Here is a 72,089-nt window from a genome sequence, read left to right as displayed (position 1 = left end):
AAGGTACACAATGAAAGACTTAAACCTGAGCTCCTTCATGGGGGTAAAAAGAAAAACTGCAAATGGGGCTGTGAAGAGGAAATGTCCCACATCTGAGGTTTTAGATAAATCCCTGTTGGTCTATACTGAGAAATAGAGGAGAATGACCATGACTGAAGTTTATTAGAACTTAATTGGATCAAGAATGTCTGCTCCTAGTGCAGTTACCCATCATAAGCAGAATAAAACCTCTCAGAGGAAAGACATCATGAAGAGGCCCCAAGAACATCTGTAACATTTCATATAAAATCATTGAAAACTAAAAACTAACAAAAAGCCCTCAAGTACTCAAACACTATGCAATACTTGTACTTGTGAATAGCATAAGCTTAAATAAGAGAATCATCATAATTAAGAAATATTGTTAAGTAGATGGATGCATGCCAACTAAGTCCAAATTTAGAATTCAGTTATAAATATGCTTAAATTTATAGCTCTAAAAATGCATGTAAGGAACAAAAATTAGACTAAAAATAAGCATCCTAAGCATCTATCTCACTTGGGTAGAAAAAAGGACAGCTAATAAATCCAAGATTCAATTAAAACTTGTTATTTCAAACTCAAAATCAGGAAGGCTTGAAATGAGATAATCCAAGCTCCATAATAAAACAATTGCTAGCCAAGGTTACTATATTCAGCAAAGTTTTCATTCAACATCAAAGAAGACATAAAATTTTGTCATATAAGAATAAACTAAAAGAATTCATGACAACTAAACCTGCATTACAGATAATATGTAAAGATACACTATACAAACAAGAACTCAAAAGTAAACCCCTGAGCTCTCTAACAGAAGAAGTTCTCCAAAAGGCAATTAAGCAAATGAAAAATAAGAAGTTATATTTATGGAATAAACCAAAATGAATGGAAGTCATAAATATCTCTCCATAAAAACTGTGAATAAAAATGGTTTCAACTCTCCAATTCAAAGACTGAAAGACTGTATTGAAAACAGTATTCTAACCATGGGTGGTTTGCAAGATACTCATCTTGAAGACAAAGATATCCACTGAGTGAAAGTAAAAGAATGGAAAAAGATATCCCACACATATGGAAAATAAACAAATGTGGCTTATTCTCTTTTCTAACAAAGCATAATTCAATAAAAATTAATCAGAAGTGACAAAGAACACCACTACAAATTGTTATAGGAAACGTTCAACAAGAAGATATAATGATAGTAAATATTTATGCCACAAATATCAGTGTCCCTAATTACATAAAGCAAGCACTACTTTAAGTCCCAGACAGACCCAGATACAATGAAAACTGGTGATTTCAACACAACCTTCTCAACAAGAGACAAAAATCAGAAATAAAATGAACATAACACTTTTGGCTTAAACAATGCTACAAATCAAATAGACCTCACAGATATCTATAGAATATTTAACATAAACTACAATACTGCCATGTTTGGCCATATTGCACAAGGTCTGCTAAATCACAGGTCCTGAATTTGGTGGCTCTCTCACATATGTCCTGCCAATGGTGACTTTGAGTGTTGGTCTTCTTACTCCTACTGCTCTGCATATCCATTTCATTCATATCTATAAATCCAAATAATCCTACTTTCAGGACATAATCTGAACACCATTTCTTTATAAAAGCCTTCCCTGATGCTCCAAGCTAAGAGTTGATTTTCTCCTTTGTAATCTTCTTTTCTCTGTAAGTAACCCTCAGTGCAAATTCTTGAAACTGAACATCAGCAGTACTGTTAGAAATTCATTTTGATTTTATTATTTTATATAAATAATAGATCTGCAATGCTGTTTAATTCAGTAATCCTCAACAATAGATTGCTTCAGTTGGGAATCTTTTCAGTGTCTGTATTTTGCAAGCTGTGCTCTACTGCTGCTAGGAGGATGGAGAAACATCTCCAATCTTAACACATGAAATGCATAATTCTCCTTATTTTAGGCATCATTGCACTGTTTGTATTTGGAGCATCCAGAATAGGAGGGAAAAATTGTATTACTAGCTTCTTGGTAATTTGGAAGAGATAACAATCTCTACAAAAAGTTTATGCACAAAGATGTTTCCTATATATTCCTTAAAATATTTGAAAAAAATGAAAACAATTAAAATATTGAACAATAATTATACATACCTTAAATAATGGAGATGGAGATATAATATGTATATTCTAAATTATCAAAAATTATAAATAGTCTATTGGATTTTCTCTTTTATTTCTTTGCTGTACCCTTACTTATGTTGATTGCACACAATCTTGCCTATGTAAGACCAGTTTCATAGAACTCAATCCACTTTATTATTGTACAGGCAAACCTTTTATACATAGTCTGTTACTGGGCAAATTTAGCTGAGGGTTTTAATAATCCAATGAGCTGGGAACACCCTTACGAATGGTAACTAATGCGCTAAAAGGTTAGGTGGCAAAAAGCAGAAGAAAAAGGAACATGCTGTGTACTTGAGGGTGGCCAGGTTACCATGGTGATGTGGCTAGTCGTGGTCGGTGTTACAAACTACAAATATCCGAACCCACTGTTCTACTTATTAATTACATGTGTTTTCTCACTATCATCTACTCCCTCTCGCAAAATGCACCACCTGATTTCAGAGTGAGATGATACCTCTTAAGTGAATCCCAGAAACTGCTCTAGTCTGTCCAGATTTTTGTCCACACTGATTCATATTAACTTTTTAGAATACCATTTTAATACATTGCTCACTAACAGAGCTTCACAGCATTTTGCACAACAAATTATCAAACTTCAAAGTATGTTGTACAAATGTCACAGAACGATAGGGTATATTGAATGAGGACTTTTTAGTCACATGCTTATGTGTAGAAATGACTTGAGGTTTCCTGAACACATGGTGCCACATATCCAAGTGTGTTTAATAAACATCTCATTTTTCTGTATCTATTGAGATAATCATATAGTTCTTATATTTAAGTGTATTGACATGATGAACTATATTTATTGATTTCTGTATATTGAACCAACCTTGCATCCCTGGAATGAACCCTACTTAATCATGGTGCACTATCTTTTTGAAATATTTTATATTTGATTTGCCAGAATTTTATTGAGAATTTTTGCATCTATGTTCATTGGAGATATTGGTCTGAAGTTTCTCTTTCTTTGATGTGTCTTTGCCTGTTTTGGAATCAGGATTAGGGTTAGGATTAGGGTTGCCACTTCTTAATTCCAGACCTATTTCACAGCTATTTATTGGGTTTTTTTTTGGGGGGGGAGGGCAATTGCTAACCCCACATTTGCTGTTTTTGCGGTAGTGTTATACACGTCATAGCAGTCACTGAGGTTTGCTTTTAATGCTGATGTTGTTTGCCTCTCTTATTTTTTGTTGTTTGCTTCTCCCTTCTCTGTGAGGTTCTGGGAAGTTACTGAAACACTATAATTTCACAGGGTAGAGACTCTGCTGCTGAGCTAAACCCAGCCAAAAGATAGCACATGTTGCTCCATGCACAAATTAACTGTGCTCAAACTGCAGTGGCATTTTAATACAAGTATTGTAAGATTCAAAATCTCCAAACTAATGCTCAGTCTCAAAGTAAGAATGATTGGGGAGTGGGGGATCAGGTTCCAATCATGAACATCAACTATTATAGAAAACAGAAAATAGTAGCTAAAACAATTAGAAACTAGTTGAAATTCAACATTAGAATTAAATCATAATGACAAAGTTTGTGGGCACCACACTTACAAGGGGTCTCCATATAGCTCATTCTAGAACATTTTGAAAATAGAAGGCTGTTTTCTAAAGAACCACACATATAAAAGTGGAAGAGACATATATCCCAACTTATGCATAAAACCCTATACAGGAATAAAGAAATAAGAACAGCAAGGTAACATAACTCCTCCTGAAATTCATAATTCACCAGAAACTGACTCAAAATATAATGAAGTAGATGAAATACCAAATACAGAATTCAAGGAATAATTATAAAAATGATCAATGAATTCAAGGGAACACAGAAAAACAATTGAATGGATTAAGAAAGACAGTACAAGATATGAATCAGAAATTAGATAAGGACATAGAGATTTTCAAAAGATCCAAACTGAAAACTTAGAAATAAAATACAAAAAAAAACTTAAATAAAATTTTCAGGGGAAAATATTTCTAGTAACATGCTGAAGACAGAATTTCAGAACTGGAAGACAAAGTGGCTAAACTTGAACATTCAGACAGTATTAAAAATAGAAAATAAGTAGAGAATGCTTAACATACAAAATAAGGATAGGATTTTAAAAGCCCCAGGGGGAAAACCTTAGATCACATTCAGAGGCAAGCCAATCAGAATTACTTCTGATTTCTTAACATAAACTCTAAAATTTACAAGGGCTTGAAATAATGTGTTCCAAGTCTGAAATAAAAGAACTGTCAACCATGATTTCTTTAACCAGCAAAGCAAATCTTCAGAATCAAAGCAGAAATAAAAACTTTCCAAGATAAGCAGAAATTCAAAGAATTTGTGACTGCTAAGCCAACAGTACAGAAAGTACTCAAAGAAATACTATAAATAATATAAATACAAAGAGAAGGCTGTTCTCTACAGAACCACACATATAAAAGTGGAAGGGACATATATCCCAACTTATGCATAAAACCCAATACAGGAATAAAGAAATAAGAACAGCAAGGTAATATAACACCTCCTGAAACCCCAGAGCTCACATGTTTGAATCTTATTTGAATAGTAGCTAAAACAATTAGAAACTAGTCGAAATTAAATATTAGAAGTAAATCATAATGAGAAAAATTAATAAAATGCTCTCTGTAACAACACTGAATGTAATAGATCTCAACTCTCCAATTAAAACACATAGGTTGGCAGAATAGATGTAAAAATAAGACCCAATGATATATTACTTGTATGTGATTCATCTTACAGAAAAAGACAGCCACAGACTGAAAGTGAAAGGATTGAAATTGATATTGCATACAACTGGAAACTGAAAACAAAGCAGAAATAGCTACTCTCATACTCAATGAAGCAGACTTATATTCAAATTTTTTCTGAAGAGAAAATAAGGTCACTTTATTTCTAAATAAATAAAGGGAACAATCCAACAAGAATATTTAATAATAGTAAATATATATGTCCCAAGTGTTGATCTACCTAATTAAATAGACACTACTCAAAATAAAGACTCAGATAGATTCAAGCCAATTATACTGGGTGATATCAACACACCTCTCTAATAGATAGGTCATTCAGACATAAACTCAGAAAAGAGTCTTTAGACATATAAAATAAAGTTCAAATGGACTTAACAAATATCTATAGAATAGTTTATCTAACCCTAGCCAAACACACTTTCATCTCAGCTCTTTATGCACACTTCTCCAAAATAGACCATGTTTTAAGCTACAGAGCAACTCTTAGCAAATACAAAAAAAGTAACTGAAATAATTCCTTGCCACTTACCAGCATATAATAAAATAAAATTAGAAAACAATATCCCAAAAACCTACAGAAACTATATATACACTCGGAGATTTGAAAATTTTATTTTTGTATGGTAAATGGGTAATAGAAGAAAACAGTGCAGAAATTTTAAAAATTCTTAGAATCAAACTACTATAGTGATATAACATACCAGAAGCTCTTGGACACTATAAAACTGGTTCTAAGAGAAAAGTTTATAATTATGAGTGCCTCCACAAGAAAGTCAGAAAGATTCCTAATAAAAAACTCCATAATGATATATACCCCAAAGGCCCAGACAAAAACAAACACACTTCAAAACCAGCAATAGGAAGAAAATAATTAAGATCAGAGTCAAAATCAATAAAATTGAAAATAAAGAAAACCAAAGGATTGATGAAATGAAGAGTTATTTCTTTGGAAAAAATAAAGCCCCAAATTGAAAAAATTAAAGATGAAAAAGAAAAATCATGACAAACATCATAAAAATCCTGAGGATCATTAAGGACTATTTTGTAAACTAAAAAAAATACATTTAGGGTCTGGGATTGTGGCTCAGTGGTAGACTGCTTGTCTAGCACATGGGAATCCCTGGGTTCAATCTTCAGCACCACATAAAAATAAATAAATAAATAAAATAAAGGTATTGTGTCCAACTATAATCGAAAAATAAACATTTTTAAAAAAGATACATTTATAGATACATAAGACCTGTCAAACATGAATCAAGAAGACATAAAAACCTAAACAGAACAATAATTACCAACTATATAGAAGGAGCATTAAAAACCTATCCAAAAATAAAAAAACCCTGAACCAGATGGATTCTCAGCTGAACTCTACCTGTACTTTAAGGAAGAACTTGTGCCAATGTTTCTCAAATTGTTTCATACAATATAAAGGGATGAAATACTTTGAATTCTTTTCTACAAAGTCAGCATCACCCTCATACACAGGACACAAAAAAAGCAAAATTCTTTAAAAAATATTAGCAGATTTATTTAAAAATATTAAGAAGATAATATATCATGACTGAGTTTGTTTTATCCCAGTTTTGCAAGGAAGGATTGACATATGAAAATCAATAAATGTAATTCACTGCATAAATGCAATTAAAGATAAAAATTACATAGTAATTTCACTAGATGCAGAGAATGTATATGAAAAAATTCATCTATTCATGATGAAAACACTGAAAAATTAGGAATAGAGAGATATTATCAAGGATATATATGACAAACTAAAGCCAAAATCATAGCGAATATGGGAAATTAGTGAAGACATTCCTGCACCTGCTATTTGACAGGGTCATAGCGTGGGGATGCTGCTGTGGGGCTGAACCATCTGAAAATCAGAACCAGGGGGATTGTTAAGTGTTTTGTTTATGATAGTCATGATTTGGATAGTAGGGCATATGTCAATCAATGATAAAAGTATGTCTTGTCTGAGATTGCAGGAAAATTCCCAGAATGAGACTAAGGATACAATTAAGACATGCCCCGAGGTGTGTTTCAATATCTCTCAGGATACAAACAATAGTATTATTCCTCAAGAAATGCATGGGAAAAAAAGATTGCAAATCGAGGTCCCTGAGAAAAGCTTAACAATTTAAACTAAGCCCCCTGTTCTAAAGCCACAACCTGTGCAACATAATTTCCCCTCACTAACAGACCCTCCTTTGCCTTACACAGGAATTTATGATGAAAATGGGAAACACATAGTTAATATTAATGGCAAATGGATTGAGGTGTAGAGCCTACCCTTTAGTTAAAGAGTACAAAGATGTAAGACTTGGTGTAGTTTGACCATTTGACCAAGGATCAAAGAAACTCTTTAAGAAAGCAGTTAAATAGGTCATATGAAAAAAAGAAAATTACCTTGGAAATTAAAAATAAAATAATGTAAAATTAATATAGATATATTTTAGAGAAATTTAAGAGTAGTAGGTTTTTAAGTAATATACTCTCACTATTTTAAGTGTCTTTTATTGGGACTGCAGTTTAGAAGTAAGTTCCAAATCTTTAATTGGATCAAAGGCTTTGCAGGAAGATGATGAAAGAAAGAAACCAATCAACAAACAAAAATTCAGACATAACACCCATACTCCCCATACTTGAGTCTTTTAAAAGTTAGGGATGGCAGAAGGAAGAAAAGGTCAGTGAACCACAAAAACAAAACTTGAATGTTTTAGAAAGAAAAAGCAAAGTAGGGAGACAATTGAGGCCACAATCAAGAGAAGGATGGCAGAGAGCAAAGAATGGAATGGAATGGAACAGAATGGAAAGAAAAGAGAAACAACACTGTGCTCTCACCTGACATCTGGCTTGGGTTGCAGAGAAAATGCCAGATTATGCCTAAACCTCTTGCCCTGGAGAATGTCCTTGAGGCATACTTGTCCTGTATACCCAGCTGTCTATAATCGGAGAAGACCAGAAATGATGGAAGGCAGAGATCACCAGGAAAAGGGTCATTACAGGAGAAACTTCCCAGCTCAGCTTATTATAATTTCTTATTGATAATCAGGTAGCTGAGGAAAACAGAAACCTAAAATGATGGGGGAAATGTGGGCTGGCTCTACAATCTCTACAGTCTACAATCTCTTGCTGAAATTCTACTATACCAACCAGCTTCATTGAAACTGTCAGGGCTATAGTTACTCGACCAGAGGAACAAACAAGATTAGGACTCACCCATATCAACAGTTGGGCATAAACGCTGAACCTATGACCCCCAGAGATGACAGTAATTTCTTAGAAAAGCATGTTAGTAGCCACACCAGGATGCAAATTCCAGTTCAGTGAGGCATTATCTACTATAGACTGTAGAGAGTGTTTCAGGGACTTAAAAGCCTAGTGGAGGAAAGGGATTATAATAAGGATAAGAAAGCTACAATTACCTGAATGCTAATTATGTATCAAGTGCTATGTGACCTAGGACATGCTATGCCTAAATCTTAATTCTATCCTGGAATATAGAAGTTATTTCTCTTTCCTTACATATGAGGAAGCTAAGGGCAAGCACTTTCACAACATAAATGTGAATGAAGAAAATTTTAGGAAAATGAGACCTGGCCCCTGAAGAAGGGAATTAGAATAGTAATGATACCAACTGGAAAAGAGGAGCTTAGAAATAGAGCAAGAGACATCTTCTCCTTTTGCATACTGATAATGAAATACCAATTTGCCATTTCTCCTATATATTAGACATCTTCTCCTTTGCTCTGCATCCTTGGCATAGAAGATAGGCTATAGTATTAAAACAGGTCCTGGAGCACAGACCTGGAATCTCAAATATGAGAGCCAAAGCTCTTATTTTTCTCTGTCTGCTGTCAATACAAAAGCTTCACCCTCTATCATGATCTCATCTCTGGGCTTCCAGTTACTAGGAACAAGTAGGGCCTGGAATCATTGTGGACACATTTGTCAAAAGGCACAAAGCAGTCTCACTAAGGACATAACCCAAGCTTTGGGAATTTGGAAAAATGCATGCTGGAGTCAAGCTACGCTCCTGTCCTGTTAGCAGTGTCCCCTAACCTTTTGCATACTTGGTTTGAATTGCCCACCTCTGGACACATGGCTTGCCCCTCACCTTGAACTGCATCCAGTCCTTGCATGTTTTGAACTCTGAAGTGCCCCCTGTCACCTGGGCAATGTTTTGTATTAAGCTGTGGAGGCACCTTCTCCAGTGCCAAATGAGAAACATCTGCAATTGTAAATGAATGGAGGTTAGACACAGGCACTCAAGAGTGGACTTATAAAATTAACACAGATGCTCAAAAACATACTACTTTTTTGACCAAATATATAATATTCTATAATCTGGAGGCCACATTAAATCCTTTAAATTAATGATACAATTTAATCATTATATTTTTTTATAGGCTAGCTTCTGTTTTTTTTCATGGATAAGGTAATGAACCCCAAGTTATTTACGAAATCTGTCCAAGACACCACATCCCTTTTAAATAGAAGAGAAGGTACTGGAGTTCTGGGCGGACCATAAGATTCCCACGAAGACCAAGAAATAAATAGAAACCATCTCCATTTCTAGCCTAAGGCACTGTATCTGCCCAACATGGCCATTCCTGGGATGTGAAAGTTTGCCTCCTGTTCCCCTTACTAGAAAATTCTCATCCTGTCCTAGTCCATAATTTTGTTTCCAATACAGACCTGTCTATAAACAGAGAATACAATACTTGTATTTTTAGAACATGTGAAACAAATACTTTTCACTATAAATTAATATGCTCCAAATTTGGCTTTGGTATCAATTTCTTTTGTTTGGGGTTAATGAATAATTATCCCCAAATAGAGTGAACATACACTTAGGAACAATGCTCTTCACTTGTGAGGACCAGGCATAACTGGGTCCTTCTCAGGAAAGTTTAAAGCTTGCTAGCACCTTGATCATGTCACTTTCACATTAACAACACGATCTTTGAACTGAAGTCTGGGTTATAGAATGTTTATAGTTTTAAGTGTTTTTTTTTTTTACATATAAATCAAAATTGAAGAGTTTTTGTTGATGGCTGTCTTGCTGTAACTCACTAAAGTGTTTCAAATGGATGATAATAAAAATAACAGAATATCAGAAAAATTTAAATACTAACATTTTGTGGCAAAGGCAATTCCTGACATTTTTCATAGTTTTATTCATTTAACTCTCATGATAAACATATCAGTACTCTTAGCATCACCATTTTCAGGGAAAGAACATTAAGTCTTACAGAGATTAGAAGATTTTCCCAAACATATAGAAACTAGACAAAGTACAAATAACATGTATAATTCCTTAATACGTTATACTTTATAATAGTCAAATATGACTCAAATAAATTGTCCTATGTGACTTCTGGTCACAGCGATGCTAAAATGTGATATTTCAATCCAGTAGAGAAATAGGGAAGCCATAACCAACATATTTAATAATTTGTTTGAAATATCAAACACAGTGAGACAATTAAATCAAATGTCTCCAAATACAATGAGAAACTAAGAACACTGGGAAGAGAGGGAGACCCAGTGCAATGAGCCTGCCCTTTGGTGTCCATCTACACTTTAAGGCAAGTGGCAAGTGACAAATGGATGGCTGAAACCTGAGCTGCGTCACAGAGGTGAGAGAAACATCAGGGACTGAGACTTTCAAAGCAGAAGCATCCTAACCTCAGGTTTTTGAAAATAACCCTGCTGGAGGGGAAGGGATGGGGCATGGGGCAACAGTGTGGTTTTCCACAGGAGAATTCTGGCATGTTAAAAATGAGTTTGGCAAGAGCTTGATGGATGTTTTCTTTCTCTTTACACCTTTTTGTCTTCACACATGGAGAAGTTACTGATATCTTGAGGATAATTAAAAAGCTCAGGGTAACAGCAAGGAACACAGGTATGAAAGGAATGTGATTTGTGTTGTGGTCACAGGACCCACGCAGTGCCATGTGAATTGCAGTGCCCCCTGAGACCACTGCTGACACTGCCTGCAGAGAACAGCCTGACTCAAGAATTTTACTGACCAACAATATTTTTTTTTCTCTACAAAATTTAAAAGCAGATTTCTATAAAACATCAATTAAAAAGCAAACTCATTTTTGCTTTTTATCAATGTTTTAATAAAATTTACAAATTAAATAGTAATTAATTAGCAAATTATTAATTTTTATAAATATTTTTAACAAAGTTGACATTTAGAGAATGACACAAATTTTAGAGAACTATTGTCATTGTGATGGCCAGTCTATTTCTAATATTCCTCTACCTCTCAGGTATAATCCTGTAGGGTTCTTTTTCAAAAACCTTAGGATGCTTCTGCCTTGAAAGTCTCAGTCCCTGATATTTCTCATGGGATAATTAATGATGGTGAAATGTGATGATCATTACTATCCAAAGTACATGTATGAAGACACAAATTAGTGTGAATATACTATGTATACAACCAGAGATATGAAAAATTGTGCTCTATATGTGTAAAAAGAATTGTGATGCATTCTGCTGTCACCCTCATTGTTATACAAAATTACATATAAGAGGAATTGAGGGGAAAGGGGAAAAAAACAAGAGAGAGAAATGAATTACAGTAGATGAGGTAGAGAAGATGGGAGGGAAGGGGGGATAGTAGAGGATAGGAAAGGCAGCAGAATACAACATACACTAGTATGGCAGTATGTAAAAAAGTGGATGTGTAACCGATGTGATGCTGCAATCTGTATACGGGGTAAAAATGGGAGTTCATAATCTGCTTGAATCAAATGTATGAAATATGATATGTCAAGAGCTTTGTAATGTTTTGAACAACCAATAATAAAAAAAATCTAAAATATCATATAAAAATTTTAAAAAAGAAATAAGAAAAAATCCATTTTATGTGTAATACATAAGGCCATATGAAAATATAAGTATTGCTGAAATTCCCATAAACTGAAGAGGTTATAAAAGCAAAACAGCTATTGGGATGGGAAGTGGGGGAATAAATAAACAACAAGGATGAAAGGAATGAAAGTCAGGTGTCAATAAAGTGTCCTTTTTTAACAACAACAAAAAAAAGAAAGAAAGAAAGAAAGAAAGAAAGAAAGAAAGAAAGAAAGAAAAAGAAAGAAAGAAAGAAAGAAAGAAAGAAAGAAAGAAAGAAAGAAAGAAAGAAAGAAAGAAAAAAGAAAACCACACTGTTTCATCCCAGAGGCTGTGATGCCTTTTTGAACAAGTCGAAGCTACCTAGTGTCATTCTCCCGGTGTCGTCACAGGGTCTGTTCAGAACACTGGGGATTTGTAGTTCCTCCCCTTTCAGCTTAATCGAAGACCTGTGGGTCACTCCACGAAAGCAGATCCATCACATGGAGTTAATGACAAAGAAAAATGCTTCTGTCTTACCTCTTAACTATATGATAGAAGACTGCATTCATTATGCACCGTATTTCAATAACACTGCAGTGAAGCTCTGGGGCACAGATTCTTGAACAGTTTTCAGTCTCTGCCCTTCTGTTAGCTCTGCTCCAATTCCTACATGTTGGGGCGAGGGGGGGACCTGGGATAGAAGGTCTCCTGTGAATGTTCTTGATTGGTTTCAGGATTTCCAGGTCTGTACACATAAGCTAACTCTCTCCACTGCCTTCTCCACGGTCTACTTCAGTACCTGATGGCATGATACCAGCTCCATATAGTCCACTGCTGAGAAACCCCATCAGATAAAAATCCTACTGACAGCCCCAATGTCCAAGTCAATTACACATTATCTTCTTTCCCAGTCTAGTTTCTTCCTAATAATTTTTATTTTTTTGGACTTTATAGCCTTTCCAGAAAATTCTGAAAGTATGTCTGATAGGAAGATCCAAATCCATAGATGTTAAAATAGCAGCTGTAGGAAAACTCTTCAGCAATAGAAATAGTGTTTTCTGAAGGTGAGAGAGGATGGGGAGACTGAGTGCCAGGATGTGAGGCACACAGACCCTGCCAAGCTAACTCTTGAGAGTCTAGATCATCACCCTGATTTATGCCACTTTACATTCCATCTCCTCAGAGTGGTTGTGCCAGCTGTTTCTCAAGCAGACCAATAGCTCCAAATGAACCCTTATTTAGCTCTTTGTTTTCATCCTCACTTGAACATGTGACTCAGAGAAAAACTGATTTTACCTTAGCTTTCTCATGTGTGGCTGAGACCTGTCCTCCCCATTCATTGGAAACCACATTTTCCATGAGCAGTCAATGAGAAACATAAATTCTCCATGAGGCATTGATGCCTCAACTTCTGGGATATTCAGAGAGAAATTCACCATTACACATGAGCCACCCATCAAATTATCTATATAGAATACATGAAGACACTCTAAGGAAAAAAAAAAAAAACTTGATTACAGAATCAAGTGTAGTGAACTCAAAGGGAGCTAGAAATCTCAAATCTAAACTCCTGTGTTTGGTCCTTAGGCACTCTTCTTGAAAAAGGCTTGAATTGATTTATAAATATGTAAAAGAGTCAAGTAGAACATATATGAAAAAGAAGAAGGAGACTAAAGGTCAAAGGCAAAAGCAAGAGTTACAAGTGTCACTGGAGGCTAATTTTCTGACAGCTCAGCAAATTGGTAAGGCACATGACATTAACTTTTTCCAGCCTTTGCTAAGAGAACCACACAAGTTCATCTGAAGACATAAACCTTCTTTTTAACTCAAATAAATGCAAATTTTATCACATGGGCTATAGTTTCATCTTTAGTTGCAGCTTTAAAGAATGATGCTCGTGTGCATAATTCTTAAGCTGACAAATTACAAGAGCATTGATAAGCAATATACACACTAGTTTAATTCCATATATTAGGGCATAAAGCACTCACCTGTGATTTGCAGAAGAAAGGGAAGCCCTGAATTAATGCTGAACCTTAATAGCCTCATTCAAGCAATGATGTGAGCAAGACCAGGAGAGACCACCATGAGTGGATAAGTTGTTACAGTCATGGATGTGATTTTACTAGAGGAGCAAGCAAAATTGATGAAAGAAATAAAACACTAGTTTTTAGATGTAAATGAAATGAACATGGCTGGGTTAAGTCAGCTCTAGTTTTACAGCTCAGAGAGAATACAAAGTTAAATCTCAGTGTCCTGTTTTCACAAAGAAATGACTTCAGGATGATTGTTTTAAATTCTTTAGTCACCCTGGCATTCAGCATGAGCACATAATCAGGCTCACTTTAATCTTTTATCCATTGGATACTCTGATAATCAAGCAGGCTACTTAAAAAGTGGAAAAGTGTGTATTTCCCAGAATATATTTGACAGAACACTGTTTGATAAGTAATGTTTACACAATCCACATCTCTGGATATATAATGTGAGACTGTTTTTGTTTGCTTGTTTGCTTTTTTAGGGGTAAGATAGAATCCTTTCCATGCTGACAGACAGCAGTTGGTCTTGCAGAATGCTAATTCAGGAAGGTTTCAATGAGAATGAAAGGAGTTAATAGATCTATACTGTTCAGAACATCTCCACAGACATAGCAAACATCATACGTATATTGTATGCTATGACTCTTTAAGTGTCATTCAAATAATATTCCCCTCCCCTCCACAAGTCTCTCCAGTCTCTATTTCTATCTCTATCAAGTCTCTCTCTCTCTCTCTCTCTCTCTCTCTCTCTCTCTCTCTCTCGTAGTGGTGGTGGTAGAGAATTCTAGGATTGAACCTAGAGGCACTTAACTGCTGAGCCATATCCCCAGCACATTTTATTTTTTAGTTTGAGGTGGGGTCTTGCTAAGTTGCTTAGGTCCCCATTAAGGACCTAAGGCTGGCATTGAACTTTTAAGTCTACTGCCTCAGCCTCCCAAAATGCTAGGATTACAGGCATGCACGACTTGTGCATGGCACAAGTCTCACGTTTTTTGATTGTCCTTTTAACCTTTTGCTTCTTTACTTGCTAGGTTCATTTCCTTATCTGAGAGATCAAGATAGTAATACCTACCTCAATATCATTTTAGGACTGAAGTGATAAAAGAAACAGGAAATTCAGTCTAGGATTCAGATTAAACTGTTAATTATAATTTTAAAAAATTCCTAAATTTTTGTACAATTATTTTATTAACATATAAATTCAAAGTTAAAAGGGCATCATGTTCTGAACACACAGTAAGCAAATCTATTCTATATTTAAAAAATAATATTATGTTTTGCTTTCCCCTGTACTGGCAAGCTACATGGGGTATAACATTAACATTTTTTTTACTGAGCCAAGCTGTTACTCAATGTTGTCATGTGCTTCTTTGTTTGTAGGAGAACAGCAAGTCAACTAGATTAAATATATGGCCTAGGGAGCTGCCGCTGAGTGTCTTGCTGGAAGGGAAAAAACCATGCTTGGCCACATTTCATACTGAAGTGAAGCTCTTTCAGCATTTCACATTGATGTGTTCAACTACAGCTATAAAGAGGAAATAAAAGTAAGGATATTTGAGGGCAATTCCAAGACAGAGAGTCACTTCCCAGGAAGTAACCAGAAAGAGAGAAAGAAAATACCGGGATTCTTCTAGGGTATGCCTATGTCCATAGCTATTCATAGTAGCAGAGTGGAGGCTGTGAACCTTATTGTAGTAAATCAGGAGTTCTACATCCCTGTCAAACTTGTATCCTTCAACCATGGAAACCTGAGTTTGGGACCAGCAAGGGAGCCAGATTGGAACCATCACTCTTTTCTTCCTGGAGCTGAGGTCAGAGCTGAGGGCCACAGGCTTCTTCCACCAGTGAGCATGACCAGGAGCAGAAGGGAGAATCAAGGGACAACTCAGCACATTAAATCTGGATGAGGAGAGAGCACAGTGCACCTCCCTCTGAGTTAACAGGGAAAAATAAGGAGCATTTGGGAAGGGTTGGACAAAGTCAAGACCCAACACCCAAGAAATAGGGTCCTGGCAACAACACTCCTCTGATTTACTAGAGCAGAAGTCTTATCATCTGCAAGGAACTGAATGGACTCCAAGGGAAGTTGGAATGAACCCTCTGGATACCATGCTGGGAGCTGATGGTGGCAACCATGCTGAGTGTGTAGAACAGTTCCTTCGAAAGGACAACAGGAATTTGTATATCATGGCACTGTCCCCAGAGCTTGCAAATAGTTATCTTGCCAGCACTTTTGGCACCCCCATAACTGTAAGAGAAGTTTCCTAATTATGCCACCACTATTATTCAATGAGGACAGGTACTTATCAGAAAGATAGTATCTAGGATTCAAAATGGCTAGGAGCAGGTAGCACATGGCCCCATGTGCTTCCTGGTGCAACTTGTGCACATACTTCAGGGTGAGCTTCACCTTCAACCCAGGCTAGAGGTTCCCTAGATTCTAACAGAAGACATCCCCAGAGTACCTGTCTTCATCCAATATTTAGGCATGGAGATCCAGGACATTGCTTCCTCACAGTTCTTTTGGGCCTAAAGATAATATGATGAGCAATGAAAAAAAGAAACTTAATATGAAGAGACTAGGAGCAGAGAAAAAAAGACTGTTGGAATGGCAGTACTATGGACTTTGGCATGTTCCCAGCTACAGTTAGAATGCCTCCAATTGATTTTTCCCAAAAATGACTTTAGAAACCAGCAGTTAGAAGCAAGAAACAGCATTCAAAACCAGCGTGTTTTGTGAAGGTGCCACTTGTAGCAATTGTAAAGATTGTGCAGAAAGGAAAAAAAAAAGAAGAGAGGAAATACAGTACTCATCTTTGTACCTCCAATTTGTCCTGTAATTCTGCCACAATATTCTTCCCATCTATCAAGGGATTGAAACTATAGACAGCAGAGACTTCATCCATGGGGAACACAAAGGAGGCCTCCAAAGGCATTTTCTCCTCATTCTCATAGTTTAAGATTGCAGACAGGACAGTCACAAACTCATAGGTAGACAAGGTCACAGAGATGCCCTTCAGTGCCATTGGGAATACATCAGTATCAAAAAGTTCAAGAAGCTTTAGCAGAAGGCCTCCTGCAGGCCAAGAATTGGGCTATGTTCTTGGCTCCTTTTGAAGACTGATTAGATCATAGGGTGGCAATATGCTGACACAACATGGCTGTGGAAAACAGTTGGCCACAGAGGTATGGCATGCTTCTCTCTAGCGGGGAGAGAGGGAATCAGAGGGTTAGTGTTGTAGCTAGGAGGTAGGTAGGTGGAGAGAAAGGCAGGATGATATGAATACTGAGGCTCCTGCTGAATGCTAACCACAGGTGGGGAGGCTGTAAGATTCACCAGTGCCCACTAAAAGGAAATCCCTGAAATACCCTGATGCTGCTTTAAATAGCAGTGCCCTATATTCAGAAGTGTGTTCCATACTCCACTCCTTAGGAATATAGCATAAGTGTTATAAACTTAACCCTCCTGAACCTTAGTACTCTCTTTCTAAAATGAAAAAAATAGAATTTTCATATAACATATGAATTACATGTGACCTTTTTATACTACAGCACTTCAGAAAGGTTCTTGCAATAGGGTAAAGAGTGGCCACAATGGCTGATCAAGGTCAAAGCCTTGAATGTTAGGCAGCTGGGAGGAGAGAGGGCTTCCTCTGAGCCAGGTAGCTTTGTCCGTGTTGGACACTAGACATGCAAGAGTCTGGCTTAACAGGTCAGAAGCAGGCAGGTAAGGGGAGGAGCAAGGAGAGGCACTGGGAACTTCAGGAGGAGGTAGGTGACCCTGCTGCCTGCACTAGGGGAATCCCAAACCTAAACCTCAGGATGGACAGCTTCCCATTCTGCTCCTCCCAGGGGAGGAGCCCAGTTGCAGGCAGAACTGGAGAACCTGGGCTTCATCCAGGAGGAGATGTGGGCTGCAGAGTGGGGCCTGCACAAAAACAGAGTGATTTATCTTTAATTTTTCAGTCCTATATTTTTAGTGTTCAGACATTTACAAAATAGGCAGCAGCAGTCTCTTCAATTTCTACATAGATGGGCTTAGAGGCTGCAATGATTCAGTTGCATGGAGGCTTAAAGCCACATTTCCAAAACACAAACTTACATAAAATTGAGAAAACATCACTTATCCCAGAGAAAGAGAGAGGGAGGGAAGTAAAAAGGGATGGAGAGAAACAGAGAGGAAGTAAGAAAAGGGAAAGGGAGGCATGGGGATTATCAGAAGATGTCTACATGCCCCCTCCAGGCATCCCCCAAGGTTCCCCTAAATAGCCAAACCTGCAGAAATCCCTGGGGACACACACCAGGGCTAAGTCCCACACCTCTGGCACTTGGGGCTACAGTAGGCACCAACAGATCAGGGGCAGGGGGAAGGAAGGCAGAATGGGAGGCCCTCAGGCCTGAGGTGCAGGGCTGGGAGTCCCCCAGGGCAGGCAGCAGGGTCAGCTACCTCCTCCTGAAGTTCCCAGGGCTCTGAGCTGATGCAAGGTGAAAGCAACTGTGGCTAAATTTCCCTGAAGCCCTGCCCCCTTCTAGGGACCAGTTATCAAGTGGGGACCATATCACTAAGGGATCAGTGGGAAATTCTTAAAGGTTTGAACTTCTTTCCTCTGGATCCAGAGGAAAGTCCGAGAATTGAGAATGTTGACTTGCCTCTGCCTGATCTCTCCAAAGGAACTGTTAAGAAGACAGGCACAGGGAAGGGGCTTGTTTTTTAGGTGAAAATGCTGCAACAGTACATCAGTAATACCAAACAAACAACAAAAACAAGAAGAACAATATATATACATATATATATATATATATATATATATATTATATGTAAATATTTATATATGTGTAAATACTTATATATACATACCTGTAAACAGACTTTACAAAGGGTTTGGTTATGCTGGCCCTGCTAATGTAACAGAGTTCGGAAATTGGGTTCTTTGTCTCATGAATTTGAGGAGTGAAATCCACAAACACAAGGGTGACAGCAAAGTAATAGGATTTATTAGAGTAATAGAAAGAAAGCAGAGTTCCTGAAGGGGAGGGGTCCCAAGAGAAGGATGCTAATGGGTGACTATTGTCTAGGGTTTTTTAAAGGCATATCTGATGGCCCAGCAAAGGTGATTGGCGGGGTAAGGGTTACTAACAGGGACCAGTCAAACTCTTCAAGTTCTGTGCTTAATATACCATTCAGAAGTGCATAATTTCAATGACTTATTTACATAATTAAGAAGACAGGTCTCATGTGGTGTTTTTTGACACCTCAATTAAGAAGTGGAAGCAGTTCATATAGGGGTATACTTGTGGTCCGTCATTGCTAGGGGTGAGGGCAAGGAGTGCTATGGTTGAAGCTTTGAGGAACAGAAACAGGTGTTTTAATCCAGAAGTCACTGTGGTAAACACAGGGTAGCAACTCACGGAATGTCTTTCAGAACCAATGTCTTCTTTTGGTTTGATTATGTCTCCCTCCCCAACTGCCGTTCTTCAAGGCCCTTATCTTGGCTGCCTATGGGGGATCTATCATCCTGTACCACTTCTAGGAATATTAGGGGCTTTTTATCATTGATTACTCATCTTTAATGTGAATTCTCTGTTCCTACATTCTACCTAGAGGTAGGGCCAGCAACATACTTTGTTGAGATAGCATCCATTTTCTAGGGACCCTGCCTTCCAGGTATGGTGACTTGTTTGTCTCATCGGGATGGTAAATCAAGTATTTGATATAATAATTTAAGTAGAATAAGAATATCTTCTTAAGTCAAGAATATCATTACTCATTTTCTTGGTGTGGGGTGGTCCTAAGATGGCTAGAGTTAGGCTACCTCACTGGTACTTCCAGCCAGCTCTGTTTTGTATGTAGTCAAGGTCATAAGCACCCTGATGCAGCATATGTACTCAAGGTCAAAAATATCTGCTGGTGAGCATGCACTTATGAAGGTATTTATATAACCTGTTGGCACTGGGCCTCCTTTGTTTGGCCTGAATATAGAAAAGGGCTATGGAAAGACGCAGGAGTCTGCTGCCACCTTCAAATAAAGCATGTCCACAATTCCATCACCTCACATCTTCTTGCACCTGCAGGATCCTGAATATGGTCCCCAGGTCTGAGCCCTGCAGGACACCTGGCTGAAGGACAGTACACATGATCAAATTCCCTGTATCCTCTGTATTTCAAAAGAGCCCACTTAATCTGAAACTTAAATAAAGTCATATAAATGTAGAGAATCTGTGTTAAGTATATACCATGTGATTGGTGGGATAAGTGTTGCTGGCAGGGACCAGTCAAACTCTTCAAGCTCTAAGCTTAATAAACCAATTAGAAATACATAATTTCAATGCCTGATTTACATAATTAAAAGGACAGGTCTCATATGGTGTTTTTTGACACCTCAATTAAGAAGTGGAAGCAGTTCAGAGAGGGGTATGTTTGTGGTCAGTCATCGCTAGGGGTGAGGGCAAGGAGTGCTATGGTTGAAGCTTTGAGGAACAGAAACAGGGGTTCTAACCCAGAAGTCACTGTGGTAAACACAGGGCAGCAACTCACGAATGTCTTTCAGAACCAATGTCTTCTTTTGGTTTGATGATGTCCCCCTCCCCACTGTCCTTCTCCAAGGCCCTTATCTTGGCTTCCTATGGGGGATCTATCTTCTTGCATCACTTCTAGGAACATTACAGGCATTGTATCATTGATTCCTCATCTTTAATGTGAATTCTCTGTTCCTACATTCTACCTGGAGGTAGGGCCAGCAACATACATTGTTGAGGTAGCATCCATTTTCTAGGGACCCTGCCTTCCAGGTATGGTGACTTGTTTGTCTCATCAGGAGGTAAATAAAGTGTTTGATATAATAGTTTAAGAAGACTAAGAATATCTTCTTAAGTCAAGTCAAGAAGATCAGTGTTCATTTTCTTGGTGTGGGGTGGTCCTAAGATGGCTAGAGTTAGGCTACCTCACTGGTACTTCCAGCCAGCTCTGTTTTGTAGTCAAGGTCATAAGCACACTGATGCAGCATATGTACTCAAGGCCAAAATATCTGCTGGTGAGTGTGCACTTATGAAGGTATTTATGTAACCTTTTGATACTGGGCCTTCTTTGTTTGGCCTGAACATAAAAAAGGTTTATGTAAAGATGCAGGAGTCTGCTGCCACTTTCAAATAAAGCACATCTATAAATCCAACTGCACCTCACATCTTCTCTCACCTGCAGGATCCTGAATATGGTCCCCAGGTCTGAGCCCTGCAGGACACCTGGCTGAAGGACAGTACACATGATCAAATTCCTTGTATCCTCTGTATTTCAAAAGAGCCCACTTAATCTGAAACTTAAATAAAGTCATATAAATGTAGAGAATCTGTGTTAAGTATATACGATGTGTGTGGATGGCCAGCTTTGATTTGGGTCTCTGTCATGTGTTTGTTGTGGCATTTTTTTCTCCAAGTATTCATTCTTGCATCTGTGAAATGAAGATAGTGGTGCAGCTAACTCCCTGGGTGGTTTTTACAATCTAATGGATCTTAATGGATAGGAAAGTAAATACACACACACACACACACACACACACACACACACACACACACATACATATACATATATAGAAAGCACTATATAAGAACAAATTTTATTTCATAGCTTCTAAATTCTGGTGCAGATATTTATTAGTACTACATATGCCAAATTAATTTGTGAGAAGAGATGATTTACTTCTCTGGGTAAAGAGCATAATTTTTCTTTCTCTTAGCTGAAGATTCTGGAAAGCAACAGAGAGAAGCTAGAAAAGTGAGAAGAGTTTATCATCTGATCTTGCTGGGATAAAAGCACAGAACTAAAATTTTACCACAGACCAGACATGACAATCTGGTTGGAAATAGCTGAATCAGGAAACACACTTATGAAGCTGGTTATGAGAAAGAAAATGTTTTAAAAAGTCCCTACACCTGGCACAATGAACAAGTAAACAGAACTTTAATGAAGTTCTGTTTGCATTCTATTTTGTGTTTGTTTATTTACTTTGTGTTTATTCAAATTTATTTAAACACACTGGACAATTTTATTTTTTTCAGATAAAATATTTATTGAGACCTATGATCAAATTTCTGGAAGAAAAACACATAATTCAATCTTTGAGTCCCATGTTTTTACCGGGCTTCTATACACAAGGCACTGTTCTGCACATTGACATTATGGCTAACAACAGGACAGACAGAAATCTTCTCTCAACTGGAGTTCACACTGTAAAAGGGAGGGGGTAAAATTCAATAAATAAGCAAATAAACAAAGAGGAAAATATCAAGTAATAAAGCACTTAAAACAAAATATCATGTGTGTTTAAACATGAGATATGTTCTGAGAAATGTGTCATTATGAGACCACAGAGTGTACTCACACAGACCTAGATGGTCTGTGTTAATCACCAGACATGGCCCCTTGATGAAACCAAGATATTCATTGAACAGACAAGATATTAGACTAGAGCTAGCATAACACAGAACATTGTTTTATTTAAGGGTCTTTTAAAACAAATAGTGGGAATATCCTCTGAAAAGAAAAAAAATAATATAGTATAGTAAATATATAGCCAATCTAATTCATCTGTAGTTACTATCAACTACTGTGTACCCTCCATAATTGTATGTGCTGTATATAGTACATGTACATGACTGGCAGTGCATGCAGTAGTAGGCTTGTTTCTACCAGAATCACCCCTCCTGAGTGATACATTGATACATTGTGCTATGATGCTATGATGGTTTGAACATCTTTTCACTGAGAAATGGGAATTTTCATCTCCATGACTCTTTTTGGTGACACCATCTGAGATGTGATTTGTCCAGTTGTGGAGGGAAACATCATTATGCAATTATATGAGTTGAGTTCAACCCAAAAAAACAGAGGCTACTTTAGTGAAGTATCTACACACAAAAGTCTGATCTTATGCTTTCGCCTTGCTAGATATACTTTAATATTGATGATGAATTTTTTGTAGATTAGTAACCATACCAAGTGGAGCCAATTCCACAGCTGTTCAGAATAAAGGCATTTCCCAGCAGCCTTAAAGCAGGTATCACCTTGTAATTGAGTTCTGGCCCATGGGAAATGAGAAACCACAAGAGACAAGGGATAGGGGAAAATAGGAAAAATGGAAGAATAGACAGCCAAATTCCCCCAGGCTTATAGAGAACAAAGCTTCAATGAGACATCTGCCCAAAACAGAGAAATGAGTGGTCAGGTGAGATTCACAAGCTATTGGTTCCTAATTCCTTGGAAGATTATCTTGATTACTGTGTATTAACTTGTAGCTCTAGAACTATTTCATCATTCAGCACTTAATTTCTCCCTATGCTCACAGAGCTCTTGCTTGTGGAGTCTTGGGATATGTCACAGCAGAGGCATCAGAGGGACCATGAAACCATTTAAAATCCCTAAGATGTACAAGATAAAATCAGTTTTTCTCTGAGTCACATGTTCAAGTGAGGATGAAAACAAAGAGCTAAATAAGGGTTCATTTGGAGCTAGCACATAGAGAATTCACTTTCTGTTTGCAAATGAAAAGGACCACTTGAGGTCATCACCTAGAAAATTCAAGCTCAATTCCATGACGTCTAGGAAAGAGACACATTCAGAATGGACATCCCCACTGTCCTATAAAAAAAAAAAGTAAGATAAAAGGAGGGGAAATTTTGTTTCTATTTGTTGAGCCAGTATGACCTTCTTGATCATGTAAGTACTCAGAAATTCTCATGTTTTTCAACCTCATTCTGAATACTTGGGGTGCAGGATTCATGACTCAGCTCATGGGTTTCTGATGTGATGGCCAGGGTCCATTCCCCAATCCCTCTCTCCAGCAAATAGCATGTGGGAATATATTTGTTTATTAGTTTTTTGCTCTCTCCTAATCAATTCAACATCTGTTACATTCCAAGCACCACAAAATTGCTGAGGATTAAGTATTAGTTGAATAAGTTCCATGATGTGGTGCAAATAGTAACTTAATGAAACAAAGATATGAAAAAACTTTTCCTACATAGTCAGGTAGGGAGGGGGAGCTTGGTTGGAATAGACAAACTCTAGATAGGGCAAAGGAGTGGGAGAGGAAGGGAGAGGTGGGGGATTAGAAATGATGGTGGGATATAATGGACATCATTATCCAAAGTACACATATGAAAACATGAATTGATGTGAATATACTTTGTATACAACCAGAGATATGAAAAATGTGCTCTATATGTGTAATATGAATAGTAACGTACTCCACTGTCATATATAAAAAACTTAAAAATTTGCTTTTTTATTTTCTGAGGAATTAATACATTTCTTTTTAAATTCCTCCATTTTCATCTTATTTTCCTGAAATGTAGTGTGTTTCCCAAGGTTTGGCCTCCAGCCTTAGTTTGAGCTGGCCTTATCCTGTCTCCTCTAGTGATGTCACTGAGTTTAAGACATAACTCTCCTCTCAATGTAGGTACTTTCCAAATCCATCAGCATGGGACTTCCATAATAAATGTAGTGATATGAACCATTTTATTTCATATCTTATGTATCAAAATGTTTTAAGAACATCTTCATATTTGTACTCCATGGGGAGGTAAATATTATCTTATTTTTTGAAAAACAAACATTTAGCCAGGCCCTGTGGTGCACGCCTGTAATCCCAGCAGTTTGGGAGGCTGAGGCAGGAGGATTATTAGTTCAAAGCCAGTCTCAGCAACTTAGCAAGGTACTTAGCAACTCAGCCAGAACCCGTCTCTAAATAAAATATATAAAAGGGCTGGGAATGTAGCTCAGTGGTCGAGTGTCCCTGGGTTCAACCTCAGTACCAAAAAATTAAAAAATAAAAAGGGCTAGGGATGTCGCTTAGTGTTTGTGCACCCCTGAGTTAAAATCTTAGTACCAAAAACAAAAAAAGAGAAAAACAAACACTTAATGGGTGCCTACTGTGTGCAGAGTACAATTTTAGGAATATCCCACATGCTCAGGGAACAGCATTATAGTGGTGAATGTCAAAGTACTGACTTGTAGGACACAAATGAGAAGCCAATAAAGAAAACATTCAGTGGTTGGCCTGAACTTCCCCATTTTACCCTTATCATTCTGTTTAAGTTATTAATTTTATCTCCTCTTACTCTCAAAATATCCTGGATGGAATGATAAATTTTGACTGAGTAGTTAAGGGTGAGACTACCTGTGCAGGGAAAGCTTTCTGCTTCATTACAGGGAGAAGCAGAATTGTAGAGATGATGAACTACTAGTCTAAAGTCACACCATCTAAAAAAGGATTTGAACTTGGGCCTTTAAATCTTTAATTCAAATTCTTTTGGCTATGCCATGTTGTACATCTCATAGAAAAATGATACAGTTTGAGTTCAATCTTCTATGAAAGTGGTCTTTTTATTATGGGTGTCCCGTAAGTTACTATTTAAATTATTATACTTGATTCCATGTGTCTCTGAGGCCTATGAAACTCTCTAGTTGTGAGTGCAGAAATAGTAAGATGGAATATTTAGTGATTTAAAAATAACATTTGAAGTTATAAATATAAACATTGTTTTAATTGAAATTTCAGGTTGCAATAGTGTTATTTTCATGAGAAATTTCATGTAGGCTTTCTTTACTCTGAGTCTATAACTTAAAGAAATCATGTGAATTTTGTTTGAGCCTCAACAATATGACTCTTCTCTCCCCTTGTGCATCAGGATATAATTTTCCAACATAATTCATATTTCACTGTTTTAAATGAATTGGAGCAGGACTTGCATGTGGACTGTGGGGGACACAATAGGCACTTAAGCAGTGGTTCCCAGTCTTCTCCACCATATACATATTTTTGAGCCCCAGAAAATTAAGCAATCTCCATGGGAAGCAAAGTGTATTTTTAAAAATTTCCCCAAATTGTGCTATCAATGCCAGTTTTGCTTATACCCATATTAACCCAGAGCATCAAGAGTGTCTTTCCCTTGCTCAGAATGAAGGAGTAAATAGCACTCGCTGGGGCTGGGATAGCACTAAATAACACCTGCAAAATGCCAAACATTTTATTAAGTGCCTCACAAAACCTCACAAAACCTACACTGAACAATCGTATTGATCCCTATTTTTGATATAAGCAAAATTAAGGGAAATCAATGTCACAAACTAATAAGAAAAATCTATTCTAAATTTACAACCCACCTAAATTCCCTCCCACCTTAAAAATCTTGTCTTTTCTAATCACCATTTCCTATTACTCCTCTCCTCCAGACAGCAGTACAATTCTTTATCATTTCCAAAGTGTATCATGAATATCACCATATTTAATCTTTATAGCAATTCTTGGAGGAAAAATTATCTGGGTTAATCAATAACAAGTATTTATGGGGTTCCCACCATTCATCAAGCACCATTATAGGAACATCCCAGACTTTCAACACTATTTTCCCATTCACTTAATCTATCATAATTTCAGGCACCTGCCTACATCTCTACTTATCCCCTGCATTTTCGCAGCTGAAATATCACATATTATTTTGAAAATTTCTCTCTCTTGTTAAACATCTTTTCATAGGAATACGTTAAAACCTCTGCGTGACAGGTATCCTGTTCCTCCTTTCTATTAATTGAGCGGAACTCAATTGTTAAGAGACCTCCAACTAGGCCTGTGCAGAGATGGCTACTTCAGATCATGGGCGCCACCTAGTGGCCACATTCTCTCTTTGGTTTTGCACAAATGTAAACTGGTTTCAAGTTCAGATGATCCTCCACAGGGAAAAGACAACACTAGTCTGGGGCAGACGGAGTGGGGGATTGGGGAGGGGGGTGGGTTTAAAGAATGCCAACTTTTTTCCAACAAGAAACACAAAAAGGTCCTAATACTCAAAGATCCCACCAATACAATACTCGTAGTCTCTAGAGACTCAATGACATGACAGCAGGAAAGTAAATACGTCGCATTAACGTATTGTGACAATATTCTGTAATTTATTATCTCATGAACCAACATGCATGATCAAATGTATCTTAAACAGGCTATGGTGTGTGAATAGTTTTGTCCTATATTAGGTATTTTTACATTCATTGCTTTTCATATTGTCTTCTTTGTGTCACAGAACTTTATTCTTGACTCTCCGATGTTCCCTGTACTTGGGGCAGTTCATTATCTTCCCTTGACCTCTACCTCCATCTATCTTTTACATTTTTTCACTCCAGCAATAGACAATGAATGAGCAGTTGCCATTAATTATGAGGATGGTACTTCTCATTCTATTTATCCTAGATGAGGAATTAGAAAACATTGAACTTTAGTGGAAATCTGAGTTCCTTTCATTGTGCATGGAATTTAGATAGAAATGCAGATTCACTGCAATGATTGCATTCTGGAATTATTAGAAAAGGCTGATAATTGTCTTAGGACAAAATATTCATTTTAGAGCATTTGAAAGTTTGATTCCAATAACACATGATACTAGATATGGTATTCTAGAGATACAATGATGATCATGTTCTACTATATTTGACAGTACTGTACAGTGTATTTACAAATCTGTTGAAGAAGGTTAATTAATGTTAAATATTCTTACCATGATTATTATTTTTAAATACAAATTTTTACATAAAAATCCCCAAAAGTTGTAGTAATTAAATATTTTAGTTTCATGACTCTAAGTCTTCAAAAAATTACACTATTAACAATGTTTAAATATCTCCTATTTAAATTTAAATTCTAAACAATTTAAGTCCCAAGGAAATATTTGAATATTCTACTAGTAGATTATTTTCAGTAAAATAACATGGAATAACAAGTGGACATCTTGTCTTGTTTAATTATATTTAAGGTAAAGTCTTTCAGTAATTTGCCATTATGAGCAATATAGACTGAGGAGATTCATATAGGTGCTTTTTCTTTTTTGTTACCCTATTAGTTACTTTATTAGTTATAAGAACAGTTCTGTGGGATATTAAGGACTGGGTACTATTAACAACAAATCATAAGGCATAGAACAAAAATATAAATAGTTCTATTTGATAATTATTTAAAATGAATTATTTAAAATACACATTACTGGTATCTCAAAGTCTTTGATGAGATAGATGAAGTACTGGTAGAAAACAAGAGAGATGACTGAAAAGGCTTAAACTGTTTCAAAATTCACTATGAAATGGATTGATAATGTCTAATTACCAGAAAAAAAAATCTTCTCTATTTAGAATTCCCAGAAGAAAATGGCAGAAGAAAACCATTCCACAGTGACTGAGTTCATCCTGGCTGGATTAACAGACAAACCAGAGCTCCAGCTGCCCCTCTTCATTCTCTTCCTAGGAATCTATGTGTTCACAGTGGTGGGGAACCTGGGCATGATCACACTGATTGGGCTCAGCTCTCACCTGCACACTCCCATGTACTATCTCCTCAGCAGTCTCTCCTTCATTGACCTCTGCCATTCTACTGTAATCACACCTAAAATGCTGGTGAACTTTGTAACAGAGAAAAACACCATCTCCTATGCTGAATGCATGACTCAGTTCTACTTCTTTGCAACTTTTGCAATTGCAGAGTGTCACATGTTGGCTGCAATGGCATATGACCGCTATGTTGCTATCTGTAACCCTTTGCTTTACAAGGTAACCATGTCTATTCAAGTCTGTTGTTGGATGGTAGTTGGGGTGTATACTGTGGGCTTGATTGATGCCACAGCTCACATATTCTGCATGCTAAGAGTGCTTTTCTGTGAAGCTATAATAAACCATTATGCCTGTGATCTTTATCCACTATTGGAGCTCTCCTGTTCCAGTACTTTTATAAATGAGATAGTAGGTTTGTGCATCAGTGCATTTAATATCTTTGTTCCAACCATGACAATCCTTAGCTCCTACATCTTCATCATAGCCAACATCCTGCGCATTCGCTCCACTGAGGGTAGAGCCAAAGCCTTCAGCACCTGCAGCTCCCACATCTCTGCTGTTTGTCTCTTCTTTGGATCTGCTGCATTCATGTATCTTCAGCCATCATCAGTCAGCTCCATGGACCAAGGGAAAGTATCATCTGTGTTTTATACCATTATTGTGCCCATGCTGAATCCTCTGATCTACAGCCTGAGGAATAAAGATGTCAAAGTGGCCCTAAGTAAGCTCCTTGGAAAAATAAATTTTCTATAAAGAAAGAGTATTTTGTTTTAGAAAAAAATTTACAATTTCTGGGTGTTTGGTAATAAAATAGTCCAAAGAGCGCAATGAATATTCACAAGAAATAGAATTACTGATAGTTCTTTATTGTTTGGAAGAGCAGCGCCAAGGTTAAATTAGGTTCCCAGGAGTAGACTCATGCAGCACAATGGCCTTCCTGGAAACTCCAGATTCCATCTACTCCAAATAACCCATATCACCTCTAAATATTTGTCAAAATTTCTTCAAATTCCTCCAGAGGATTAATAATGGTTATTTATGTTTGCAACATAGATCTTTTCAGATAATACTCATTTAGCTTCACTCATCGAATATATATATTTGGCATATTCTTTAATATTATCAATAGATTGTGTATTTTGCTTTTTACCTAAGTATATTGGCAAACATTTCTGAAAGTTTGAACTCTAAAATAAATAATTTATTCTATTTAGAATATAAAAGTATAATCCCTAATTCTGACAAGCATGTAGAAGTGTATTAGGGTATCTGAGTCAAATGATGGGTGATGAGATACTCCTGATCCAGAAGGAGATGGCTATGTCATTGGCTATCAAGAGATAGCCAATGATAAACAAGACTCAATATAGTGTGTGTGTATATATTTATTTATTTATTTATTTATTTTACAGAATTCCTTGCTGGAGTAGAGATCATGCCTTTTTTCTCCATCTGTGTTTTAGAATTTCTCATTTAGAAGTGTTGTTGTTTTACTATTGCATTCATATGGGGTATTTGTTCATATAGGAAAGTTGAAACTGTACAATTTGCATTCTGACTAATGAAAAGTAGTCTTCCTAACCTCCAAATCAGTACCCATTCTTGAAAAATAAATTGTGTGAGGGAGCCAAAAATGTGACTTAGTGTCAAAAAATTCCTTTATTCTCTCATGCCCAAGTAAGTTCCTACTGGTGCTCTTGAAAACAGCAGACAGAAAACTAGTTCTCCTGAGAGGTAATTGTCCCCATTTGTCAGCCTCGGTAGTCTTAAGGGCACCCATCAGCTGCTCAGCATCCCTGCCTTCTCCTGATGGTGGTAGTAGCACAAAGGTGTTTTCTCCTACTCTCTCCCTAAAACAGTCTCAAAGATTCATGGAGACCAGATATATCTGTTTTATGTAAGAGCCGCTTCTAGATGAAATGTCAGGGTTATGTTCTCTCTTACACCGCTAAGCTTCAAAGCCTTGAAAAAATGTTGCATGAAGGAGACAAGCCTGATGCCTCCAAGTAACATCATGAGCTTCTCTCTTGCTCTCTGTTATGCTATGCCCACAGCAAGCACTTGCCACTGCTTCTTTACCCAATATGAGCATTTCAAGTCAGTTACGTTTGTTTCATTTTTAGAATCATTTGTCTTATATAATGGGCATAAAACATTGTTTGCGTGTGTGCTCTCTCTCTCTCTCTCTCTCTCTCTCTCTCTCTCTCTCTCTCTCTCTCTCACACACACACACACACACACACACACACACACACACACACAGAATGTTGCCTTAAACCAGAAGGTGAATCAGGAGTGGTTCTGTTGCTTATCACAGATATTGTTGCCTTTAAATTGTTGCTCTACTACACTACATGTTGTTTCCCTACAACTGTATCCAGATACTTCCTTCAGCTCCACCACCTGGCCATCAGGCAGATATGGAAAGAGAAGGGAATGTCCCCTGAATTTAAGAATAGTGACTGGAAAAAATGGACCTCCCCTCTATCTATATCGCCTTTATAAGGACTTAATCACACAGACAGACTTGGTAGCTGAAATAGGGCTGAGAAATGCTGTGGGTATCTGGCAACGTGACAAACTAAGACTCAGGGTGTTATTCTTTCAGGAACAAAGAAAGAATGACTATCAGGAATGAACCATTATTCAATGTTTGTATTAATCAGAGATGACTCAATTTGGTTCTCTCTAGAGTTTTAAATTTTGTATTAGCATTTCATCTACAAGGAATATTAAATAGTAACATAAAAATATTCTATTGCACATCTTTTAATATCTACTAGTAAGGTACAAGCCATATCAAACAACAAAGTCCCTATAATGCCTCAAAAACTCTGCTCATTTCTAAGAACTTGGCTTCATTCTCACAGCTTTCCTACCCTGTCATAGCTTCCTGATTTCATTTTGTCTTTGGATGTTTTTACACCTTTCAAACATAAACACAAGTATTTAATTCTCAGGCATTTCTTACCACCCCAGGCAATAAAATGGGCACATCTCTGGTTCATTCACATATTAAATAATGATGTCTCCACTGGTTTGACTTACCATTAATGATTGCTTATTGGTTCTACTCATAAAAATGTCTAATCTTGTGAAAAACTTGTGTACATATAAAAATTAATTTTAAATTAATACATTTGTATCACAGAAATTAAAGACAAACTGTATTTGAGAATATAACACAAGCTTATCATATTGTGAGAGAATATTCTGTTGTGTTATCTTCAATTATTAAAACTTTTGGTTACATATATATCCTATTTCTGGTCCTAAGGTTTGATCATTATTGATGAACAACATATTTTATTGGACTATAAATTATTTTACTAAATTTTTGCCCTTAAAAACTTAAATGATAGACTTTAACAATTCCCGAAATACCTTTGAACACCAAATTAAAGGTCCATATCTGGAAAAATATAATGAATTTCAGAGTAAATTTAATTATAAAAATAGTTCAACTTGTTGTTTCAAAATTATGTAACATTTAATGAACATTGGATTAAAATATTAAATAAATTTTACTCTAAAATAGTTTACAAGAAAGTAATTTCTATAACCCATTTTCATTATTCCTCAAAATTTCTTTTATTTTTCATGAGGAAAAAGTTAGGGCATTTTTTCATTCTAGTCTTGTTAGGCACTTTTTGCAGGTATGTATCAATATACAGAATTTTAGCAGAGAATTAAATGAAAGCTGTTTTTATTTCATGTGTAAGAAATACTGGTTTTTGGATCTATGACATTAATTGAATACAATTAGTACAGATGAATGAAAATAGAAACAGATCTTAGAAAGTTTGCTTATATGCTGTACTTTTATATTTTATTTCAAAAAAATAACTTTAGAGAATTCATTCACTGTTTCAAAATACTCCTGAAATTTTTAATTTTTAAATAACATCATAAAATTCACTACAACTCCAACAATACCTTTCATATATTTTTTTAAAATCCAGAGTCAAAAAAGAATATTGAAAATACTAAATGCTTGAGAACCAAAGTGAGAAAAGAAAATCCTAATTGTTGATTATCCTCAGAGTAGGCACTTGTGGGATGAGAGTCCAGTGGGAGGTCATTATCATTGTTTGTTCCTAATCAGACTCTGATTATCTCTACACAGTACATAAAATCATCATATTAGCCAACTTTTGCCAAGTGGCAAGTAGCTTTGGGCAGGAACTTCAGCAGAGATCAGGATTAGTGATGCAAAGGATACCTTTGGTCTGATACTTCCTCAGATCATCAAAATCCTTTTCCTCCAGAGCAACTGAGAAGAAAAATACACAACACTGGACACTCTGGGAAGAAGGAGGGGTATGTCTGAATCCCAGACCTTGACTATTAGAATCTTCTGTTGCGATTTCTGTCTCAAGAGATGGGGACATGGTTGTTTATGTCTCTTCCTATTTTCATTGTAAGACTACATATCTGGTGAGCACATATTCCCATATTACCTTCCTGTCCTGTGCAGTGTGAAATCATGGCAAACCCTTTTTTGTTTAACTGTTTCAAATCAGGCAGGGTGAGGGCTTTGTTCATTCATTTGGAATCTGTATTAACTCATGTCTGTGCTTCTAACAATAAATTTATTGCTCATCTTTTATTGAGACTTGTGATATGCAAGGCATTGTGCCAGCACTGTAATGCATTTACAATTAAGTATGGAAGAAAGGCTGTTAAATAAATCAGTGAATACAGAATTACTACATGCTACAGAGAATCAAAATAACATCTTATGGACACACAGAATTTGATCTTATTAACTGTGGTGTCACTATTAAAGATCTTAACCAAAGGGCCTTAACTATTAAGTAGGATTTCACAGGATAATGTGAAAGAAGAGAAACAGAAGAAATAATGAGTTAAAACTAAGGGCCTACTAAAAGGTCCTTGCATGTAATAGTCACTCCATGGAATACTTGTCGAAACACAGAAGAAGAAAACCAAACATTTTCTTTGTTTACTACTTTCGCTGACTCTCATTCTGGCCTAGAACCATAATAGCTTTGTCCTGTAGCATCTGCCCATTCAAGGTAGTCACCGCAGTGTCTAGTCAGTCTCTCTGACCTCATCTAGCACCCAACATTCTGAGAGCAGATACTCTTTACTAATCTCTTTATGCTGCACACCCACAACAAACATTTTGTTTATCACTATTTAATTTGCTTTAGTCCCCAATCTAATAGTAATCTTGAATTATTAATTCCATATAATTTTATTATTATTTTCTGTATCTTTTAAATTATTCCCTTTGTGGCATCATCCAAGTTATTGATATTTAAAACTATATTTTCCCTATCTTTCATATGTATGTGTATAGATAGACAGATAGAGATAGATAAATAGATTTCTTCTGATTTTCAAAGCAATCTAAACATAATATTTCTGAATTTCTAACTTAAGATATCTCACCTTATGATTATTGTTCCCCAATTTCACCTAACTATGATATGTTGCTCTCTATGTTCATCTACACCACATCCGTAATTTGTGTCCATAAGACCACTACAATGAATTTATAAGAAAGTTTACAAAACTCAGGATAACTCAGGATTATTCCATATTTTCACTCTATTAATACAGTAAATTTCCAAAAAAACAAAATCTGCATATACTGTGTTTACAATGGTCAAAGTGAGAGGCAGAAAATAAAATAACAGGAAGCAGGCAGGAGTGGAAGGTAGGATAGGAAATATAGGGAGTATGTTCAATAGGAATAAACATTTACTTATGCTAGATGACAAGTTCTAAAGATGTTCTATTGAGTATCCTGCCTGTGGTTAACAAGATGATATTGTGCATTTCCACACTTTAAAAAGACAGATCTCATATTACATATTCTTAACAAATAAAAAACATAATCAAAACCAACAAAAGTACATATGGGAACTTTAGAAGGCAGGAGATATATCAATTATTTTGAACGTGATGCTAATATTATGAGACTTAGATAGGTCCAAATTGAACAAATGGTATCCACTAAATATGTACAGTTACTTGTATATCAATTCTACCTAAAGAAAAGTGTTAGGAAACAAAAAGAATCTTTTTGCCCATACACTGTTTTGGTATTTTGCATTTGGTCCAAGCTCTCCAAGAAGGATCTGACAAATAAAGCCAAAACCACTTATGACGAACAGGTTATTTGCTAATTCCCTCTGGAGTCTAAGACATTCACACACCCTGGTGTTTGTGTGTGCACATGCACACACACACACACACACACACACACACACACACTTTGGTAGAGCAGAACAGGAAGTGATAGGAATTAAGATCATGCATCAGAGTCACACTGATGCATTGGGGGGATCTCAATCCATGGAATGGGTCAGAACCCAAAACAGCTGTCAAAATTGAAACAGTCAGGCCAGAGATAATGTAGCTTATTTGTTGGGGACCAATATTAAGTGGGACAGCCTTTTGAGATGCCAGAACACAGAAAAAGCAGTCGAGCACAAAATGTAAAGAATCAGAAATATGGAGGGGAGATTTCTTAGTCTGTTTTGTGCTGTAATAGTAGCATACCACAGACTGGCCAGGCATAGTGGCATACATCTGTTTTCCCAAAGGCTAGGAAGGCTGAGGCAGGAAGATTGCAATTCAAGATTAGCCTCAGCAACTTAGAGAGGCCCTAAGCAACTTAGTGAGATCCTGTCTCAAAATAAAACAAACAAAAAAAGGCATAGGGATATTGCCCAGTGGTTAAACACCACTGAGTTTCAACCCTGGAACAAAAATCAATAAATAATTACCAAAGATGAGGTAAAGTAGAATAGTCAGAAATACATATAGCTCAAGGTTCAGAAGACTAGAAAATCCAAGGTCAAAAGATCACATCTGGCAAGGGTCTCTCGCCACAAAATCACATAGTGGAATATTCAATAACTGGAGAGAGAGGGATAGAGGAGAGAAGAGAGAGAGAGAGAGAGAGAGAGAGAGAGAGAGAGAGAGAGAGAGAGAGAAGGAAGTAGCTCATCTTATCCTTAAATTAGGAACCCACAACTATGATAACTAATCCACTCTCAAAACACCATTAATCCACTCATCTCATGACAAAATCTCCTCTTTAAAGTCCTAATTCTCAACACAATTGACATTGGGCATCAAGTTTACAATACATGGAATTTTGAGGACATTCAAATTACCCTAGTATGGGAGCTCCACTTTGTTATTACAGGTATAATCAGAAAATGTAGTAAAATTAAAAAGTGACTTTTAAGTAAGATAACAAGAAAACTGTCAGCCTTGGTTTAACAAAATTAGCCACATTTTATCTCTATCATGAAATAACAATTTAGTATTGTAGATATAATTCAGCTTTTCTAGTGAGGAATAGAATTGGCCCAGAATTAGAGAAAACTGTGATCTGAAGGCGATGACCAAATGGAAAGTCAGAGAGTTGATATACTGACAAAAATTCATAGTACTTCACTTAAATCTGCTGTGTATTTCTGACAATTTTACAATTCTATTGTGATTCAATCTTGCTTAAGAAAATATATTTTTAGCTTTTTTGATTTTTCTCTGATAAAGACATAGAAATAATATTTTTAATTGTGTTTTTAATTAAATGCTACACTTTTCATGTTTTGAGACTTCATAGCACAATTTGTGTGTACATTGTTTGGAGGGACATAGTTGAAAAAATACAGAGGTGAATATCAAGGTTTACAGAACAGTAAAAAGTGAGTGATGAGTGATTTATAATGAAATACTCTTTGTGTTCAGGATGATGTCATTATTATTTTGCATTCATTTTAATTTGTATAAAACATTTATTGAAATCAGTTGATGTTTACCTTTTTCAACTGTTCAATTCAGTGATTTTTGTATGTTCATGTAGTTACCCACACATCATTATTTTTTAATTATAGGACACCTTCATCACACCCCAAACAAAAACCTATGCCCATCAGCAGTCCCATTCAGCCCCTCAGTGCCCATAGTCCCTGGAAGACACTAAGCTACTCTCTTTCCCTATGAATTTTTCCATTGTGGATACTTTGCATCAATGGAATCATCATATGCTCATTTCTATATGCATTGTTTCACTTAAAGTGTTTCAGGTGTATTCATGATGTGCCATATGTCAGTGCCTTTTTATTGAAGAATAATGTTCCATTATAAGAATATGCTACATTTTATTTATCTATTCATTCCTGAATGAGCATTTGAGTGGCTTTCACTCGTTGGCTCTCATAAGCAGAGCTGCTCTGGACATTCACATACAACTTTTTGTTATGGATGTATGTTTTCTTTTCTTGAGAGTACTTTACATAGCAGTGAAATTTCTGGGCCAGGAGGTAACTTTACATTTCAGAATTTGAAGAACTGCCACAACTGTTTTCCTTACAGTTTGTTCCATTTTGCAGTCCCACCAGTAATGGATGAAATGGATAAAGGTTCACAATTCTTCTCGTTCTTGCCAACACCTGTGTTTAATCTCTAGTTTTGATCATTGCTTTCCTGATGGATGTGTGTTATTTAGATTTAGATACTAGGTAACCTGCAAAACCTTATTTGTGAGACAATGCAAAAAGTTTAGAGGTTAAACATTTAGGTTATAAGTGCCTTAATCTAATCAGTGCACTAGTCCCCTTATAGAGATAATTGGGTGGTAACTGTAGACTGGTAGGTTACGACTTGAGGAGGCAGGTCATTGGAAGCATGATATTGGAGTGTAAATTTTGACCCTAGTAAGTGTTTCTCTCTCTCTCTCTCTCTCTCTCTCTCTCTCTCTCTCTCTCTCTCTCTCTCATGAATTTCATGTCATGAGTCACTTCCCTCTATCATGCCTGTCTGCTTTGATGTTCTGCCTCGCCTCAGGCCCAGAGCATTGGAGCTTCCATCTGTAGACTGAGACATCTGGAATCATGTGCCCCAAATAAGCTTAACCTCCTCCAAAATAGTTCTTATCAGATCTTTTGGTCACAATAGTGAAAAGCTCATTAAAACAATATGAAATGTTTTATCACTGTGATTTCATTTGAATTTTCTTAACAATTAATGATGATGAACATATTTTAGGTGTTTATTACTCATTCATGTATTTTTCTCAGATTTTATGTCTATTAAAATTCTCTGACTTTTAAAAATAGGTTCTTGACCTTTTTATTATTAAATTGTTAAGTATTCATTATGGATCCTGACCACAAACTCTTCCTTGATATTAGTATTCAGGAAATTAAATATACATTGAAAATATATTCCCAACTTTATACACTGTCATAAAATCTCTTTGTTCATGGTGTTCTTTAAAGGCCTATCTTTAAACTTTATCATGATATTCACTTTATTTTTTTCCTATGGTAGTCTCTGGTTTTGGTACTTATCTAAGAAATTACTATCAAGTCCAAAGCCACAATTATTTAGACTATTTTTTTCTAAAATTTCTATTATGCCTTACATTTAGTCCTATAACCCATTTTGAGCTCATTTTTGTGGGTGATATGAGAAAGAGCTTCAAATTAATTCTGTTCATGTAGCTATTTTGTCCATAATAGTTGATAAAAATACATTTTTTCCTGTTGCATATTCATGAAACCCTTATAACAACTTTATTGAAAATTTTTCAATTTTGAGTATGATAACTTTCATTGCTTTTATTTAGTTAATTCCTTAGCATTTTATTCTTCTTTATGGTATTATAAGTAGAGTTGTTTTTGTTAATTGCAAACGTGTAAAATCAATTGAACTGCTATGCTGACTTTGAACTCTACAACTAGGCTCAAGTATAAGAAATATTTCCAATATTTGTTTTCTTATTCATAGGTTCATTATGCTTTTCTCTATATAAGATTTTGACATTTAAACATAGAGATAGTGTCACATTTTCTTTTCCAATCAGGATGTTTTGTAATTTTATTGTCTTACCTTATTTTCCTAACTAGATCTACTATTACAAAGTTGAATAAAAGGGTAAGGAGTGGACATTTTATCTTGTTCAACAATTTGAAACATTCAATCTTTCTTCATCAATTGTAATATTGGGGTAAGTGCTTTTTATGCTGTTGCTATTTTAACAGTATGAAAAAAAATACATTTTCTTGCCCAGAATTTGAGAGGATTATTAAAAAGCCATGGGAAATTTTGGAGCACTCAATGTAAGTCATCAGAAGATTTCTTAGCGTGGTCAGAGACTGGGTATTACTAAAAATTATCATTACAGCATAGAACACAAATACAGATAGTTCTGTTTGACATTTATTTATAAGTTATATATTATTGGAATCATAAAGTCTTTGACTGAAGAGAGGGGAAGAACTTGCAGAAACCTGGAGATAGATGGTTAAAAAGACTTGAACTCTGTTTCATATCCCATTGTAAGATGGATCAATAATATCTATTACAAAATATTTTCTCTCTTCCTACTTAGAATTTTCAGAAGAAAATGACAGAGAAAAATCATTCCACAGTGACTGAGTTCATCCTGGTTGGATTAACAGACAAACCAGAGCTCCAGCTGGCCCTCTTCCTCCTCTTCCTAGGAATCTATGTGTTCACAGTGGTGGGGAACCTGGGCATGATCACACTGATTGGGCTCAGCTCTCACCTGCACACACCCATGTACTATCTCCTCAGCAGTCTCTCCTTTATTGACCTCTGTCAATCTACTGTGATCACACCCAAAATGCTGGTGAACTTTGTAATGGAGAAAAACACCATCTCCTATGCTGAATGCATGACTCAGCTCTACTTCTTTGCAACTTTTGCAATTGCAGAGTGTCACATGTTGGCTGCAATGGCATATGACCGCTATGTTGCTATCTGTAACCCCTTGCTTTACAATGTTACCATGTGTAATCAAGTCTGTTTCTGGTTGCTAATTGGGGTTTGTAGCATGGGATTGATGGGTGCCACAGCCCACACAACGTGCATGCTAAGGGTGCTTTTCTGTAAGGATGATAAAATAAACCATTACTTTTGTGATGTTCTTCCACTACTAGAGCTTTCTTGCTCTAGTACTTTTGTCAATGAGGTAGTAGTTCTGTGCTCCAGTGCATTCAATATCTTTGTCCCAGTCCTGTCCATTGTTAGCTCCTACATCTTCGTCATAGCCAGCATCCTGCGCATTCGCTCCACTGAGGGCAGGTACAAAGCCTTCAGTACTTGCAGCTCCCACATCTCAGCTGTTGGTCTCTTCTTTGGTTCTGTAACATTCATGTACCTGCAGCCATCGTCAGTCAACTCTATGGACCAAGGGAAAGTATCATCCGTATTTTACACCATCATTGTGCCCATGTTAAACCCTCTGATCTACAGCCTGAGGAATAAAGATGTCAAAGTTGCCCTAAATAATCTTGTCAAAAAAAGAAATTTCCTATGAAAAGTGTATTTTCCTTAGAAAAGTATAGAAAATATAACTCTGTTAAAGAAACAATTGAGAGAGCAATGTTTATCAATTAGTTATGAGATTCTTGCTAGTACTTAATTGATTGGAAGAAAGGTGCTAAGAGTGGACTGAAATCACTGGTTCACTCATAGGAAAGGCACTGGGTGTTTCAGAATTCATCTACCTGGAGTAACCAATCTCCCAACTAAATATTTTCAAAAATGCTTTAAAATTCTCAACGTATTTTATTGGGGCAAAAACACATGAAACATGACTCTTTCTAAGCATGACTTATTTATCATAATTTAGAGAATAAATACATTTGGTCATATCCTTTAATATTCTTGTATAAAATATTCCTTGCTATATATATTTTTGGAATTATGCTGCCATCTCTATTTCCTGATAATTTCATACTGACTTTCCCATGTCCAAAAGAAATCATGCCTTTTTCCCCAACACATATATTATTTTTTATTTAGTACTGTCATTTTTCACTCTTGTATTATGATATTTATATATGAGTTGTTTGTCCTCCAACCAAGAAAGATTAGGTCATGGAAGTCATAACTCAATCAGTGCATTAATACCCCGATAGGGAATAATTATACCTTACCCTGATAGGTAAGGTAGGCAGATAGGTGTTTGGAAGTGGTGCATCTTTGGGGATGTATCTTTAGGGTCTATATTTTGTCTTTGGTGAACAGAGCTCTCAATCTCTTTCTGCTTCCTGGTGCTATGTCTTGAATCACTTTCCTTTGCCACACTTTTCTGCCATGATGTTTTGCCTTACCTTGGGCCCCAAAGAATAGAGTCCATGGAGTAACAACTCTAAATCTGTGAGCCATAAAATCAATTTGTTAACCTCTGATTGTTTTTCTCCAGTCTTTTGGTTTTAGTAGCAGAAAATTTGACTATAACATGGATTCATTTGGGATATTTATATTCTTAGGAAAGTTATAATTGCAAAATAATTTTCATAATAATGATGAGTACCTCTCCTACCCCAAAACTCAATATCCGTTTTGAAGGAAAAATGATATCTTTGATGGTGCAAGGAAGGTAGCTTGCTACCAAAATAATTCCTCCTTTTCCCTTTGTTCTATTAGTTTCCCAAAGGTACCCTTAAAAATGTCAACCAGAAAGCTTGAGCAAGTACTCCTAAGAGGTAATTCTCCTGACCAATAAGTGCCAGAAGTTCTTTGTGGCACCCACTCACTGATTGCTCAACTCCCCTTCCTTTTATTCTGCTGATAGTTCTACTCAGATGATTTCCCCACTCTCAGTACAAGGGTTTCTCAGAGCTATGGAAACCAGATCAGTTGCCCTTATGTGAAAACCACTTTTATATGACAGGCCATGGTTGTGTTCTGTGTTACGTGTCCAAGCTTCATAGCTTTAAGTAAAGAAACATGGATAACTTCAAGTAATACCATGATCTTCACTGCTCCTCTGTTCTCCTGTTCCCAGAAGCAGAGAATCAGACTTTATTCCTTTTTTCCCCAAATGAGCATGTAGATGTATAAATTTCACTTAAAAAATCATCTGTCTCATTTAACAGGTATAAAACAGCATTTGCTTTGTCATTATTTTGCCTTCGAAAACACAGTAAACATTCCAATGCAGTGTCTTGTTTTTCTCATTCCATAAAAGCAAAATTGTCATGAGATATAGGAGGCTATACCCCATTGCAAATTAGAAGAAACTTTCTTTCTGATTTTCTGTGTCCTAGCTATTTGTTTACTTATTTATTTTTAATGAACAAGTGAATTTATTGTACAATTAACACAACAGGAGAAATCGATTTAATATAGAACTGAATATTACTTAATTACTATTATTAATCCTTACAGAAAACATATTTTAAATAAAGTCCTTAAAAGAATAATCTCATTTAAATTTAAAGCAGCATACTATTCTTATTCTAAATGTCTGCCAGTGCACACTACATCATTAATCAACACACACTGAAGTAACACAGCATGGTGGTCTTCAGCAAGATGCTTTGACTAGTGCTAACATTTTTATCTTCTTTTACTAAGCAAATCAAAAGTAGTGCTATAACAATAAGCAAATTAAGTTTTAAGAAAAGTGCTACATTAATGCTATAAATAGATCAACAAAAATGAAGTTGTCAATAGTATAAATTTGTCACTTTTTATAAGGTATATAAAAAGGCAAAGAGACACAAAATTATTGGGCTATAGATTTAAAATAATTAGTGAGTATTTCCATCTATCTAAGCTGGTGACCTATGCTGGGCTCACAAAATCTGTAACTTAAAAAAACAACAAATAAAGCACGCAAAAAAAAAAAAAAAGAGGTACCTTTTCAAAACCCGGGGCCAGCTCTGTGACCTTAGGGGTCTGTGGAAAGAGAGCCACTGGAATTCTTTATTCTTATACAGGGGACACAGAAATGGAAGTTCCATAGAACATTCAATTCCAAAAAGGGAAAAGGGGTAGGATTACAAAGTAATAGGTGGGTCTAAATCAACCCCATGGGATGGCGCCCACTCCTCAAGTCACACCTTCCTTATCCAAGCAGAGGTAAAGCCCAATGTATTGTGGGGTGCAATCACTGTTCATTACCCCTTTACTCAGGTCTTTCTTAAAGTGTGCAAATAGCTTCTGTCCAGAAAGGCTCCCAAGAAGTGAGGTCTAAATTTCACGATGACAAAAAAAAAAAAAAAAAAAAAAAAAAAAAAATCACTCAACTCTCTATCTCTATCAAAACTGCTGAGAGCCATAGCCAAGTAGGAATGACGCATGTCATTTTGGTTTGAAAGGTGACCCTGCTCAGAGATTAGGGTGGTTTCGGGTTTAGGGTGGATCCTGCTGGGATTAGGGCATATCCTGCTGCCTCAGGCACCCGCTCCTTTGGAGTTCCACTTGAGTTCTCAAGGGGTTCTGAGAGAATTGGCGTGCGGAGCCTTGTGAAAGCAGTGTGTTCCCAGAAAGTGCGTGTAGAGTGTCGGTGAGAGTTTGAGAATAAAGAGTTGCTGTTTGTCTGGTTTAGGAATCAGGGTGATGTTGGCCTCCTAGAATGAATTTGGAAGTTCTCCCTCTTTTTCTATTTCCTGAAATAGCTTGAAAAGTATTGGTATTAGCTCCTCTTTAAAGGTTTTGTAAAACTCTGCTGTATACCCATCCAGTCCTGGGCTTTTCTTAGTTGATAGTCTTTTGATGGTTTCTTCTATTTCCTCAATTGATATTGGTCTGTTTAGGTTGTCTATATCCTCCTGACTCAATCTGGGCAGATCGTATGACTTAAGAAATTTATCGATGCCTTCACTATCTTCTATTTTATTGGAGTATAAGGATTCAAAATAATTTCTGATTATCTTCTGTATTTCTGAAGTGTCTGTTCAAAGAAAGAAAACTACAGACCAATATCTCTAATGAACATAGATGCAAAAATCCTCAATAAAATTCTGGCGAATCGGATTCAAAAACATATCAAGAAAATTGAGCACCATGATCAAGTAGGATTTATCTCTAGGATGCAAGGCTGGTTCAATATATGGAAATCAATAAATGTTATTCACCACATCAATAGACTTAAAAATAAGAACCATATGATCATCTCAATAGATGCGGAAAAAGCATTCGACAAAGTACAGCATCCCTTTATGTTCAAAACTCTAGAAAAACTAGGGATAACAGGAACTTACCTCAACATTGTAAAAGCAATCTATGCTAAGCCTCAGGCTAGCATCATTCTGAATGGAGAAAAGCTGAAGGCATTCCCTCTAAAATCTGGAACAAGACAGGGATGCCCTCTCTCACCACTTCTGTTCAACATAGTCCTCGAAACACTGGCCGGAGCAATTAGACAGACGAAAGAAATTAAAGGCATAAAAATAGGAAAAGAAGAACTTAAATTATCACTATTTGCAGGTGACATGATTCTATACCTAGCAGACCCAAAAGGGTCTACAAAGAAACTATTAGAGCTAATAAATGAATTCAGCAAAGTGGCAGGATATAAAATCAACATGCATAAATCAAAGGCATTCCTGTATATCAGTGACAAATCCTCTGAAATGGAAATGAGGACAACCACTCCATTCACAATATCCTCAAAAAAAAATAAAATACTTGGGAATCAACCTAACAAAAGAGGTGAAAGACTTATACAATGAAAACTACAGATCCCTAAAGAGAGAAATAGAAGAAGATCTTAGAAGATGGAAAAATATACCCTGTTCATGGATAGGCAGAACTAACATTATCAAAATGGCGATATTACCAAAAGTTCTCTATAGGTTTAATGCAATGCCAATCAAAATCCCAATGGCATTTCTTGTAGAAATAGAGAAAGCAATCATGAAATTCATATGGAAAAATAAAAGACCCAGAATAGCAAAAACAATGCTAAGCAGGAAGTGTGAATCAGGCGGTATAGTGATACCAGACTTCAAACAATACTACAGAGTAATAGTAACAAAAACAGCATGGTACTAGTATCAAAACAGTTGGGTGGACCAATGGTACAGAATAGAGGACACAGAAACCAATCCACAAAACTACAGCTATCATATATTTGATAAAGGGGCTAAAAGCATGCAGTGGAGGAAGGATAACATCTTCAACAAATGGTGCTGGGAAAACTGGAAATCCATATGCAACAAAATGAAACTGAATCCCTTTCTCTCGCCATGCACAAAAGTTAACTCAAAATGGATCAAGGAGCTTGATATCAAATCAGAGACACGGCATTTGATAGAAGAAAAAGTTGGCTACAATCTACATACTGTGGGGTCGGGCTCCAAATTCCTCAATAGGACACCCATAGCACAAGAGTTAATAACTAGAATCAACAAATGGGACTTACTCAAACTAAAAAGTTTTTTTCTCAGCAAAAGAAACAATAAGAGAGGTAAATAGGGAGCCTACATCCTGGGAACAAATCTTTACTCCTCACACTTCAGATAGAGCCCTAATATCCAGAGTATACAAAGAACTCAAAAAATTAGACAATAAGATAACAAATAACCCAATCAACAAATGGGCCAAGGACCTGAACAGACACTTCTCAGAGGAGGACATACAATCAATCAACAAGTACATGGAAAAATGCTCACCATAGCTAGCAGTCAGAGGAATGCAAATCAAAACCACCCTAAGATACCATCTCACTCCAGTAAGATTGGCAGCCATTATGAAGTCAAACAACAACAAGTGCTGGCGAGGATGTGGGAAAAGGGTACACTTGTTCATTGTTGGTGGGACTGCAAATTGGTGCAGCCAATTTGGAAAGCAGTATGGAGATTTCTTGGAAAGCTGGCAATGGAAGTACCATTTGACCCAGATATTCCCCTTCTCGGTCTATTCCCTAAAGACCTAAAAAGAGCGTGCTACAGGGACACTGCTACATCGATGTTCATAGCAGCACAATTCACAATAGCAAGACTGTGGAAGCAACCTATATGCCCTTCAATAGACGAATGGATAAAAAAAAATGTGGCATTTATACACAATGGAGTATTACTCTGCATTAAAAAATGACAAAATCATAGAATTTGGAGGGAAATGGATGGCATTAGAGCAGATTATGCTAAGTGAAGCTAGCCAATCCCTAAAAACCAAATGCCAAATGTCTTCTTTGATATAAGGAGAGTAGGGGCTGGGGATGTGGCTCAAGCGGTAGTGCACTCGCCTGGCATGCGTGCGGCCCGGGTTCGATCCTCAGCACCACATACAAAGATATTGTGTCCACCGAAAACTAAAAAAAAAATAAATATTAAAATTCTTTCTCTCCTCTCTCTCTCTCTCTCTCTCTAAAAAAAAAAAAAAAAAGATATAAGGAGAGTAACTAAGAACAGAGTAGGGACGAAGAGCATGAGAAGAAGATTAACATTAAACAGGGATGAGAGGTGGGAGGGAAAGGGAAAGAGAAGGGAAATTGCATGGAAATGGAAGGAGACCCTCAGGGTTATACAAAATTACATACAAGAGGAAGTGAGGGGTAAGGGAAAAATAATACAAGGGGGAGAAATGAATCACAGTAGAGGGGGTAAAGAGAGAAGAGGGGAGGGGAGGGGAAGGGAGGGGGGATAGTAGAGGATAGGAAAGGCAGCAGAATACAACAGACACTAGTATGGCAATATGTAAATCAATGGAAGTGTAACTGATGTGATTCTGCAATCTGTATACAGGGTAAAAATGGGAGTTCATAACCCACTTGAATCAAAGTGTGAAATATGATATATCAAGAACTATGTAATGTTTTAAACAACCAACAATAAAAATTAAAAAAAAAAGAATTCTAGACCTAATAAGAGCATGCTACAGGGACACTGCTACATCGATGTTCATAGCAGCACAATTCACGATAGCAAGATTGTGGAATCAGCCTAGATGCCCTTCAATAGATGAATGGATAAAAAAATGTGGCATTTATACACAATGGAGTATTACTCTGCATTAAAAAATGACAAAATCATAGAATTTGGAGGGAAATGGATGGCATTAGAGCAGATTATGCTAAGTGAAGCTAGTCAATCTTTAAAAAACAAATACCAAATGACTCCTTTGATATAAGGGGAGGAAACAAGGACAGGGTAGGGACGAAGAGCTTGTGACGAAGATTTACATTAACAGGGTTGAGAGGTGGGAGGGAAAGGAAGTGAGAAGGGAAATCGCATGGTAATGGAAGGCGATCCTCAGGGTTATACAAAATGACATATAAGAGGAAAGGAGGGGTAAGACAAGATAATACAAATGGAAGAAATGATTTACAGTAGAAGGGGTAGAGAGAGAAAAGGGGAGGGGAGGGGAGGGGAGGGGGGATAGTAGAGAATAGGACAGACAGCAGAATACATCAGACACTAGAAAGGCAATATGTCAATCAATGGAAGGGTAACTGATGTGATACAGCAATCTGTATACGGGGTAAAATTGGGAGTTCATAACCCACTTGAATCAAACTGTGAAATATGATGTATTAAGAACTATGTAATGTTTTGAATGACCAACAATAAAAAAAAATAAAATAAAATAAAAAAAATAAAACATGGATTTTAAAAAATAAAAAAAAAAGAATTCTATATTAAGCTAAAAAAAAAAAAAAAGAGTTGCTGTTTGAATCTACAAGGCTTTGTGGTGGCTCGGTTATTTTGTGCCCAGCCAGTCTGCGGCAAAAACAACACTTTATATAAAGAAAGATTTCCTTTTAAATATTTTTTTACACTGTAATCTTTTTTTATTTAATTGATTTTACTTTTTAAATACACAACAGCAGTATTCATTACAATTCTTATTACATATATAGAGCACAATTTTTCATATCTTTATATATAAAGTATGTTCATGCTAATTCATGTCTTTATATATGTACTTTGGTATTTTTTGCATTACAATTCTTATTACACATATATAGCACAATTTTTTATATCTCTGTTTGTATATAAAGTATGTTGACACCCAATTCGTGTCTTTGTACATGTACTTTGGATAATGATGACCATCACATTCCACTATCTCTGCTAACCTCCTACCCCCTCCTTGTCCCTCCCACCCCTCTTCCCTATCTAGAATTTATCTATTCCTCCCAAGGTACCCCATCCTACCTCACTATGAGTCAGCCTCCTTATATCAGAGAAAACATTGAGCATTTTTTGGACTGGTATTAGCTAACTTCACTTCACATTATTTTCTTCAATGCCATCCATTTATTGGAAAATGCCATGATTTTATTCTCTTTTATTGCTGAGTAAAATTCCATTGTGTATATACACCACATTTTTTTTATTTTTTCAGCCGCTGGAGGGCATCAATGTTGGCTCCACAGCTTAGCTATTATGAATTGTGCTGCTATAAACATTGATGTGGCTGTGTCCCTAAGCATGCTGTTTTTAAGTCCTTTGGGTATAGTCCAAGGAGAGGGATATCTGGGCCAAATGGTGGTTCCATTTGCAGATTTCCAAGGAATCTCCATACTTCTTTCCATATTGGCTGCACCAATTTTCAGTCCCACCAGCAATGTATGAGTGTGCCTTTTTTCCCACATCCTCGCCAACACTTATTATTGTTTGACTTCATAATAACTGCCATTCTGACTGGAGTGAGATGATATCTTAGAGTAGTTTTGAATTGCATTTCTCTGATTGCTAGAGATGATGGGCATTTTTTCATATATTTGTTGATTGATTGTATATTCTCTTCTAAGAGTATCTGTTTAGGTCCTTGGTTAATTTGTTGATTGGGTTATTTGTTTTTTTGGTGCTTAGCTTTTTGAGTTCTTTATATACCCTAGAGATTAGTTTTGCTCTATCTGATGTGTGAGGGATAAAAATTTGCTCCCAGGAAATTTATTCCATTCTATTTATTGATTCTTGGTTTTAATTCTTCTTTATATGAGTCTTATTAAGGAAGTTGGGGCCTAGTCCCACATGATGAAGATTAGGGCTTAATTTTTCTTTTATTAGACACAGAATCTCTGATTTCATTCCTAGGTCCTTGATCCATTTTAAGTTAAGTTTTGTGCATGGTGATAGATAGGGGTTTAATTTCATTTTGGGGCAGATGGATTTCCAGTTTTCCCAGCACCATTTTTGAAGATGCTATCTTTTCTCCTGCGCATGTTTTGATACCTTTGTCTAATATAAGTTAATTGTAATTTTGTGGGTTAATCTCTGTGTCTTCTATTATGTACCATTGGTGTACATTGGTCGACCAGTCTGTTTTGGTGCCAGTATCATACTGGTTTTTTACTATTGCTCTGTAGTATAGTTTAATGTCTGGTATAGCAATATCACATGCTTCACTCATCCTGTTAAGGATTGCTTTAGATATTCTGGGTCTCTTATTTTCCAGATGAATTTCATGGTTGCTTTTTCTATTTCTATGAGTAATGCCATTGGGATTTTGATTGGAATTGCATTGAATCTGTATAGTGCTTTTGGTAGTATGCTCATTTTGATAATATTAATTCTGCCTATCCAAGAACAAGGAAGAACTTTCCATTTCCTAAGGTCTTCTTTTATTTCTTTCTTTAGAGTTCTGTCATTTTCATTGTATAGATCATTCACTTCTTTTGTTAAGTTGATTCCCAAGTGTCTTATTTTATTTTATTTTTTTAGGTTATTGTGAATGGGGTAGTTTTTCTCATTTCCTTCTTAGAGGCTTTGTCACTTATTTACAGAAATGTCTTTGATTTATGGGTGTTGTTTTATATCCTGCTACTTTGCTGAATTCATTTACTTGTTCCAGATGTTTTCTGGTGAAGTTTTTTGGGTCTTCTAGGTATAGAATCATATCACTAACAAAGGTACTAATTTAAGTTCTTCTTTTCCTATACATATCCCTTTGATTTCATTCATCTAACAGCTCTGGCCAGTGTTTCAAGAACTATGTTGAATAGAAGTGGTGAAAGAGGGCATCTCTGTCTTATTCCAGATTTTAGAGGGAATGTTTTCAATTTTCTCCATTTAGAATGATGTTGGCCTGTTGTTTAGCATAGATAGCCTTTATGATGTTGAGATATGTTCCTGTTATCCCTAGTTTTTCTAGTGTTTTGAACATAAAGGGGTGTTGTGTTTTATCAAATGTTTTTTCTGCATCTATTGAGATGATTATATGATTCTTATCTTTAAGTCTATTGATATGATGAATTACATTTATTGATTTCTGTATGTTGAACCAACCTTGCATCCCTGGGTTGAATCCCACTTGATCAAGGTGCATGATCTTTTTGATATGTTTTTTGTATTTGATTTGCCAGAACTTTATTGAGAATGTTTGCATCTGTATTCATTAGAAATATTGGTCTGAAGTTTTCTTTCTTTGATGTGTCTTTGCCTGGCTTGGGGATCAGGGTGATACTGGCCTCATAGAATGAGTTTGGAATTACTGCCTCTTTTTCTATTTCCTGAAATAAATTGAAGAGTATTGGTATTAGTTATTCTTTAACGGTCGGTCTTGTAGAACTTGGCCATGTATCCATCCGGTCCTGGGCTTTTCTTGGTAAGATTCTTATAGCATCTTCTATTTCCTCACTTGATATTAGTCTGTTTAAATTGTGTATATCTTCCTGACTCAATCTGGGAAAATAGTTTGATTTAAGTAATTTGTTGTTGCCTTCAATGTCTTCTATTTTTTGGAGTATAAGATTTCAAATTAATTTCTAATTATCCTCTGTGTTTCAGTAATGTCTGTTGTAATATTACCTTTTCATCACTTATGCTGGTAATTTGAGTTCTCTCTCTTCTTCTCTTTGTTAGTGTGGCTAAGGGTCTGTCAATTTTATTTATTTTTCAAAGAACCAAATTTTTGTTTCGTCAATTTTTTTAATCGTTTCTTTTGTTTTGATTTCATGATTTCAGCTCTAATTTTAATTATTTCTTTCCTTCTACTGCTTTTGCTGCTCATTTGTTCTTCTTTTTCTAGGCTTTGAGATGTAGTGTGAGGTCATTTATTTGTTGACTTTTTCCTCTTTTAAGAAGAAATGAACTTTCTTCAAGAAGAAATGCAATGAACTTTCCTCTAAGGACTGCTTTCATAGTGTCCTAGAGATTTCGATATGTTGTGTCTATGTTCTCATTTACCTCTAAGGATTTTTTAATCTCCTCCTTGATGTTATTCAGTAACATATTGTTTAGTCTCCAGGTGATGGAGTAATTTCATTCTATTATGATCTGATTAAATGCACGTTAGTATCTATACTTTTATGTATTTGCTAAGAGTTGCTTTGTGGTATAGTAAATGCTCTATTTTAGAGAAGGATCCATGTGCTGCTGAGAAGTCTATCTGCTTGATGAAGGTTGAAATATTCTATACATGTCAGTTAAGTCTAAGTTATTGATTGAGTAACTGAGTTCTATACTTTCATTATTCAACTTTTGTTTGGAAGATATACCCAGAGGTGACAGGGGTGTGTTAAAGTCACCCAAGTTTATTGTGTTGTGGTCAATTTGACTCTTGAACTTGAGAAGAGTTTGTTTGATGAACATAGCTGCACCATTGTTTGGGGCATATATATTTATGATTGTTATGTCTTGTTGGTGTATGATTCCCTTGAGCAGTATGTAGTGTCCCTCTTTATCCCTTTTGATTAACTTTGGCTTGATGTCTACTTTATTTGATATGAGTATGGAAACCCCTGCTTGCTTCCGCAGTCCATGTGAGTGACATGATTTTTCCCAACCTTTCACCTTCAGTCTGTGTATATCTTTTCCTTACAAATGGGTCTCTTGTAGGCTGCATATTGTTGGGTCTTTTTTTTTTTTAATACAATTTGCTAGCCTATGTCTTTTAATTGGTGAGTTTAAGTCATTAACATTTAGGGTTACTATTGAGACATGGATTGTATTCTAGCCATATTTGTTTATTTTTGTTATTTAACTTGATTTCTTTTTCCTGTTTGATTAGTTTTTCCTTTAGGGTACTACCTCCCTCTGCTGATTTTCATTATTGTTTTTTGTTTCCTCTTCATGGAATATTTTGCCAAGGATGTTCTGTATTTCCAGTTTTCTAGCTATAAATTCTTTTAACTTTTGTTTATTGTGGAAGATTTTTATTTGGTCTTCAAATTTGAAGCTTGATTTTGCTGGATACAAGATTCTTGGTTGACACCCATTATCTTTCAGAGCTTGATATATGTTGTTCCAGGATCTTCTAACTTTCAGGGTCTATGTTGAAAAACCTGCCATTATCCTAATTGTTTTTCCGCTATATGTAATTTGATTCCTTTCTCTTGTGGGTTTTTGAATTCGAATTTCCAATTCATTCTTCATGTTTTGAAATTTTTCTGATATTATTTTATTGAATAGATTTTTCATTCCTTTGGTTTGGACCTCTGTGCCTTCCTCTATCCCAATGACTATTAAATCTGATCTTTTTATGCTATCCCATATTTCTTGAATATTCTGCTCATGGTTTATTATTGTTTTTGCTGTGTGGTCTGTGTTCTTTTTAAGATGATATATTTTATCTTCATTGTCTGATGTCCTATCTTCTAAGTGGTCTACTCATTGTGATGCTTTCAGTTGAATTTTTAATTTGGTTTATTATTTCTTTGATTTCAAGGATTTCTGTTATTTTTTAAGAACCTATTATCTCCCTGTTGAGGTGATCTTTTTCTTCTTGGATTATTTATGTAGCTCATTGCAAAGTGATCTTTCACTGCTTGTATTTGTTCTCTTAGGTCTTCTTTGAGCTCACAGAACATTGTAACCATGTATATCCTGAAATCTTTCTCTGCAATTTTTTTCTGCTGTAGCTGCCAATGATTCTAATGATGTATTGTCTTGATTTGTTTGTGGTACTTTCTTCCCTTGTTTTTTCATGTTGCTCGTGTGGCTTCCTTTCTAGCTCTGTGGGTCTTGTGTGTTATTGTTTTGACCCTATAGATTTTTAGTGCTTGTGTAGCATTCCAAGATCCCTCCTTTGTGGGGAAGGACAATTTTAACAGATCCCAGTATCAAAAATGCATCACTTATGGACAAATTGTTGTTATTAAGACATTTACACTTTGATTCAATTAAACTTTAAATAATAATTGGATTCAATTATTATCCAATTATTATTTAAAGTATAATCAGTAGTTTCATAAAAAGATTTACAGTTTCTGGTGGTTGGCAGTGAACTGGGGGTTGAGCATAGGACGATATGCTGAGGGGGGAAAGATGTGGGGGTATAGAGTTAATATATCTTAGAAAATGTGAAGGATAAATCTAATGAAGAGGGTTAGTAGCAGGGGAATAGATAGGAAGTAATTTAGGGTAGACAAGTATGTGGGAAGACAGTAGAGTTCATAAAAAAACCACACATACATATTTAGAAAAATAATAAAAATAGTAAAATTTGGAGCGTGAAAAAAGAAGAAAGAGAATAAAAGATAAAGAAAGAGAAAAGAAAGAAGAAAAAGAAAAAAGAATAAAAGGGCTTATGCAACTCTTCTATATTATTCAGGTGACTCAGTCCTCAAAGTCCTATTTCATGCATAGTTCTTGGTTTCACATATGTTGGGGATGTGAGGGCCAGAGGATGGAAAGGTAGAAGAGAAAGAAGAAGACAAAAAAAAAAAACACCCAAAAATTCTCTTAGAGATTCATCTTTCCTGCTTCTCTTATCATCCAATAGGTGGGGTTGTCTGTTTTAAGCTTTTGTCTCTGCCCTCAGAATGGTATAGGTAACCAGGGTGAGAATACTGGACCTACTGTGGAGCATCTGGAAGCTGGGAGTGCTGCCCACCAGTCCCAGAAAGGAAATTGTACCTCATGGGTCTCTTTTTGTGACCACTCATCTGACCTGAGCCCCCAATGTTGTCTGGACATTTCCCAGATCCTGGTCTCTCTGTTATACTCCAGACTTTATTCCCCTCCCTTCTCGTACTTATCAGATCCCAACTGCAGGACCTCTCACACCCAGGCTCACATCAGGTGGGTGGCACCCTGGTTGCACTGCACACCTGCCCAACTTAGAGATGTTTTTATGTTGGGTGGTCGTTGTGCCAAGTTATTGCTGCTGGGGAGGTGGGGGAGTTGGAAACCAGGTACCTGCTCAGATGGAGACCTGATCTGATAGCCATGCCCGCCAAATATGGTGTGAAATGTTTTCCAAGATGGAGTCAGTCCACTTCCAGTGCCAGGGTGTCTGGTGAGGTGGGAGGAGCTGGGTAATGGCCTTGTACTGTGAATAGGTAGCAGCTGAGTGACCTGTGTGTGAGTGGAGTGCAATCTGGAGTTCTGCAGAGGTGCTGATAGGTGATTCTGCTAAGCTGCTTGAAAGCCGTGCATGAGCTAGAACTGTGGGCTTTGGGTCTGGAGTCCTGAGTCCTACTCGAATGCAGAGGCTCTGATTTCTGCATGGTGGTCATAGTACTGGTGATTTCTACAAGAATCTGCTGTATAGGGGTCCTCTCACCCTCTGAGATGTTGCATTCTGACTAGGTGAGACCTGGGTCATGGAGCAACACAGTCGTCCAACAAATTCCTTGGGAAATGAAATCCTTTGGTCTTAATGACACTTAAGCAAATCTCTTAAGCTTATCTCAAGAGGTTTTTTTGTGTGTTATGAAGGCACATTTTGCCTGGTGAAGAGTGCCATTACTATCAGATGCCCCAGACATATCTGAGCCTCAGTAGGTATCTCTGAGCACACGTCTGATGAGTGCACACAGTGTGTATGTTGGAATTTGGTCTATGAATGAGGACACCAACATGGTCAGCTGGTGGTCACTTAGTGGGAATATCCCCCAAACTAATTTGATGTTAGTTGGGGACCAGATAGAAAGGATTATAAAATATGGAATCATTTCATGGTTGAGGATCACTGTCTTATCTTGGTGACTAGCCCTCATTGAGTTCAGAGATGGGAAGTCATGGACCTCTTGTGAGAAGCATTGGTATATTGAACCTTGGTTGTTTTCAGCAGTTGGGGAGAGAAAAAGAGGGGTTGAAACTGAAAAAGCTGGAGTAAACACAAGTTGACTTTAAGTTGTGGGGTGAGCTTTCTAGGACTGCTATAACAAATTACCAGGGGTGGGTTGCTTAAACCAAAGAATTTTATTCTCACAGTTCTGGAGGCTGTGAGCCCAAGTCAAGGCTGGTTTATCCTGGGATACTCTTCCTACTTTGTATGTGGCTGCCTTCTGGTGTCTCCTGAGTAGTCTTTCCTCTTTGCATGTCTGTATCCTAGTCACTGCTGCTTCTTAAAAGGACACCAGTCATACTGGATGCTGGCTCAATTCCCTTAACTTAATGTTTTAGAGATCCCATTTCTAAGTACAGCCACATTCTGAGTTACTAGAAGTTGGGAATTTCAACATAAGTTATAGAGGGACAGATTTCAGCCCATAACCAGGGACATCAAATAGAGAAGGGGAGAGGGCTCAGGGCTACTCTGGAAGAGGCAAAACCTCTAGAGAAAGGCTGATCAAACAAACTGAACCTGAGGACAGTTTCTGCAGGTTTTTCTCAGCCAGAGAAATGGAAGTTCAGCAGGCACAATAGTGAGAAGCTAAAGCACTGGAGAAATTGTCAAAGCAGGTTGTATCTACAAAACATATTTCAGACTCCTCTTTCCAGCATTTCAAATCCCTCCATGGTCTCTCCTTCATCATGACAAAGTTTCCCAAACTCTAAGCAACGTGACCAATACTGTAATATACAATTATCCTCCCCCTGCCACACACACACACATATATATATATGCTATTATCTATGATTTTTATACATACTAATATTATTATATAGCATATATGACATCCTAATATTGCATATTAATTAAATATATCATAATATAATTATTGATACATAGTATCATATATATGCAATACCAATACCCTTTCTGTCTCCTTTTCTTTACCTCCCTCTGATATTGACCTCTTTTCTTCCTCTCGTCATCATTTCAAATGTGGTCAATGCACTCTCTCTTTCCCATTTCTCTCTTGATTAGCCATTATAAGCAAGCCCAAGAGACAAATCATCAAAGTACAGAGGGAAAGAATGAGACTTAAAACCTTCTACCCTTCTTCCCCTTATTGTAAGAGGCAGAGCAGATGTCATTCGTTATTATTGATAAACAACTTTTTCAATGACTGTTTGTGAATGTTTGTACTTGATGGTGACTTGGTTGATAAATCTTCCCTTGGGAGAGTCCTTCTCTGGATATAATCAAACTTATAACGACTGTCAACGATGTTCCCGTGTTCAAAGAAAAAACAGCTGCACTCACTCCTTACTTGACTTCTTAGAAGAGGAAAATCTTAACATTAAGTGAAAATAGTTTAAGGAGGAAAAGAATGCTTTGAGTTCCAACTATTGCTTTCTTTTCAAATTTTTATTAATGTACCAATTATTTTGTCACCAAATGTAAATGAAAGACTTTGAGTAATAGTTTCATCACCTTTCTCTGGCTCTCTCCAAAAACAAAAAGAAACCACTCAAATTCTCGGTTTCCATGAGCATTTAAAGGTGTTTCCATTGGATGCTTTTCACTAAATTACCATCAAACTATCTAATTTTTATTTTGACACATCCATATTCCCTGAGAATATTTTCTGCTAAACCTTGTGTCTGGCACTTGATCATATTTTTTTTAAATGCCTTTTAAATTATCTTATAGAATCTAGGTTAAAAAAAATGAGCTGAATACAACAAATACCCCAATCAACAAATGGGCCAAGGACCTGAACAGACACTTCTTAGAGGAGGACATACAATCAATCAACAAATACATGAAAAAATGCTCACCATCTCTAGCAGTCAGAGAAATGCAAATCAAAACTACCCTAAGATACCATCTCACTCCAGTAAGAATGGCAGCCATTAGGAAGTCAAACAATAACAAGTGCTGGAGAGGATGTGGGGAAAAGGGTACTCTTGTACATTGCTGGTGGGACTGCAAATTGGTTCAGCCAATTTGGAAAGCAGTATGGAGATTCCTGGGAAAGCTGGGAATGGAACCACCATTTGACCCAGTTATTGCCCTTCTTGGTCTATTCCCTGAAGACCTTAAGAGAGCGTACTACAGGGATACTGCCACATCGATGTTCATAGCAGCACAATTCACAATAGCTAGACTGTGGAACCAACCCAGATACCCTTCAATGGATGAATGGATTAAAAAAATGTGGCAGTTATACACCATGGAGTATTACGCAGCTCTAAAAAATGACAAATTCATGGAATTTGCAGGGAAATGGATGGCACTAGAGCAGATTATGCTTAGTGAAGCCAGCCAATCCCTAAAAAAACAAATACCAAATGTCTTCTTTGATATAATGACAGCAACGAAGAATAGAGCAGGGAGGAAGAGCAGGAAGAAAAGATTGATATTAAACAGAGACACGAGATGGGAGGGAAAGAGAGAGAAAAGGGGAATTGCATGGAAATGGAAAGAGACCCTCATTGTTATAAAAAACTACATAAAAGAGGTTGTGAGGGGAATTGGAAGAAAAAACAAGGAGAGAAATGAATTACAGTAGATGGAATAGAGAGAGAAGATGGGAGGGGAGGGGAGGGGGGATAGTAGAGGATAGGAAAGGTAGCAGAATACAACAGTTACTAATAGGGCATTATGTAAAAAGGTGAATGTGTAACTGATGTGATTCTGCAATCTGTATTTGGGGTAAAAATGGGAGTTCATAACTCACTTGAAACTAATGTCTGAAATATGATATGTCAAGAGCCTTGTAAGGTTTTGAACAACCAATAAAAAAAATATATATAATCAAAAAAAAATGAGCTGAACTAAAAAAAATGACAATTGTTGGATCATCAATGGACAATTTGTTTATTATAAATATTTTGATAGTCACTGAAAACATTCTATTTTATTGATGTGACTATTTCAAAATGTAATATTTCTAAACAGTTACATGTAGGTTGTGTTTTAAAGTGAATACTTAAGTTTTGGGTTGTTCATGAATGAAGAAAATAATGAGTTTCTTATTAAACTGTAAACACATTTACTTGCACTAGCATTATTTTATACACAACCAGAAAAATACAAACAGTGACATTTTGTAGGGAAATTTCTTTCTACCCCAGTGACATAAGTGTCCTTTTGGTTTATAGTATGTGGGTTTATTTTAATGTTCTTGAAGGGTTAGAGAAACAAGAGAAAGAGCCCGCTAACGCACCTGCCTGTACCTGTGTTGAGGCTCAAGGACCCACTGAGATATTCTAGTGGTACAAGCATGTCAGATGTGATAAATTAGAACAGTGAGTTCATGTGGTGCTTTTAACTCTCTCCTGTTTAGCTTAGCTCTGTTTGCAATTCATTCACATTTGCTTATGGTGTTCTATGGGCCTGAAATATAACTGGGCTCATTCTTCCCACCTTGCCCCAGTTTTAATCTGTCCAGTTTTCTTCAGTATTTTTTCACATTTCTTAAATCACTTCTTCATCTCTGCTATTCTTCAACACTCAAGTTTTTAGTCCAAAGGTTATTTTTCCTTTTTTTCATATTTTGATTTTAAGTTAATGGTTAAAAAAAAAAAAGTTAGTTGATAGATAATGCAAAGGCATATGCCCAGGAACCCTCCTTCTCCAGCCACATCCTACCTGTCTACAGTTACACCCAGTTAATCCCTGTCAGAGGATGAATGTATTGAGTAGGTTAAATTCATTTTTCCCATTCATTTTACCTTTAAATTTTCTTACACTGTCTCACACATAAACTTTTGGGCACTCCTAATATCTAAACCATACCAGAAATATTACCCTTTGCTGATGCCCAACAAATTGTTTTGATATTTGAGGTTCTTGTCAGATTCTTGGGATTCCTTGTTGTGTTGATGAAAAAAACTTAACTGTAAAACTATAAAAATCTAGAGCAGAAATATATCCTTTGGATCAATTAGTTTGAAATAATTACTGAAAGTTCTTCATTGGGCAGTCAAAAATTATGCAGTTCCTACTTGCATAGCTTAGGAAAACATTACAAACAAACTTTAAAATATGAAGTTACAAAATGACTAATACAGATGGCGGTATGTTTTTCTGAGTGGGTATGTGTAAGGATGGGGGTGTTGCCACAGACTCATCTGTCTTAAATGCAATGTTTATCCTATGTGTATGCCTTAGTATAAAACCTTAGAAACATCAAAAACATTTCCCCGGGTGAAATCTCTTTTCCCATATGACAGTTCCAGACAAATCCAGAAAAACCATGGAGTCACACTGCAGTTTGACTATTTTTAAAGAGGATCAAAGAGCATATTTTTTGTAAAACATTTCTTTCTTATAAAAAGAAACAAAAAATGAACCCCAACATTGTAGGAGCCCTTTAAAGACCTCCCACATGGCTGCTCTGATTGACAGGTCTGGCTTCCCTCAATATTACCACAGCATTCCAGCTAATTAGAAACAGATAAACCCACACAAGGCCAACCAGTAAGTAGGAACACATGTGAAGAGTGATCTCATCCTGGAACTCTCAAGGAGACACCACAGACAGGGAGGAGAGAGAAAGAGAGAAAAAGAAATTTATGTTTTTTTGTTCTCCTTGTTCCTTCTTTGCCCCTCTGTTTTGATCTTCAATATTTTATAGCAAACACACACTTTCTAAGAGACCATTAGTGCATGCTCAGTATATGGGTATTTGATTTTTATTATGTCACTAAACTTTATCAGAAACCACAGCATTGTAATTTTAATAGGCATTAACTTGGAATGACATATTATTGGGAACATGTCTAGATAATTAAAAAATTGTAGGCGATTGGTTAGGAAAATGTTTTTGGAGTCAGTGGATGGCAAGACTTTCACATATAAATTTTAAAAAATTTTAACTTTTTTTCTCATGTTTTTGTGTCATAAGAAATTCCTTCCTATCTAGATATGTAATTTACCATATCATGTAAATTCTTGATCTTTGCTTATTCACATTTATGTAGTGAAAATCTAGAATCTCTTTTTGAAAATAGGATGAGATAGTTTTTTTTTTTTTTCAGTTGCAAAGAATACTGTCTCATCAGCATCACTGCTGTAGTGAATTGTTATGCCACAGTTCTACATCATGAACAATGTCTTCATGTGTACTTGGTTCTGTTTCTGAGCTCCTCGGGTTGTTCTTTATATTCCCAAGACATGCAAATATTTGAGCTCTATCACTTATTCAGTGGTGTGATCTGCTGAATAAAGATAGTTTTTAGGATTTTATAGTGGAAAAAATCATGTGTAGATTTACGAATATTGGTCACATACTGGATGCTGCTTGTGAAACTGACAGGGGCTTCAGGTGTACCCTTTGAGTATCCACTAGGACCCTTGCTGATATTAACCCACAGAGACACTGCAAGGTATGTCTGCTATGGGAAGAAAATTTCTCAGGATGCTGTTGTCTAGTCTGTACTCAATTACAAATACTCTTGACATCTTTACCAAGCATGTGTTTAGATTTCCCTACTTGTTCCCTGAACATCTTATACCTACAGCTGTTTACATATTACATTTTGCTTATGCATGTATATCTCTGTCTTTTAAAATAGAGAATGGTATTCCTTATTTTTGAAGGTCCAAATGAATTCACTATGTTCTCACCTGTCACAGTTTACATTTGTAAAGTTGATAGGTCTCATTTAAATGTTGCCCTCTGCAAATGGTATAAAATATGTATTTATACCACTGAAAACAAATACACTCTCATTAAAACAAAATTTCTCTCTAATCTACCTATGAGAGAAAAAAGAAAGCCCCCAAATACTCTAAAATTGAAATTTCATTTAAAAAAAAAATTCTTCAGAGAAGCTGGATATGGTGGCACATTGTAATCCCAGGGACTTGGAGGCCTGAGGTAGGATTGTAAATTAGAGCACAGCCTGGACTATTTAGGGAAACCCTAACTCAAATTTAAAAAATCCAAAGGGCTGGGGATGTAGCTCAGGGGTAGAGCACTTGCTTATCAGTTTAAGGCTCTGGGGTTTCGTACCCCAGAAAGTGTATGCCTGTGTGTGTGTGTGTGTGTGTGTGTGTGTGCACACGATTTTTCAGAGAGATGAGTATACTGATATTTCTGATCACTTTGCTCATTCAAATTTTATATTTGCACACTTAACACTTCTGTCAAAGCTTGAAAACTAGATAATTTTAAAGATTGTATATATTTTTTCTTGTTCTACAGTGGAAAAGGATTGAGTGGTCCATTTGCTGATTATATTTGCCAATAGCCACATATGACAAAGCACAGAAAAACCTCAGAAAATAGTAATTTGTTCAGTCATAGTTTGTGGTTATTTTTTTTGTCTGTTTGATAAACTTAAATGGTTTTGAAATTATTGTATATCTAGCATTATTTGGGGAATAGTTAATTATTTTCCATGAATGTCAGTTTCCTTGTTTCTACCATAGTGACTTTTCAGAGTCTCTATGATGTTTTAATGATTCATAAAAAATTTGGCAGAATCAGAATGGTCATATAATTGGTGGCTAAAATGAAAGACATAATTAGTGGATGGTGTTATAATATTTTCTCATTTTGCTGAAAAATTAGAATTTAAAACATTTTATGTGTTATATTCTTATACAATTGTGCTATTTATTAATGAGAAATGTTTACAAATATTATGTATATTTCAATTTCTTAAATTATTAAACATTAAAAGTTTAGTATTCCTTTAGTTCCATGTTCTCTGCATTACACATTATTGTTGTTGCATTACTAATCTTACCTTTTTTTTTTTTTTTTTGCTTTTGTTTTTGGTACTAAATATTGAACCCAGGGCTACTTTGTCAGCCCAGACCCTTTTTATTTTTTATTCTGAGACAGGGTCTTGCTAAGTTGTTTAGGGCCTCACAAGTTGCTGAGGCTGGCCTTGAACTTACAAGCCTCCTGTCTTGGTATGATAAGTTGGGGGGATTACAGACATGCTCTGCTGCACCCACCAGGATATACTGACTTTTAAAGAAGAAGAAATTATTTTGTAAAATGTCTTGCCTTTTTAATGACCTAAATTAAAAGATTTCATATACTAGATTGGAATAGGGTGGGTTGAAAGGGGATGCTTGGAGAAGGAATAAAGTAGTGTTCTGTTGGCCACCTTCTGACTCCAGTTCATTGAATGAATTGAGCAAAATAATAGCCCACAAAATACTATTGGATTAGTTTCTGCAATATCTTAGCAAGGAATTATTCTTACACACTATCAAGAAGATACAGTCATCATTAACCCACACTTATCTTGAGTGCTTTCAGGTCTTTTGAGCGATACATTTTTATGATAGATTCATTCAGGTTATCAAACTATTAAAGTTTAATAATTTGAAGAAGATCTAGTAGATTTTGTCTGTGCACATAATTTTTCTCAGCTAAGTTATAAAGAGATCTACTTAGCACATCAAAAATTCTAGAGATTAATAAAAGGTAAACTGCTCAGGAATCTATCACTTAATAAAAGCATCACTTAGCTAGTACTTAATAAAGGAACTATTGCAATAACAAAAATTTTATTTTCTGGCCAGGAATATCAACAGGAATCTAATAATTTTTACATAAAATAATAACTAGGTAAGAATGACCCATTTAAGAACCATTTTTTTCCAGTTCTCTCTCTTTACAAATGAAAAGATTAAATGTCAAAGAGAATAAAATATTTACTTAAATTTACAATCTTTTTAACTTTTTGTTTTGCTATTGAGAATTGAACCCAGGGGTATTCTACCACTGAGTTTTATCCCAAGCCCTTTGCCCTTTTTAGTGAGACAGGGTCTCACTAAATTGCTGAGGCTGGCCTGAACTTTTGTTTCTCCTACCTTAGCTCTCAAACTGCTGGGATTATAGGTGTGCGCCACACACCTGGCTACAATGTATAGTGGGACTCTAAGATGGAAACTGAACTTAAAAAAAAAAAAAAAAAAACAATTTTGCTGTTTTGACACCCTTGACCACTCCTCATCTTTATATCTTTTTCTTTCACTTCAGTAGATTTCTCCCCTGGTTGGTCTGAACAGAGACTCTCATACAAATTTATTCTGTTCCTCAGAACCAAATTACCATCCTGAAAACTGAATTTTTATACCTCTACCTACTGCTTAATCTCTAGTGACTCCCACTGCTCACTCAATATGAGTTACGTATTTTATTTTATATATAATGCCCATGAAGTCTGGTTCTAATTCTCTTTCTCTATGGGGTCCTTCCTCTCTCTCTTTCAATCTCTCTCTCTCTCTCTCTCTCTCTCTCTCTCTCTCTCTCTCTCTCTCTCTCTCTCTTAGAATCTTAGGTAATGCGGGCCCTGAAGCTATGGTATCTCAGTTCTATAACACTAATGAGGTAACTCAGAGGATTGTAAATAAATGGTATTGAACCATTTGCTCAAAAAAAATCCTATTTTATCTGAGTGACAAAATTCTAGTGTGATAAGGAAGGTGGAAGGAACCTTGGAAGGAAGTTTTCTAAGGTACTGAGGTATATGTCCTATAATTTCAGAAGTATTAATTCCTTTTGCAAAAGCTCATAAGGGTGGAATGATGGGATTTCCCACAACCATTAATTAGTTCACTAATGAGTTTTGAAGCAATAATTGCCTAGACCACTTGGTTCAAAGAAGTTACAAGAATATATTGTTTTGTTTAATTAGTTACACATAGAATTTTTATTCCATATGATTATAATGGAGCTAAAAAACTCCTACTGCCTGGTGTTTGTACTGTACCTCTTATGTTTAGATAGGTTTAGGTACTAATCATTGAGTTACAGTGACATACAACATTCAGCACAGTAACATTCTGTACAAGGTTGTAGCCTAGGAGCAAAGGCTACCCTATGTTATCCCAGCCTCTACCAGCTAGGTTTGCCCAAGTGTCTGCTGTGATGCCCATGCCATGCTTGAATCACCTAATGATGCATTTCTCAGAATGTGCCTCACTAAATGACTCAGGTCTGTGTAAATGGAGTCACAATCTGTAGTCTTGTGTAGATTATTATCTTTCGTTTAGTGCAATGTTTTCAAGGTTGATGCATGCCTTAGCTCATATTAGTACTTCATTCCTTTGAATTGAAAAATAATATTTCTTTGTGAAGTGATGCATGTTTTGTTCCTCCGTTTATCATTTGATGGGCATTTGAATTGTGTGTGACCTTGAGTATCACGAATAATCCCGTGTGTACATGCATTTTCACTTCTTGGTACACACCTGGAAGAATTGCTGGTTCACATAGTATCTCCACATTAGACATGAGAAACTGTCGAAAATAATCAAAGTGGTTGTACCCATGAGTTCTTATTTTCCAAGGTTAGTATTAGTCTTTTATGAGTCTTTCTATCATTGGCTGCCCTGTTCTATTTTGCACTGGTGACCTTATATTTTACTTACAACTTACAATTACTTTTTTATACCATGATCTCTTTTTCCTTCTTTTATTCTCTGTGTGTGTATGGTTGGGTGTTAAACCCAGTCCTCATGCATGCTAGGCAAGCACTTAACCCCTGAGATACATCCTCAGTCCTCATGATATTTTAAATTTGAAACAGCTGTCATGTCCTCTCTCAACAGCCTCATTTCAGACCAGAATATCAGTTCCTTCAATTCTTCCATAAGAAGAAGTCTTATAGCAAAACCCCAAGGAAACTCATGCTTGTTCTGCCATTCTTAAAACAAAGATCACATTGATTCTCAAAATGCAGTTTCTAAAATATTTTCTCCTATAATCCTGTTACCTCCACTAATAATGCTTCAATTATGCTCATTTGCTTATTTGTAAATAACCAAACTGATTTTCACATGCAAACTGCTCTTAAATCCATAACTTCTCTTGTCATATATTTGAGAATAAACAACTATAACAAGTTCTTAACCTTTATTTTCACTAGTTATTGTTGATGCTATTATGTTTTTATGGATAATTGCAACTCATTATTCAGAGGTTGTTGGAGACCAGAATTCTTTTTCTAAAATTTTATTTCTCACTTCTATCATTAACAAGTGGAAAAACTTGGGTCTATAGTCTGAGTAAAATTATGATAGAAAATGTGGACTACTGAAAAATTCAGATCTTCTTGTGTTCACAGTTATGGTTTTGAAATCAAATCATTATTCAATGCTACGAGTTTCCAACTAGACTACACTTTGTCTATTATATCATCACTAAAAAACATTCAATTTCCTTCGTGAAATTCAGATGAACCAAGTCTCCCCTTCATTGGATCTGTTATCTGTGTTACTATGGAAAAGGAAACACCAGTTGGACATGCCTTGTTTGCAGGGAATCCTTGTGAGAACTTGATGGTCCTTACCTTATCTTGAAAGGGTTAATAAATTATACTTTAATTCTTTGCTCAAGAATGGTATTTTCCTATATAAAAACAATGCTAGATGAATATGTAACTAAAAATTTTCCAGTAGCCATATTAAAAAAATAAAAACAGTCACATTCACTTTCCCACATTATTTTATTTCTGGTGCTAAGGATAATATCCAGGACTTATTGCATGCTACATTGCTCTACTCATGTATCATAACCCCAGTTACTAACGTACTTCATTTAATGCCATATGCTAATCATTTTAATAACATTTTTATTATTTTTTAATATGTCTTAGTTATACATGACTGTAGAATATATTTATGCACTTCGACATATCATACATAGATGAGGTATAATTTCTCATTTTTCTGAGTGTACATGTTGCAGAATCATATTGGTCATGCAGTCACACATATAAATAAAGAAATAATGTCTGTTTCATTCTACTATCTTTCTTATCCCCACATCCCCTCCCCTCCCCTTCCTTCATTTCCCTCTACCTAATCTGAGATGATGCTATATTTCTCTAGTGCCCCCCACCTGCCTTATTGTGAATTAGTATCTGCATATTAGAGAAAACAGTCAGCCTTTGTTTTTGGGGGAATTGGTTTATTTCACTTAGCATGATATCCTCCAACTCCATCTATTTACCAGCAAATGCTATAATTTCATTCTTCTTTAAAGCTGAGTAATATTCCATCAAATATATATATCATTTTTTTTATCCATTTGTCTACTGAAGGGCATCTAGGTTGGTTCCATAGGTTAGCTATTGTGATTTGAGCTGCTATAAACATTGATGTGGCTGCATTCCTGTAGTATGCTGATTTTAAGTCATTTGGATATAAACCAAGGAGTGGGATAGCTGGATCAAATGGTAATTCCATTCCCAGTTTTCTGAGGAATCCTCATACTGTTGCACCAACAACATATGAGTCCCACCAGCAACATATGAGTGTACCCTTCACTCAACATATTTACCAAAACTTACTGTTTACTATATTATTGATGATTGCCATTCTAACAGGAGTGAGATGAAATCTTAGAGTAGTTTTTATTTGCATTTCTCTATTTGCTAGAGATGGTGAACATATTAATGCTTTATCTGAGGTGGTAAAGGTTTTCTCCCAATCTGTAGGCTCTCTCATCACCTTATTGATTGTTTTTTTTTTTTTTTCCTGAGAAAAAGATTTGTAGTTTGAATCCATCCCATTTACTGATTCTTGATTTTACTTCTTGTGCTTTAAGGGTCTTGTTAAGGAAGTCAGATCCTAGGCAGACATGGTGAAGATTTGGGCCTACTTTAGCTTCTAGTAGACACAGGGCATCTGTTCTGGTGTCTAAGTCTTTGATCCACTTTGAGTTCATTTTTGTGCAGGAAAGGAGAGACAGATTTAATTTCATTTTGTTACATGTGGCTTTTCATTTTTTTCCCAGAACGGTTTGTTGAATAGGCTATCTTTTCTCTAGTTAATGTTTTGGGCAACTTTGTCTAGTATGAGATAATTGTATTTGTGTAGGTTTCCCTCTGTGTCTTCTATCCCTTAATATTGGTCTACATGTCTGTTTTTTGTTTGTTTGTTTGTTTATTTGTTTTGCCGTATCATGCTGTTTTTGTTACTATAGCTCTGTAGTATAGTTTAAGTCCTGGTATTGTGATGCCTCCTGCTTCACTTTTCTTGCTAAGGACTGCTTTGACTATTCTGGTTCTTTTATTTTTCCCAATGAATTTCATGATTGCTTTTTCTATTTCTTTGAAGAACATTGTTGGGGTTTTAATAAGAATTGTGTTAAATCTGTATAACACTTGATAGTGTGGCCATTTTGACAATATGAATTCTGCCTGTCCAGGAGCATGGGAGATGTTTCTATCAAACATCTTCTTTAATCTCTTTCTTTAGTGTTCTGTAGTTTTCATTGTAGAGATCTTTTATCTCTTTATTTAGATTGATTCTCAAGTACTTTTTTTTTTGAGGCTATTGTGAATGGGGTAGTTTCCCTAATTTCTCTTGCAAGTGGATTCATCATGGGTGTATCAGAATATGTTTGAATTGTGGGTGCTGAATTTATATTCTGCTACTTTGCTGAATTTATTTACTAATTCTAGAAGTTTTCTCATGGAATTTTTTATATCTTCTAAGTATAGAATCATGTCATCAGCAAATAGTGATAGTTTGAGTTCTTCTTTACCTATTTATATTCCTTTAATTTCTTTCTTCTAATTGTTCTGGCTAATGTTTCAAGAACATTGTTGAATAAAAGTGATGAAAGAGGGTATCCTTATCTTGTTCCAGTTTTCAGAGGAAATACTTAGATTTTCCTCCATTTAGAATTATGTTGTCCTTGGGTTTAGGATATATAGCTTTTATGATGTTGAGATATGTTCCTACTATCCCTAGTTTTTCTAGTGTTTTGAACATAACAGGGTGCTGTATTCTGTTAAATACTTTCTTTACATCTATTGAGATGATCATATGATTCTTGTTGTTAAGTCTATTGACATGCTGTACTATGTTTATTTTTTTATTTTTTTTATAATGAAACTATTTATTTTAAAACCAAATCACTAGGAAAATATATTACAGCCTTGACAGAGCAAAAAGACAGGCTATATTATCATTTCAAGTAATAAATTTGTAAAAAAGACAACATGCTCCTTATCCAAAAGATAGGGTGCCATGCTGGGGCAGGAATATTGCATGTTGCAAAGGCCCCAGGCAAAATGGTAAAGGGTTCTGTGTGGAGTGTCCCTCCTTTGCTCTCAAAGTGGGAGTGTGTGTCACAGTTTTTCCTAGCCCAAGCTTTTTACTTTTTAATTTTCCTGTTGCCAGGGGATTATCTCAATAAGGCTATATTAATTCAGGGAACTAAGTAAGCAATGCTGGATTTAGGCTTCTGTTCCATTCTGTTCTATGTAAAGCTGTTTCTTTTTTTCTTCCAAGGACAGTACTTCACAATTCCCTTAGCTAGTGAACAGTCACTGTTTTAGTATTTCCAGATACTGGTATATGTATCACAATCAAAATTCCTTTCTCTTAAAGAGGTCACTTTGCTGCAGAATGCCTCAAGGCTCATATGCTGGTAGAAGAAGCTCTGCTTCCCATACTTAATGTGACATTGCCTCTTATGTTTTTTCAGTGGTCTCTCAGCTAAGAGATGCAATAAAAATGTCAAAAAATCCATATCTTGATGGCCATAAAGGATATATACAAGGAAGCTTTCCAAGTTCTTAAACTATTCTCCATCTCAGATTCACATCTTAAGTGCACTTCATGCCTTGTATATAAAAAACTACCAAACAAAATAAAGACCTGGAAACCTTTTCCCTCATCTAGATTAGTGATTTCCTGGATTTTGTTTTACAGCTTATGGAAAATGGTATGTTACTTCTGGTAAATAGGAGGTTGGAAACAAACAAAAAACACCTCTTCTCAAACTCTACCAGGTCCCTGGCAGTCTGGAAGAACCTGCCATCCTTGTTATAAGAATCTGGTACCTTAGAAGGCTCTGGCTTGGTACAAGGGAGCTTTCTACTGTCAGGATAACCACTTGCCATGTAAAATTTAGGCTCTAAAAGGCTCTCCCATTCTTTCACTCAAATTTTAGCACCATTTTTCCCCATTTCACTTTCTTGCATCAAGACACAAAGGAACCAGTGTCTAGATTCAAGTGATATATGCCTTAAACTTGCTGCCATCCTTAGTTTCTTCATTCATATAAACTTTGCTTAAAAGACTAAAAATTCCAATTCCTTTTTAAATAGATTCCTGCTCTCAGCCCCAATGGCCACTGGCAAGAACTTTTATTCCCCAATGGATGAGAGAGACTCTTTCATCTTCTTGGTCATAGTTGGGATGAGTTGCATGTGGTCATCCACACACTTGGTCACACAAACTGTTCAGTTGCCGCTTCACCGGAAGCTCTTTATTCCCAGCATCTATTGAATCTTTGGCTTTGTCATTGCAATGCATGGTACACTGGGCCAGGTGGTCCTGGAACTTCTCCAATTCACTGGTTATCAAAGCCTGGGCTTGAGCCAGAAGTGCATGGCAGTGCTCAATGCACTGGTGTACTTGCTGCATGGAAGCCTGACTGTCCTCACAGCAGCTGGCGTGCACCGGAACATGAGGCTCTACCTCTTCCGATGTTCTCCCTCTCCACACTCTTCACCATGGAGTCCACCGCCTCCTGCACCCGGAGCTGCTGCATCTCCACCATGGCAACTCCGCCTAACTCTGTGCTGGCGCACCCGTCCTATGTTTATTGATTTCTGTATGCTGGACCAACCCTGAATCTCTGGTATGAACACCACTTGATCATGGTACACTCTTTCTAATATGTTTTGTATGCAATTTCCAGAATTTATTTTTTTATTTGTTTTAATTAATTACACATGACAGTAGAATGCATGTATGAACTTTGATATATCACACATAGATGGGATATAATTTCTCATTTTTCTGTATGTATATGTTGCAGAATCATATTAGTCATGTAGTCACATACATACATACAGTAATAATGTCTGTTTCATTCTACTCTTTCCTATCCCCATATCCCCTCCTCTCCCCTCACATCACTTCCCTCCATCTAATCTAAGGTAATGTTATTCTTCCCTAGGTCCCCGCCCCCACCCCCATCCCCCACCTTATTGTGAATTACCATCTGCATATTAGAAAAAAACATTCAGCCTTGTTTTTTGGGGAATTGGCTTATTTCACTTAGCATGATATTTTCCAACTCCAACCATTTACTAGCAAATGGCATAATTTCACTCTTCTTTTAAAGTAATATTCCACTGAGTATATACACCACATTTTTTTATCCATTTATCTACTGAGGGACACCTGAGTTGGTTCCATAGTCTAGCTATTGTGAATTGAGCTGCTATAAACATTGATGGGCCTGTGTCTGTCACTATAGTATGCTGATTTTAAGTCCTTTGGGTATAAACCAAGGAGTGGGATAGCTGGGTCAAATGGTTATTTGGAAAAATAAGAGATCCAGTATATCTAAAGCAATTCTTAGCAAGAAAAGTGAAACAGGAGGCATCACAACACTAGCTCTTAAACTATATTACAGAGCAATAGTAATAAAACCAACATGGTATTGGCACCAAAATAGACATGTATACCAATAGTACACAATAGAGGACATAGAGACAAACCCACATAAATATAGTTATGTCATAGTAGACAAAAGTGCCAGAAATATTCACTGGAGAAAAGATAGTCTGTTCGATAAATGGTGCTAGCAAAACTGGAAATCCATATGTAGCAAAATCAAATTAAACCTCTATCTCTCACCCTGCATCAAAGATTAGGCACTAGAACAGAGACCCTGTGCCTAATAGGAAAAAAAAAACAAAAACATAGGCCCAAATCTTCACCATATCGGCCTAGCCTCAGTCTTCCTTAACAGACTCCTAAAGCTCAAGAAGTAACATCAAGAATTAATAAATAAGATGAATTCAAATTAAAATACTTTTTCTCAGCAAAGAAAACAATTAATAAAGTGAGGAGAAAGCCTACAGATTCAGAGAAAATCTTTACCACATTCACCTCTGATAAAGCATTAATATAGAGGATATATAAAGAACTCAAAAACCTTAACACACACAAATAATAAATAACTCAATTGATAAGTGGGCTAAGGAACTGAACAGACACTTCACAGAAGAAGAAATAAAATTGATCAACAAATATATGAAAAAAGTGTTCATAATGGCTAACAATTAGAGAAATACAAATCAAAACAACTCTGAGATTTCATCTGACTCCTATCAGAGTGGTAATCATCAAGAATACAAGGCAACAACAAATGTTGGCAAGGATGTGGTGGAAAAGGTACACTCATGCATTGCCAGTGGGACTGCAAATTGGTGCAACCACTATGGAAAGCAGTATGGAGATTTCCCAGAATTTTATTGAGAATTTTTGCCTCTATGTTTATCAAGGATATTGGTCTGAAATGTTCTTTCCTTGATGTGTCTTTGTCGGTTTTGGTATCTGGGTGATATTAGCCTCATAGAATAAGTTTAGAAAGTTTTCTTTTTTCTATTTCATGGATTAATTTAAGGAGTATTGGTGTTAATTCTTCTTTGAAGGTCTAGTAGAAGTTGACTGAAAATGCCTCTGTTCCTGGGCTGTTCTTAATTGGTAGACTTTTGATGGCATTTGCTATTTCATTACTTGAAATTGATCTGTTTAAATGATGTATGACATCCTCATTCAATTCAGGTAGGTCATATGTCTCTAGAAATTTGTTGATGTCTTTGAGATTTTCTATTTTATTAGAGTATAAATTTTCAAAATAATTTCTAGTTATATTCTGTATTTCAGATATGTTCACTATATTCCCTTTTTATCACAAATTTTAGTAATTTGAGTTTTCTCTCTCCTTCTTTTCATTAGACTCATTGAAGTTTTATCAATTTCATTTAGTTTTTCACATAACCTGCTTTTTTTGTTTTGTTAATTTTTTCAATTTTTTGTTTTAATTTCATTAAATTTAGCTTTAATTTTAATTATTTTCTGTCTTCTACTGCTTTTGGTGTTAATCTGTTCATTTTCCAGGGATTTGAGATGTAATGTTAGGTTTTTTTATTTGTTGACTTTTTCTTCTTTTAATGAATGAGCTCAATGCAATAAAATGTCCTCCTAGTATTGCATTCATCCTTTCCCAGAGATTTTATATGTTTTATTGATGTTCTCATCTACCTCTATTTTTTCTATTTTCTCCCTGATTTTTTTACTACATATTCATCACTAAATACATATTATTTCATCATCAGGTGTTGAAATAGCTTCTATTTTTTAAATTTTATCATTGATTTCTAATTTCACTCAATTAGCATCCTATAGAATGCATGCAGGTATTCCATTGATTTTTTTTGTTTGTTTTCTTTTTCTTTTTTTTTCTTTTTGCATTTACTAAGATTTGTTTTGTGGCATAAGATACATTGCATTTTAGAGAAGAACTATGTGCTGCCATGAAGAAAATATACTCGCTCATTGATGGATGAAATATTCTTATATGTTGGTTAAGTCTAAATCATTGATTATATGATTTTGTTCTATAGTTTTTGTTTAGTTTTTGTTTGGAAGATCTATCCAGAAGTGAAAGAGATATGTTAAAGTCACCCAGTATTATCATGTTGTGATCTATATGATTCTTGAATTTGAGAAGGGTTTGTTTGATGTACGAAGATGCTCCATTGTTTAGGGCATAAATATTAACAATTGTTATATCTTGCTGATATATAATTCCCTTAAGTAGTATCAAATGTCCTTCTTTGTTCCCTGTGATTAACTTTGGCTCCAAGTCCACCCTATCTGAATTGAGAATGGAAACCCCTGCTTGTTTACACAATCCATATATATTTGCATCCTTTGACCTCAGACTGTGGATGTCTTTACCTATGACATAAGTATTGAAGACAACATATTGTTGGGTTTCACTTTTTTTAAATTTTTCTTTTTTTTATTTGTAGATGAACAAAATACCTTTATTTTATTTATTTATTTTTATGTGGTGCTGAGGATTGAACCCAGTGCCTCACTCATGCCAGGCAGGCACTCTAACACTGAGCAACAACCTCAGCCCAGGTCTTGTTTTTTAACCCTATCTGCCTGTCTATGTCTTTTAATTATTGAATTTAGGCCATTAATATTCAAGGTTATTATTGAGATACATTTTTACTCCCTGTCATTTTAATTTATTTCTGCTTTTTAATTTTACTTAGTTTTTTTCTTTTACTGAGGATTCATTGAGTGGTAGTTCCTCCCTTTTCTAGTTTTCACTTTTTTTTAACTTTATCCTCTCAGAATATTTTGTTGAGAATGTTCTGTAGTACACACTT

General features: G+C 36.0%; 2 protein-coding genes and 2 pseudogenes across 2 annotated transcripts; 2 read left to right on the top strand and 2 right to left on the bottom strand.

Annotated features, from left to right (window-relative positions):
- Positions 1-15,341: 15,341 nt before the first annotated feature.
- Positions 15,342-16,852, bottom strand: LOC113192557 (von Willebrand factor A domain-containing protein 5A-like; annotated as a pseudogene).
- Positions 16,853-28,002: 11,150 nt separating this feature from the next.
- On the top strand, positions 28,003-28,944 carry LOC113192526 (olfactory receptor 8G50-like). The gene has a single exon (XM_026402684.2). It carries the CDS (start codon positions 28,012-28,014, stop codon positions 28,942-28,944), a length of 933 nt encoding a protein of 310 aa, XP_026258469.1. The 5' UTR covers positions 28,003-28,011.
- A 9,643-nt stretch (positions 28,945-38,587) lies between these two features.
- LOC113192531 (olfactory receptor 8G50-like) lies at positions 38,588-39,526 on the top strand. The gene has a single exon (XM_026402694.2). The coding sequence runs from the start codon at positions 38,591-38,593 to the stop codon at positions 39,524-39,526; it is 936 nt and encodes a 311-aa protein (XP_026258479.1). The 5' UTR covers positions 38,588-38,590.
- Positions 39,527-68,030: 28,504 nt separating this feature from the next.
- Positions 68,031-68,446, bottom strand: LOC113192554 (protein FAM136A pseudogene; annotated as a pseudogene).
- Positions 68,447-72,089: the final 3,643 nt, after the last annotated feature.

Source organism: Urocitellus parryii, chromosome 4 (assembly GCF_045843805.1).
Source record: "Urocitellus parryii isolate mUroPar1 chromosome 4, mUroPar1.hap1, whole genome shotgun sequence".
Lineage (NCBI taxonomy): Eukaryota > Metazoa > Chordata > Mammalia > Rodentia > Sciuridae > Urocitellus > Urocitellus parryii.
This window is presented reverse-complemented; position numbering and strand designations above follow the sequence as displayed.

Bases quoted from the DNA above. Each gene is read 5' to 3' on its own strand.
- LOC113192526 (XM_026402684.2), top strand. From the start codon at position 28,012: ATGGCAGAAGAAAACCATTCCACAGTGACTGAGTTCATCCTGGCTGGA.
- LOC113192531 (XM_026402694.2), top strand. From the start codon at position 38,591: ATGACAGAGAAAAATCATTCCACAGTGACTGAGTTCATCCTGGTTGGA.